At 33.6% G+C, this 72089-nt stretch overlaps 3 protein-coding genes and 2 pseudogenes across 4 annotated transcripts; 3 read left to right on the forward strand and 2 right to left on the reverse strand.

Annotated features, from left to right (window-relative positions):
- Nucleotides 1-2501: 2501 nt before the first annotated feature.
- Nucleotides 2502-24063, forward strand: LOC128177632 (uncharacterized). Its single transcript, XM_052844429.1, has 28 exons — nt 2502-2662; nt 4045-4517; nt 4685-4887; nt 5226-5341; nt 5481-5692; nt 5830-5958; nt 8636-8764; nt 9191-9405; nt 9597-9736; nt 9904-10006; nt 10100-10646; nt 10761-10913; nt 11015-11155; nt 11392-11608; nt 12345-12498; nt 12694-12862; nt 13009-13365; nt 15729-15968; nt 16440-16558; nt 16872-17038; nt 17212-17359; nt 17774-17963; nt 18111-18229; nt 20903-21134; nt 21295-21444; nt 21574-21740; nt 23309-23453; nt 23927-24063. The coding sequence occupies exons 1-28, from the start codon at nt 2628-2630 to the stop codon at nt 24025-24027; spliced, it is 5271 nt and encodes a 1756-aa protein (XP_052700389.1). The 5' UTR covers nt 2502-2627; the 3' UTR covers nt 24028-24063.
- Nucleotides 24064-25660: 1597 nt separating this feature from the next.
- Nucleotides 25661-27469, reverse strand: LOC128176849 (uncharacterized; annotated as a pseudogene).
- Nucleotides 27470-33737: 6268 nt separating this feature from the next.
- On the reverse strand, nt 33738-39107 carry LOC128176534 (kyphoscoliosis peptidase-like). The gene is made up of 5 exons (XM_052842942.1): nt 38904-39107; nt 36688-37120; nt 36351-36466; nt 35955-36074; nt 33738-35459 (listed from the first exon to the last, which is right to left on the reverse strand). The coding sequence occupies exons 2-5, from the start codon at nt 37105-37107 to the stop codon at nt 34154-34156; spliced, it is 1962 nt and encodes a 653-aa protein (XP_052698902.1). The 5' UTR covers nt 37108-37120; nt 38904-39107; the 3' UTR covers nt 33738-34153.
- Nucleotides 39108-49688: 10581 nt separating this feature from the next.
- On the forward strand, nt 49689-69547 carry LOC128177109 (uncharacterized). 2 transcript variants are annotated; one of them, XM_052843661.1, is made up of 2 exons: nt 49689-49807; nt 66598-69547. In XM_052843661.1, the coding sequence occupies exon 2, from the start codon at nt 66598-66600 to the stop codon at nt 67627-67629; it is 1032 nt and encodes a 343-aa protein (XP_052699621.1). In that variant the 5' UTR covers nt 49689-49807; the 3' UTR covers nt 67630-69547. The 2 variants fall into 2 exon arrangements, with proteins under 2 accessions (XP_052699621.1, XP_052699622.1); XM_052843662.1 differs by lacking the exon at nt 49689-49807 and adding an exon at nt 63317-63423.
- On the forward strand, nt 61655-62901 carry LOC128176851 (3'-5' ssDNA/RNA exonuclease TatD-like; annotated as a pseudogene).
- Nucleotides 69548-72089: the final 2542 nt, after the last annotated feature.

A 72089-nucleotide genomic window follows, 5' to 3' on the forward strand; every position in this document is an offset into this window, starting at 1 on the left:
TTTAATTTGTAATTGAAATACTAGTAATTATGAGCTTTCCTTTACTGTGTATGTGTTATGAAATACATGTAGATTGTTAAAACAACACCCCCTAAAATCTGAATGAAGCAAATGCATAATAAAAGACCATTTATAAGTGAAAAAGTAAGCTTTTTTTGTTTAACTATCAACCAAAAATGCATTTAATCTGGAATACAGTATAGTGAGGCAAGCTTTCTAAAGATTTTCATTTTCAGAAGGTCTGAAATTACAAACAACATGATGACTTATTACAGGTACATGTACATGCATAGGTAGGCGGTTACATTTTTGACTCGTTTTCATTGGTCTTCAATTACTAGCTAATAGATAGTGATTGGTTACCTATGTATACATGTATATGTACACATATTATATACACACACAGAGAGTTTACGAGGGGTGGAGTTTATTTCCGGCACATAGCATTAGGAGAGGGGGGGGGGGGGGGCTTTATTACACATACTTTTTCTATTTTTATCGAAAAAGAATGTTTTTCTCCTGTTAATAATATAGAAATTCAATTTTTTAAAGGTTTGGTATAACATTTGTAGCGACTTTCAATACATTTTCCCCATAATAAAAACATATAACATTTACCTAAATATTCATTATTAGTACATTAGGGTATTTATCGTTATCAACAATTTAGAAGATTGAAGATTTCAGATTTTTTAAAATTTCTTTGCTTGTCCTATTTTCGGGTAAGCCCCCCCCCCCCCCCCCCATAATTTACTGATTATTAACTTTTAATACTGTTCAACTTAATGAATGACGTGTGCATATATGGCGTATATGTGCGCCACTGAGGAAGGAGAAATGCCAAGGAAATATTTACGTTGTGTGTCAGTAGACAAACAAAGTATTGAAGGAGCAACATGTCACTTAAGAAGGAGACCAGTACCAGTGCACACACACAAACATTTTTAGAATATGTTCACACCAACAACCATTTGATTAAATAATTAGACCAAGATGACAGTGGCTTTGCTTTCGATCTATATAAGTTATTGTATGACCAAAGGAAATATCAGAGTGTGATCTACATGTATCTGAACGAGTAAAGTTTACATTTCCAGTTTTATTTGGATTAATTAAATTCCACAAGCCATTGTGAAGACCAATTTTTTCGAGATCATTTGTTAAAGTTAGAGCAAATGTCTTTGGTTAAAGAGTAATTCAACACCAGTTTATATAAGCCATGCGTGATCATTCTTAATTTTTATCGCTTCATTTTAAAAATTAGTCTTTTAAAAAATTCATGATGTTGAATAAATTGTATTTATGGGCGCCGGTTTATTTTCGAGTTAATTTACAACTTATTTCTTATTAAACCTGTACGTGTACTAGTATTCTATATATTGTAGACTAAAGGGAAATTGGTATTTGTACAGGTAACGCTAAATTCTGACAAGAGTATTAAATGTTTAATTTACACTCAAAGAATACACATGTTGTATAAATAAATAAGCCGAAAGCTGCCGTGATACATTAATTCTTAAGTTTATTGATTTATCCCTGCACAAGACATGAAGTCTCTCAAATTCTACCTGTACGAATAAATGTGAAAAAATAAGAATCATTTATTAGGCTAGGATATCTTAACTTAAAATGTTCCTGACATTGATCTTACGATGTTCCTAGCTTTTGTCCTTAGTCATATCTCAGGAAAGTTTCGTGAACATGCCTGCCGATAGCTAACGTCCTCAAAGTGATTTAAGTCAATTTAGTTAATATATTAATTTGAACCTATTTGAATAATTTAAAATTAAAATTCATTTTATCTCTTTTAATATTTTATTTTTCTTCTAAATTTATAATCAACGGATATGACGACTTCCGCGCCATATTTATCATTTATTGCGAAATTCTCGGTGTATAGTGTCACGCACCTAGGTAGACCCACCTGTTTAGATTAGGCCCCGCCTACTATTCCAGTAACCTTACGAAATGTAAGGGTTTTTTTTTTCTTTCTTAAGTTTTGTCTCCGAATGCGTCAATCTACTACCGATCACGCTTTTGCATCAACATCTTTAAATCTTCAAGGAAATAAGCTTATTTGTCTAGAACCATATTAATTTCAAATAGTATTTCTTTAAATGTTGCTATGAGAAAATATATAAATTTTTACTTTATGCACTTATTTTCTTGTTTGAAGTAAACAAACTAAAACATTCAAAAGATGTCCAGGGTTATTATTTATTGTTATAAGACATCAATCTTGACTTCTCCATTTTTCCTACCCTACATGTATATAAAGTTCTATCTGATTTCACGAAAGCATTTAAAATAATTAAATTCGAATATAAATTGTTTATGTTAGTATATTTCTACCTTATGTCATCATACAAACTGTACTAGACAGTGCTTTAACTTAATGGATTTGAAACAATTCCGCGGAATAAAAGATTTGTAGGTCAAATCAAAAAAGTAGATCAAAATGGAAGATTATTTTGCCTGGTACTGCGTTCCATACACGACAGACAGGTGCGATCATACCAAAATCAGCGAAGCTTGTAAAGTGTGTACACGATCCATTGTTATGATTGTTCCTTGTGAATCGTGATCTCCCCGAACAGATACGTGATGTGGACTTTCTAGCAAATACGATGAAGAAAACTAAACCTGTTGGTGGAGCTAGTAGGTTAGATAAAATGAACATTTATTTTGTATACATGATTTAAGTGGCGATTCTTCAATTACTCTGTCTGATCGATTTTTGTCAATAAGCAAATGATAATGACTGTCAAGGACCACATTTTGTACCCAGATAGATTTATATAACACCGTTTAAGTCCACTTATAGGCCTATACAAGTGCAGTATTTGCACATGGCTGCGAGTGTGCGTTTGTTTATTTGTAACTAGGTTTTTAAAAAAAAGTAAGGTGGCCTTTAAGTGCTAAAATTTAAGATATATTAAAAAAAAGTCCTAAGTTGTGTTTTGAAATACACAACGCAATTAGAATCCATCACCAGTCTTTTTTTATTGTATTTATTTAAATAGAATCTATCACCAGTCTTTGTTACTGTATTTATTTAAATACACGTATTCATGATTCCTCAACCCCACCACCCTTTGTATGAAACAATACTTTAAAGCTATACTAAAGTTTATACCAATTGTAAGCCGAATACATCGCGTCGGTTGACAATGGTTTTCTCCGGGGGGGGGGGGGGGGGGGGGGGGTCAATTTCAACTGTTACATGTACCCCCCCCCCCCCCAAAAAAAAAATGCACTATTTATATATTATTTATAAGTTGTGATTTTAGATAATTAGATTAAATTTTTATTCAATATCAAATACCTTTCTACAGTTCGATGATTAAAAGCCCTTGCAATATCATGGATGATTTCGATAATAAATAACCATCGTGACTACGTTCTTTGATCACTAAATGACTGAAAATATTTTATATCATTATTAATTGTTTAAAATATCTCGGGAACAAATGCGAAATTCTAAACAGAAATGTGGATTTTTTCTTATCACATCATTCTTAAAACACGGAGGTTAAAATCTTTGAGAAATGAACATCCGTTACTATTGTTATGAAATAAAGAAATGAACATTGGTTACTATTGTTATATTATACACTGTAATAAAGAAATGAACATCTGCCTACACAAATTCAAAACAGAAATTTGGATTTTAATAAAGGCTCTTTGTGACAATGAAATTAGAAATTTATAAAGATGATAAAAATTATAAAGTAATGAACATCAGTTACCATTGTAATATTATAAAGAAATGAACATCCATACTATTGCTATACTGTTACTGTACAATATTAATGTATAAATATATCTGCTGTCATAAGTCAAACAAGTTCTTAGTGCGTACATGTAGGAATTAACATACTTTTTCTGTATACATGTATCATTATACCTAGCATAGATTTGATGCTTAAGTTCTTTTTACTCATTCCTTAAAACATGAATAAGCTCTAAAATGTACAATGATTCTAAAGCCATGATTACTGAATATGCATGTCTCTTTACCTGCATCACTGTTGCATGTTTCAGCTCTCGACCGGCAGCTAAAACGACCACCAACCAGACGCAAGCAGTGAACCCCAATGGTCGAAAAGAACACGTATGTACCACATCAAAACCCCTACCTGGGGCAGGTGTCAAACAAAGGCCTCCATTAAAATCACGAATATCTTTCTCTCAAGCAAATAAATCGGCGAAACCTTTGGGTGCAGCGTCTTCTATCAAAAGCAGTGCAAGTTCCAAAGTTGCTACAACTCCAGCGAGTGGCAACCTCGTGAAAACTGAAAAGAAGAACTCAAACTTGGAGGCAGACAAGCTGTATGCTCAGATAAAGCAGAATCTCGAAGTTAAGAAAAATGCCGCTAGGTTGCAGAGCATGGGCTTTAAAGGAAATTTCAAACAATCGGAATCCTCTAATCATTTTGTTCTGCTTGGTGACGTCACCAAGCCCCTCCCAAAGACATCAAAAATAGTTCGACTGTTTACGAGCAGTACTTTTACTGGTAAATCCTGATGCTTATTTATTTATTTTTTTCTATATTAATTTTGTATTAATTTTGTTATCATTTTTTGTTCTATAATTTTGTTATAATAAGTATTATTCATTGAACTTACATATTCAAGTCTGTCATAAACTTTTAAAAATAATTTTTACTATTGTGAAAATTAGATACTATGTTGGAACGGAACATGCTTCTGGAAAAGACGTTTCCTCAGATAAAGCTGTTTTGTCAGGCCCGAGGGTACGAGTTCCAGGTGGTGGACATGAGATGGGGGGTCAGGGATGAGTCCACAGACGACCACATGGGAACAGAGCTGTGTCTGAAGGAACTGATTCAGTGCCGCGACATATCGACTGGACCAATCTTTGTGGTACAGCTTTTTATTAACCACTACCAGTGAGGTTTTTTTTAATTTTGATTTTGTTTTTTTTTTTAAATATTTTACCTATTTTAAATTGAAATATTTAGTTTGTTCATTCGTAAAGGTTACATTTGTTTATATTTTTTTGATTTATAAACTGGTATTTTGGTTTTAGTATGTTTTGGTTCGTAATGTTTTGGCCTTTCTAAATATAGTCATTTGGGGGTGGGGGTCGATGGTTGGGTAGTGGTTAGTAGGTAAAATTTAATGCTGTACTTTTACTTTCACGTCTAAACACCTGGAACCTGTCTTATATAATATATGCTGTTTCCTTTTTATAAAAACAGACATTGTTATCCCATAAGTATGGATACTGTGCATTACCAAGAGAAATTCAGGCCACAGAATTTGAAAAACTCCTCAAAAGTGTCAAAGATAAAGATAAACTGGCATTGCTGAAGAAGTAAGACTGAGTATTTTTTTTTTCGTTTTTGCTTATTTGAATATTTTAATGTAAGACTGCATATAACGACCATGTTCCTTCAAATATTGCTGTAGGAAATTTAACCCAATGCATATAAAGACATTCTATGTTTTCACAGGTGGTTTATTAAGGACGACAACTCAGTTCCAGCTATGTACATTTTGCAATCCATCAGTACCATTTTTCCTGAATTTCTGTCATCCGAGGCCGAGAAAAGACTAGAAGCCAAAAAGAAATGGTGGGAAGACAATGACGCTATGCAAGAAGCGCTTTATTCTGCTGCAAAGAAAGCACTTGGAGACACGGAAGCTGAAAAATATGTCATATCCGGTTTGTCAAATGAATGAGTTAAACTTATAGAAGTTAGATAAAAAAAAAAACTTTTGACAATAAATACATTGTACAAGAATTTGTAAACAGTAGATATCTGATTTCATTCACTTAAATATTATTGTTTGTTTCTTTAGTTACTGAAAAAGAGGTAAAACAAGGTTTACTTGACATAAAAGATGCAAACAAACACTGTTTGTGGTTTCAAAGAACCCTGCGAGGAATCGATAAAGCTGAACCCTCTAGGCTGGTTTCAAGATATACAGGTTTGTTATATTAAATTAATAAGCAGCTGCCATAAAATATTTCTATCTATAGAAAGAATTTGGTAGCTACTCAAATTAACTCAAATTTTATGGGATAAGCTTAAAAAGACCTTGGATAAAATAAATCTCTTAATTAGCCATTAAAGAGTGTAACAAACATAAAAGTTGAAATAGTAAGATATGGTTTTGTTTTTAGCTCACCGAGACGAAGTCAAGGGGAGCTTATGCTATACCCCCGGCGTCGGCGTCCGGACCTGGTTAAAGTTTTTGTTGCAGGTCCTGTATCTAAGCTATTACTTGTCCTATCTTCACCAAACTTGCATGGATGATGCATCTGGACCTACTTATGGACTTGAAAGACTTGGAAGCTGAATCTGAGTCCTAAATTTCAGATGCTGGAGGAGGTTAAGGTTGTTGGACCAGGTTAAAGTTTTTGTTGCAGGTGCCCTTTGATAGCAATATTTAAGTTACTGCAGGTCCGTACTTCACCAAACTTGCATGGATGGTGTGTCTTATGATACTGATGCACCAAACAGGCTTGAGTGCTGAATCTGAGCTATAGGTTTCAGATGCTGGAGGAGGTTAAGGTTTTTGGAGCAGGTTATAGTTTTTGTTGCAGGTGCCCTCTGATGATTATATCTTAGGTACTACCTTTTCAACTTCACCAGACTTCCATGGATGGTGCGTCTTATGATACTGATGCACCAGACAGGCTTGAATGCCGAGTCTGAGCCATAGGTTTTGGATGCTGGAGGAGGTTAAGGTTGTTAGAGCTGGTTAAAGTTTTTGAAACAGGTGCCCTCTGATGATTATATCTTAGTTATTACTTGTCATAACTTCACCAGACTTCCATGGATGGTGAATCTTATGATACTGATGCACCTGACAGGCTTGAATGCTGAGTCTGAGCCTTAGGTTTCAGATGCTGGATAAGGTTAAGTTTTTTGGAGCAGGTCACATGTTTAATAGATTATAGTACTAATTCAAACTTGCATAGTTGATTAAACTGTAATATGAATGAATCACAGAGGAAGCTTCAGATGCAGAGCTTGATCTCCATTATCAAGGATGCTAAAAAATATATCTTAGTTATTACAGGTCCTTACTTCACCAAACTTCAATGGATGGTGTGTCTTATGATACAGATGCACCTGACAGGCTTGAATGATGAATCTGAGCCATAGGTTTTGAATGCTGGATAAAGTTTAGGTTTTTTTGGAACAGGTCACATGTTTTATAGATAAAAGCTTGCATAGTTGATTTATCTATATTATAAATGAAGCGCAGAGGTTGCTTCAGATGCAGAGCCTGATCTCAATTATCAAGGATGCTAAAGAAATCTCCTACCTCACTCAAACCTGCTCGATAGATAGATGTGTTTGTTGATAAATGATACAACATGATTCCTATGATAAAGTATTGTATGGTATGAAACAATATTGTTTAATATGATACAATATGATATCATATGTAATATTATAAAAAGTTATATGATACGATATGATATTGTATCAATTTTTTTGATATTTTATGATATGATATTGTATCATGATGTTGTTATGTATAGTATTGTATATAATGATACAATATTGTATAATATTATATCGTATTATAAATTTATTATTTTATCACATGATACTATTACATAAGATATTGCAAAATATAATATTGTATCCTATGATATTGTATAATATGATATTGGTTTCTGTTATAAAGAATTATATCACATGAAATTGTATTATATGATATTGTAATATTATATAATTAATAATATCGTATCATACGATATTGTATAATATGATATTGGTTTATAATATGATATATTATCATATCACATGAAATTGTATTGTATGATATTGTTAAATATATTATTGTATGATATGATACAATATGTATAATATAATATTATATTATATAATATTTTAATTATCATATAATATTGTATCATTTGATATGATACAATGTTGTATCAAATGATATTGTATCATATGATACAATATCATATTATGTATAAAAATGATACAGTATCATACAATATCATACTATATTATAAAATGTAATATCATATATTTCAATGTTATGATGTATTATGTAATATGATATTGTAATATTATACTATATTGTTATATATATTATGATATTGTATTATGTGATCAAATACAATAACGTATAACACAATACAATGTCATATCATATGTTACAATATCATATCTCATCATTGTTTATTATGGTATTTTATTGTATTATATGATGTATGTTGTAAATATGATAGGATGCAATATTTAATTTTATATTATTGTATTGATTAACATATGAACAAATGATTATCATACACTTTTTTAACAGATGATATATGATATTGTGTCAAAACAGAATCCATGAATATCCAAGATCATAAAGTTTGATTTTCATTTAATACGTTAAAGGTGGTCTCATAAAGGTGAAGTCTCATAAGGGTGATGTCTCGTCTCGCTGAGCTTTGTAATCTGTGATTACCTATGTTTTATCCTAATTCTACGAATTCTTAAACTTTTAAAAACCCAACGAAAAACAGTAACGAGTTATTACATCGAGATGAATTTGAGGACATTATTGTTTTTGGTATCTACATATCCGAGTTATTATGATTTTGTAGTAAGAATTTAACCCTGATTGCTTTTCTTGATTTTGATTGCAGAATGTCTAGGTTCAGAAGAGAAACTAAAAAAGGTGAAGATTTTGATGTCTGATCTAAAGGAGAAGAAAATTCCAAAAGTACTTCCGGCTGAAAACATCTGTACCTACGCGATTGATTGGACAGGAAAGGGTGAGAGTTTGTGCACTCAAATAAAATATTCTTTTGTAATGATCGTTTTAGAAAATAACTACTCTGTTACTGCTTTAAATCGTAGACCAATTTTTTTTAAGAGTTAAATTTGGCGAAAAATCACTCTTTATCACGACATATAGCTACCATACTGTAAATAATTGCTAAGAACACTTTTTCAGATTTTCCTCAGATTGATAGTTAAATTTGGCCACAACAACTCATCACCATGATATATTTTAAAACTAGCATACAAAAAGTAAATAGATATGTCATTAAAACAGTTAAAATTTGCTTTGTTATACACATAATTATCGGAAGACACTGCTTGTTATTATTTCATTATAAAAGATTTGTCGAAACTTCAGGATTTTTATGTCAGAATTTTTCAGTAACTACATAATATTTATTTACAAACAACTTAAGGTATTGATCCTGAGAATAGTCAACACAAAGAATACTTGGAGAAAATGACTACTGATTTCAAGACGCAAGTGTGTCGGCTAATCGAGAAAGGAATCCAAGAAAGAGAAGAAGAGAGTGTTTCAACTAATAACGTTTTGTTTGAGGAATGCCTTCAACATCTCAGATTTGCTCATGAAAAATCCAAAAATTTCCATGGTCGTGAAGCAGTTCTGAAGGTACATGTATATCAAAGAAGCTTATTTATCTCTTTGCCTGCTCGGGAGTGAAAGCTATCTCTAAAATCATTCCAAATCAATCGCACAAAAATGCAATGCAGTGAATACTATATCGCGTACCATAACTTTTAATAATATAATTATATTCCTAATGAAAATATGTAAAATCTTTTTCTACATTGATAAAAAAGAAAACAGAGGCATACCTGAGCAAAGGCAACAATTTACCGCTAATCATCCATGGAGTGTCTGGCTCAGGGAAGACCTCCATTATGGCTAAAACAGCCATGATGACAGCATCTAAAACCTCCAACGCTGTGGTGATTATAAGGTATATATAATTTTTTTTTTAGAAACAGTCAATTAGTTTTTAGATTTATATTGATGTTGAAAGTATTTGCATTTTTTGTGTCGCAGTCATGCAAACAAATAAAGGTAGAAGAAGAAAAGAAACTTCTTGTTTAAGGTAATGAAATAACAACATTCCGCTGATTACAGGTTTCTTGGTACCACTCCTAGAAGTTCAGATATTATTTCTCTGTTGAGAAGTATTTGCAATCAAATCAAAACCGTCTATGGAGATACATCAGTGACATCGGAGGTAACTGAAACATATTAGTGAAAATATTTATCATAAGGACCCAAACTTCATTTGTAAATTACTGAAATTCAACAAAGTTGTGGTTCATTTTAGGATCCAAAAGAACTTGTGGAAGAGTTCCAACGATGTCTGCAAGAGTTGCCAAAACCTGACAAAGAACTAGTCCTGTTGCTGGACTCTATGGACCAGCTAGATCCTTCTCACCAAGGTCGACAGCTTGGCTGGATGCCAGCTAGTTTATCAGAGCATGTAAAATTCATTGTATCAACCCTTGAGGAGGAAAAATACGAATGTTTTCCTGCCCTTAAGTTTTTATACCCAGACCAAAGCAATTACATTGCTGTAGAAAAACTTCCGGAGGTAGATGTAAAGAATATTATTGGTTCTTGGTTCAAAGAAAAGCACAGAACTTTAACTAATTACCAGATGGATTTGTTGATGAGGTCATTTGACCAATGCCCTCTGCCTCTGAACTTAAAGTTATCGTTTGACGAGGCCTGCAGATGGACATCTTTTGCCGCCCAGGATTCCACTAGACTTCAAACAACAATACGTGCAAGCATCAACCGCCTCTTCTTTAGACTAGAGAGGCAACACGGAGAACTGTTCGTGTCTAGAACGCTTGGCTACATCACGGCGGGTGTGTTTATACGTTTATTGATGTTTTTTTTATTAAATCTTCTAATGCTACAATTTTACTTTCAGAATTGTTTCATGTCAGAATTTCTCACGTTGACGTTCTGTTCATTAATAGCTAAAAGTGGCCTGTCCGAGGGAGAATTAGAAGACATTTTGGCATGCGATGATGACGTCCTTAATGACGTGTACACTTATTGGACGCCACCATTGCGTCGCTTACCGCCATTGCTGCTTCTGAGATTGAAAGCGGATTTAAACGAATACATCGGTAAAACCCGTACATTTTAATGAAAGAAACTTTTAAACAGTAAAATTTTACTTTTAATCAATTAACAAAAATTCAATTTAACTTCAAAAAATAAATTTCAGTTGAGCGTGGTGCAGATGGGATGACTGTGATGTATTGGTATCACCGGCAGTTTATACAGGCAGCTATGGATAGATACTGTGAGAATGCGAAGATTCTCCATGAAGCACTGGCCGATTTCTTCAGTGGAAAATGGTCAAATGGTATACATGAAACTTGTTTGTTCACTTCACTAGTATTCATACACTTGGAAGACCCATAGCTCATTTGACCTCAAAATAAATAAAATGTCTCGTAAAACCAATTACAACAAAAATCTTAAAAGTTTGTTTATTTGGCTCAATATTAAATGCACAGTTTGTCTTAAATCTCTAAACACCTCTCAGTCCTTATGTTAATTATGATGATCGGAGACATTTACATTTTGTTTTTATTTTAGGAATTAAGAAGCCCTATAAGGACAAGTCTGGAAAAGCATTTGAAGAAGATAGATTAGTGGCGGCACAGCCTCTGATGTTTGGGAGTACGTTTAATGTTAGGAAACTGAACAATCTCCCCTACCACAGAATTAAGGCTGATCAGATAGAGGCGCTAAAAACAGAGTGTCTATACAACTTTAAGTTTATATTTTGCAAGCTTCTTGCCACTTCTTGCAGGTACATGTTTTTAATATTCCTATATTTCTATTCCCGCTTACAGTGCTCCTCTCTATAAACATTGTCCGACTCTGAAAATTTCTTAGTCGTTCTCTATTACGCAAAAGCAGAACTCAAAACTGCAAACCGAATATTGTGATTCTCAAATTTTTATTTACAAAGGGCTGGTTTAGAAATGATCTACAACATAAAATATCAACAAATAATCAGTTGTTTCTTTTTATTGTACATGAAACTATCTCCTGATTTGCGACGATGAATAGTTGCGAGTGGGGGAGTCCATGGATCTTGTACATGTATTTATGACACGCAAATACAGTCATGTAATATCTACATGTAAAAATCTAACGACATTGATATATCTATAGATGTGTTCACATTTATTCGAACAGGGAGATATTCCCCATAATTTAAAGGTCGTAATCAGAATCAATTTCTTATGAAATATCCACAAGGCCGAGTTTAATAAGTATACCGCCTAAGGAAATGCTGTAAAGCGTATGCAAAACTGGTTGTAGTTTTCCGACGATGTTCTAGAACTTAATAACAATAATGCATTGATTACAGATATCTATTGAAATTTTATAATTTATTGCTAGGTGATTTATTCTAATTATCTATCACAATCAAACACGTAAATTTTTTTTTGTGACGTCTACTGCACTTCCATTTTATCATCTTGAAATTCGACTGCCATGAAATCATTTTCTAATTATAATTTGATTTTTGATTTTAGCAACGTTTTGTCTGATTTTTCCCTCGCATCTGAGAAAACCAACGACAAACAAATCAGTATCATAAGGGACACCTTGCAGTTGTCTGAGCATGCGCTGATCTTTGATAAAATGCTTCTTGTGCCTCAACTTCTAGACAGGCTATCTGAAGAAAAGGTTTTGTAAACATATAGTTCAAACGTCTCATAAACGCTTTACAGCATACAGTAAACGTAATCTACCTTTGAACGGGCAACACTTCCGTTCATGTGTCTTTGATTCTATCCGATGTTTTATTTATAAATATCATCTTTTTTTAGATTTAAGGGTTTATTTAATTTTGATAGATGTTGTATTTTCTTTCGCAAACAGAGCGTAGCTTCGTTTTTATCCCAGATGGATGACTACCCGTTCAGTTTTTTATTTCCTCGTCATCATATGTTGGCAAAACCTGGAGGTTCTCTCGTGTTTTCTTTGTCGGGCCATACCGCAGACATAATTAGCGTGGACATGAAACAAGATGGCGTCACAGCAGTCACGTGTAAGCAATGCTTAACAGTCCAAACTGTATATAATTTTTTATATGAAATTTTGTAGTTATATGACTTTTTATCATCTTTTACTCTAAATTATTGCATGTGAATAGTACAATCATCTGCAATTTTATTGCATTATTAATATTTTCAGGTGCAAAATATCCAGACAATAGCATTAAATTTTGGGATGTCAAAAATGGAAAACTGCTGAAATCAATCGACAGTATTGCCCCAAGAGCCGTCAAACTGTACTTCATGTGTAACGATAGCATCATTTTAGCACATTTCCACTACAAGATTGTGGGACTGAAAGAATCGGGGGAAATACTGTACACTATCCCAATTCCAAGGGAAAGAACTCTCTTTTGTCCGGTAGACAAGGGAAGAGTGGCCTTCCTTGTGTTCCAAGATAATACCATCGAGTGGTATGATGCTAAAACTGGAAAAAAGACTGAGACCATAATTTGTCCAGATGGGGTTCGATTCGGCGACACTGGAGTTGCAGTCAGTAAGTTAAATTATTAATACATCAACACTTTAGTACAATAAAAAGTATGCAACAGTAGTAAAATGTAAAAGAGATATGGTTACAGTATGAACAAAGGACTTTTCAAATTCTTTTTTAATATCAACTTCATTGATAACTCTAAATTGCTTTTATATTACTATAAATTTTCAATAGTTAGCCAAAAGACGTTTTTATTTAAAACGGCATGGTCACAATTTTGGTCAAATTCTGGGTTTTTTCTGATTTTATTATTTACAGCGCTTTAAAAATGCATTTAAAAGGATCAAATGAAATTTGAGAGGCAGTCATTGATTTTCAAGCAAAATGAAGTGCTCATTATTCTTTGTCTTGTAAACAAGGTTTATGCCATGGTTTTGTTAACATAGCTTTAATTTACCAGTAAAAAAGTCTTTTTTAAAGCTGATTTGTGTATCTTCTTATTCAATTTAAGCAGAAATTGACAGTTTCTAACTTTTTACAGGTTCATTTAGGCCTAAAACTGGAATTTTTTCACTTTAACATTCAAAATGTTAACACAAGCTTTGTTTACATGGCAAAGAATTGTACGCTCTGTAATTGCTTATTACTCAACGAATGACACTCAAATTTAGGCTGCCTATTACAAAAATGCCTATTGTTGAAGCATTGTAAACACTTAAAACGTAAAAGTAATTTATGCCCAAAATCGTGACCATGCCCCTTGAAAACGTTGAGTCCATAATGTTACCAGTTTCGATTAAATACAAGGCATGCATTAGTTTTGTACACATAAAAGATATTTTTATTCTATTATTAAAATCAATAGTCATCACCAACAATTCACATAAACAGATATTCTTATTTTTATACTATATACTGTATTGTATACATATTTCTTTTGTGTAATATTTATATATTTTCACATACATAGACCAATTTTACCAATTCAACATTCCACTCAATATTTTACTTTTTTAATCATTATAAAAATACACATTATATATAATACAATTATATCATTATATTTAATATCGACCAATATTCTTCTACCATCTACTGATCTATGATAATAATTCAATGTTGCCATTTTTCATGAAAAAAATTGACGCCCCTCCACTTTCAACTGATTCTGAATAGCAATTAATCATATCATCAAACCATCTCGATTAAAAAACATATTTTTGTTCCTCAACAAAATGGGTTTCTTGTGAAAATATGACATCATAATTATTCACATCCCTTAGCCAATCAAAATGAATTGTTTGTTTCTATACGTGTTTTAACCTCGAACATTTAGTGAGAAAATTTTTAGTATCGTATTGATCATAAGTTCAAGAGTTAAATTTGTCGACTTACTAGTGATTGTTGCCCTTGTCACGCTTGTCGGTCTTTTTTCTTTGCTTCCGAAGATCTCTCGGGAACTTTTCAATATAAGGCTGGGTAAGGAAGAGCTCCTTAGCATCCCGGTGTGTTTGTTATCAAGCTTTTGGTATAGGAGACCTAGTCTGTCTTTGCCAGGCAATTTGTTGTTTTTAGTGGATAGGGTGGCCTCTTTGTCCAGTCCAGTCCCCCAGAACACGTCGAAGGTACCTTCAGCAAATGTAATGTTACCGTCGAGTGTTTTCGAGAATTGCCCTGAATTCTACCACATGTATTTGATCAGCCTTTCAAGTAACGATCTCCTCTATTACAGTCTCTTTGTCGTCACTCCATCCTTTAAGAAATCTTTTTAGGTTACTGTATTCCCAATCCTGTTAGCATCAAGGGCTGATTCCGCATCTCTCACCTTCTGTGCCGCATCAGTGTTCCCCGAGCATTGTGAACTGATACGCGTGCTCTACTGATATGTGGCGCTCTCCGAATATATTTGAGAAAAAAAAAAGATATTTAGTAAAAATACAGAGTGTGTAAAAACTATCATGTCCTCTCACCTGTATGTCACGTGACTTCGAATTTTATGAAAAATAATAGTGTAATCTAATAAACAGCTTTCAACTCGCACTTGACATAGGTTTGTAATATATGCCTGCATAATAAATATTTATTTTGTTTTTATATGGTATGGGACACTTCTCAATATTATTGTGGATATTAAACAACTTTCATCGGTTTAGAATTTCAAATTTTACAATACGTGACCAAAAATATGTTTTTAAAAAAATTGGAAAAGTATATTTTATAATAGCACCAGCGGGATTCGAACAGACGACCTACAGATTCGTTTTTAACTTTCCTAGATATTGCGCTACGTGTAAGGTAACACATTTGAGAAATAAAAAATGTAAAATTAAACACAATGTGGAGGTGTACCATATCCCCTTAATTGAATTGAATTTCTATGTAATTGCTTTAAAATAGGCCATGTTTTCCATGAATGTTGACAGGCTCCAAGACTTTGGTTGCCGCCACAGTGGAACCACGAGAAAAATTCATTGTCCTGGACTTAATAACCAAACAGGTCTCTCTGTATGATGTCCCATACCCGGAGGAGGTTATCAGACGTCACATTATCAAGTCCTTAGCCATCTTGCCTGACGAAAGACATGTCATATTCTCCATCCGGTTTGACAATGACATCCGGTTCCTGGATGTCTCTACGATGAAAGAGGATAGAATTATTAAAGGTATATTTTACTATTTGTACATAATACCGATTATCATATAAACAAATTCTGCAGCATGCATATTTACACACAATACTACGTTTTATGCATGGGTTTGGTTGTACATTTATAGATGTACTCAAAATAATTTTGGTACCATTTTCCATGAACTGCAGACTTCAATATTTTTAAGTTCTTTAGATTAAATTTTTATTGTGTAGAATTTTTACCTTATTGCTTATTTATGCTCAAATGAGAACATAAACGTACATGTAATGCTAAAAAATTTGATATATATAAAAGAACATTATACGAAGATAATAATATTATAAATATTCTTAATATTGAAAATGATACCTCCTTTAAAAAACAGAAAATCAATACAATGCACTTCAATCAAAGCAAGAAGAAAAAATAAATAAATATTGCATATATTTTAAAATACGTTATTTTAAAACCACGAACTTACATGCAGTTTCCTTTAATTTTAAGGTAGCAAAGGAGATTTTACACTTGGACAGTTTGTTCTTTCTCCTGATGGTACAGAACTATTCTATCAAGTAGGACAAAGCGTGTGCACATGGAACCTGAAAACAGAAAAGTTAAAAATGGTATGTAACGACGATTATTATTATTATTCAATTTTAGAACTTAAATTGTGAATTTTGATTGTATTTATAACATAACTTTATGTGTCAAATACATGATTGATTTGTTCTCTTTGATTAAAAAAGCATGTATATAGTGCATACATTGTTTTCTATTTATTTTCTTAAATTATTTATCACATATTAAATTGTATAGATCGGGAAAAATAATGCATTCTCAGGGACTGCAGAGCTATGGTCAAGACCAATCTGACAGATTATTGCGTTCTCTGCAATTCTCACTTATTATAATTATCTTAAACTCTATTTTTCACAGAAATATTTACATCCTTGCTATGTCTTCGGCATCGCGTCAACAGACTGGAAAACCATGGTAACCATTTCAAATACGCCAATTTTAAGAGTATGGGACATAACCAAGAAGGTGACCGACAAAAACAAAATAAAAGCTACTGGCGCAGTGAGAGGTCTTGTTCGCATGTAGTAAGTAATCTACATTATTATTGAGAAACAGTATCTTAATATCAAATAGGGGTAATATATATCTTACGTTTGATCATTACCTGTAAAAACCAACTCAGAAGTAGATATGGTTATTTTCATTTAACCGTGCAGTGTTATTAAGTATCCACGATGGTTTCAAACTCTGTCTTTAGTGATTATGGACCAACATCCAGTCCTAGATATCTGTTGGGTCTAGCTCAACTGTACATGTTGGATCGTAGGAAGAAAGGAGAGGAGGAGGACTTTGGTGTTGTTGCGGTTGACCTCCTCATTGGTGAGGTGTGCAAAAAAGGACAACTGGTGAGTCAAATTATTATTCACACACATATGCACACGTTTTTTTAATGTATATTAATTTATCTTCCTCAGTTTGGCTTGTTCTGTTACTGTTTTTGTTGCTATGGTTAAAAAAACATTTGTGGAAAGTTGTTTGGTAAACAATTGATAAAAGAATCTTTTTTTTATTTTTATTTTTATTAAATTCAACTAACAAATTGGTACCAATAACGGTAAAAATAAATAATAAATAACACATTGTTTTGAAAGGAAAATTTTTGTGGAATAATTTAAATATTACAAAATGACATCGACAACGATCCTTTGGAAACGTAACCAGAAATAAAGGATGAATTGAATAATTGACCAAAACCACACTCTGGTTATTTACAATAGGAGTGTTCGATTTGTTGTTTTACAAACCTTTTAATTTTACAGAATGAAAAGCCTCGGTTACTGGAGGTCTTAAACGACAAAGAAGTTATCATATGTTCGTCCGACCGAAAACTTCGAGTTTTTGACTTAGACAAAATGGAAATTACGAGAAGTTTCCAGGGAAAGATGTTTGAGCATATTCCATTTACTCCGTATGGATACGTGGAGTTAGTTGTATTGAAAGAAAGAGGAGGTAAGAATGAAGCAAATTAAGTATTATATTTGATTATGAAATTAAGTCTTGCAAATCTCGAGATTTTCAGCGTGCATTGAATAGATAATTCAAAAATATTTAAATTCATTGAGACTTGGCCTAAGGTGATGTTGAAATATTTTTTAGAACTTGTAACGGTGACAAAAGGAAGAAAACACTTCAAAATCTATGACGTTAAGAGTGGAAAAACCAAGGCGATCGTTAAATGTCCCTCAGAAGGGAACTGCAGACTAAAGGGTTTAAAGGTATTTAGGCTTAAGTGTTAAATTTTCATGTTCCCTCATTTAATTCAGAAAATAAAATTATTTTTGCTTATGCTGAAAAGATTCAAGAAAAATCTTTAGCTCACCTAAACCAAGGTCCTGAGTGAGCTTTTTTTTTAAATAACTTTCTGTCCAGCATCCGTCCGTTCATCGGTATGTCTGAAAACTTTATACTTGTTTGCCTCTTCTTAAACTCCTGCTCTAAGTAATGGTTTTTTTCTATAGATGCAATTTTGACGATATTCATATGTACCTCCCATCGGCTGCCATATTGTAGGATAATATGCCTAGATTATTTATTTTGATATAGTTTGGATTATTCGCTGTATAGTTCTGGGTATCATGTTCCAAGTTTGTTGCTAAGAAAAGGAAAATTCACAGTCATGGCTGCACCGACGGGGGATTATGCCTGCAAAATTAAGTCTGTAAAAACCATCTAAACTATCAAACTTGACGCCAAGCATCCTTTGGTTGGTTGATGGGGATTCTAATTTGTTTGAATTAGAAGCCCTATGTACCCTTTTTAAAGTGAAAAGAGTACCCTTTTCTCGAGAGCCATTGTAGTAAAATTGCCCACAAACATTATTTTAAAGTGAAAATTCAAAAATGTTAATTCCATGAACATTCAAATAGAATATCATATACATGTAAAACGGAATCGTATAAAAAAAATATTAGCTATAGTTTGCATTTAATGATAAAGCTGGATTTAGAGTTATGTATATTGTAACTGAAAATCGCAATATCCCATGGGTCTAGCTTGAAAAGAAATCAATTGAAAATATATAAAAATCAATTATAAAAATTAAACTTATAATGATATATTTAGAGATCCAGGGGCCCGTTTCACAAAGATTTCCTAAGATAGAACTTAAGATATGCTTAAGTTATAACTTAGGAAGTTCCTAAGATTTGTCATAGCTGTTTCACAAAACTTTCTTAGCGTATCGCAGTTGACTTATCTTAAGATACAATGTAAGCCACTTTCATATCATATTGGTAATTCTAAATTGATACCGTTTATTTAAATTTTTTAAATTTCAATATGACACGAATGTAAACTTTTTTAATGAATGTAAAAATTCATTCCCTTATTCACCTAGAAACATCTTAGAAAAAAAGTAAAACGTGTAAATAGAGTGTAAATAGTGTAGTGTCTATGTACATGTACTAAAATGTTGTATGATATTTTTACATTCACGTACATACAAGAGTAGATCAAAATTACGTAATAAATTCGTATAGATTATTTTTTTTTTAATTTGAGAGAATGGATAGATTGTACTTTATTTTTTTAGCTATATATATTCCGTTATTTATATTTTAATATTATTTTTTAGATCGCATAAATTAATGGAAAACATTGGTCATTGCTATAATTTCTGTTATTTTTATAAATGTTCGAGTGTGTTTTTTTTTGTCTAGTTGGTCCATTTTAAATAGCATGTGTTAACGTATACTGATATGCTTATTCCTAAATCTAAAAACGATCGTTGAAATAGCCAGATGGTTTTACTGTTTCATACCGTATGTTCCAAATGAAATACAATAATCATATGCAGTGACAAGTAGGAATGGACAGATATGGAACTTTTAATCTAAGTTTTTTATAACGCTAGTTTTCTTGTAATGATTGATATAAAAATGGGGTGTTTTGTTTTTACAAAAAGAAAAAAAATCGAAATTTGCAAATAAATGCATCTCGGCTGATAGAAGAAACGAGGATATAAGGCAAGATTTTTAGTTACTGTATAAAACAGCGTTCCTATGGAGGATTTAGCGTCGACATTCCTAAAACACTTCCCGGTCATTTCTACCCCCATCCCCCAACAAAAAAATCAATTAACACCCCCCCCCCCCCCCCCCAAAAAAACCCCAAAGACACCTAGCACCTAAATTTCTCCCTTAAAAAAAGCTTATTTTGTGGAGGGAGAGGGCAATTCATCCAGTCAATCTGTAATTGAGTATTTATTTAGTATTCATTCCTGATTTTATCAAACTATTTAAGAGATCATGGATTCCCGGGCGTGAATAATTTAATTTACATCAGTGCACTAGCTATAACTATACCCACTATCAATCTGCGTGTGCTATCAGATAATCTAAAAAATGTAAAAATTAGAAGTCTACACCAAAAAGTTAACTGATCATGAAGAAATATAAGTATATTTTGATAATTTTTAAGTTTTCAGTTTAGAGTAATGTACATGTATCTCTATCGCCGGAGCTTTGAAATGAATAATTTTGACCATAAAAATCTCGCATTTTAGGGCCAGTCATTAATTTTTACATTTTAAGGAATATATATTGCGTCTTTTTGAAAAGATTAAAAATCTTGATAATAGCCCTTTAATGATACGTGTATTCTAGTATTTTGTTCAACCTTAATATGCATATAATTCATTAAGATAGACAGTCGCCATGTTAAGTTTGTTTCTAAGACATCGATTTACCTATCTTAAAGTTAAGACATAACTTAGGAAATTCATAAGATAAGTTTGGAATATTGAAACGGATAAGTAATGAACTTATGAAAAAGTTCTCTCCTAAGATACAACTTAGTCCTTACAAAATAGTTGAGTTTACAAAATTCCGCATTACTAATTTATTTGTCTATGAGTATTTAAGATTAATTCAAAGCTTCAATGCTTATAGGCATGCTATGATGGTTCTGTGGTAATTGCCCACAGCACAGCAGATAAGTTTTTCCTTTTGGACACTGTGAACAGCAAATTTCTCGGTGTTGTTGGAGAAGATGACTTTAAATGCCAGAGGATATTTGAATACGTTCATTTGACCTCCTCTGGAAACACTGCTTTGTTCTCTGTAAACAGTACAGGAGAAAATGTTTGGTCAATGCAACTCTACAGAGTAAGGGAGGGTAAAGGTATGTTTGCAGAAAACAAATTTAAATAATCTTTAGATGATGTAATGATACCGGTATATCTTTTTATATAGAAAAATATGCTTAAATTAAATTTTTGATTATTTTATTGATTTCAAATCATCACGGCATAAAGATTTAGAACTGTTTATTCATTTTGAAGTGGGTGTCAAACTAACTGACAATGGTTATCCAGAATCCTTGCAATACGAAGCAAGATTCCTAGCTGTACCAAATGTCAGAAATCTTGAAGACTGGGGGTTCGTAACGTCGTATCTGGATAACGTTATTCGAGTTTGGGACGCCACAAAAGGTAAAAATGCAAAAGAAAATTTACATTTTAAAAACTAATTGTAACTTTCTTGATATCGCAGTTTGCATTGTCTTTCTTTTTATTCTAATACTGTGCTAACGCTTCTCCTTAAATTCGCTATTTACGTAGGAACCATCTTGCATCGATTGGGTGGCCATGCAATGCCCGTGACGTTACCGCTAATGAAAAAAGGTTCGAAATATTTTGTCACGCATTGCAGGCGTCAGGAGAATACACTTCGAGTCTGGGACATTAAAACCATGGATTGTGTAGCTGCCTACAAAATGGAAGGAAATGTAAGTGATAGCATGTACAGTTTGAATTTTTTCATATTTTTTTACGCAAAAAAACTAAATATTCCATGTTTAAGTGAAGTATAAACTACATGGGTTATTATACCCCCCGCAAACAAAGTTTGGGGGGGGGGGGGTATATAGGAATCACCTTGTCCGTCCGTCCGTCTGTCCGTCCGTCCGTCCGTCCGTCTGTCCGTCTGTCTGTTCGATTCGTGTCCGGTCCATATCTTTCTTATGGAGAAACACTAAAAGTTCTTACTTCACACAAAGATTGCTTATGACCTAAGGGTGTGTCATGACCTTGAACCAAGGTCATTCGGGCAAGGTCAAGGTCACCAACAGAAAAAGTGCAAAATTCGTGTCCGGTCCATATCTTTCTTATGGAGAAACATTAGAAATTCTTACTTCACACAAAGATTGCTTATGACCTAAGGGTGTGTCATGACTTTGAACCAAGGTCATTCGGGCAAGGTCAAGGTCACCAACAGAAAAAGTGCAAAATTCGTGTCCGGACCATATCTTTCTTATGGAGAAACATTGGAAGTTTTTACTTCACACAAAGATTGCTTATGACCTAAGGGTGTGTCATGACCTTGACCCAAGGTAATTTGTGCAAGGTCAAGGTCACTGACAAAAAAAAGTGCAAAATTCGTGTCCGGTCCATATCTTTTTGATGGAGAAACATTGGAAGTTCTTACTTCACACAAAGATTGCTTTTGACCTAAGGGTGTGTCATGACCTTGACCCAAGGTCATTTGGCCAAGGTCAAGGTCAGTGGCAGAAAAAAGTGCAAAATTCTTGTCCGGTCCATATCTTTCTTATGGAGAAACATTGGAAGTTCTCAGTTCACACAAAGATTGCTTATGAGCTAAGGGCTTGTCATGACCTTGACCCAAGGTCATTTGGGCAAGGCCAAAGTCATTTCCAGAAAGGTGTTAAACTGGTGTGCAGCCCATATCTTTCTAATGGACAAATATTGGAAGTTCTTAATTCACATCTAGAATGCTTATAACCTAAGAGTGTGTCATGACCTTGACCATTGACTTGGTCATTGTTTAAAGAAAAATCAGGCTCAGTATACCAATAATTCAAAATGTTTATATTAAGTGGCTGCTTGACATGTGGAATTTCGTTTGATTCGAGTCATGTTTGTTGACATAAGGATGCAAATGTTATCATGCATAAACAGTTAACTTGAACTAAAATGGAATTTAAAGAATAGAAATTGGTTTGTGTACTCATATAAGCATTAACAGTTTTAAAAAATAGAGCAGTTGTTATTTATAGAAAATGGACGATGAAATAAGATTCATCCAATATTTTCTATAATAGAAAAAATACATGAGTTATGATTTTTTCTTAGCGGGGGGTATCAATTGTGAGCTTGTTCACAGTACCTCTAGTTTTATAACATTTTAATACCAAGTAACAAGTAACACCAAATTTAAAGAATCATTTAACGGAATTTTCTACACAATCGCCAAGCAACATATAAGTAAACTGTCAATCAATCGTCTGATGATGGTGCAAGGACTCAAATTGTCAAAAATCTAAATTCTTGTTTGTAGGAAAACATGGTGTTCGAAGATTGTGAGGATCTGAAGTCGTTTTTCTCGATAAGGACAGACCCTGTACATTACAACCATTGGTCTTTGAAAGGGCTGTGTTGTGACACTGATTTGCAGTCTATGCCAGTTATATACACAGGAAAACGTAAGTACTTATTATCCTCTTACTGTCCTCTAGAAATGTTTATTATTACAGAGGGATACACATCTGTGTTTAGTGGCCCTCTTTTAAAATCTGATCAAAAAATATTATGATTATTGCATATTTTATATTTTTATTTATTTATCAGAATTTAGCATTTCGTGTAGGACCTACGTTTCGTTTGCGTTTCTGTTTTACAATATTTTATGGTAGAAAAAAAATTCAATTGACTTTTTCAGGTTCGGGATAAATGTAACATTTTTTCAGCATGTTTTATAAATTTTTCATGTATAACTTTTCCTGTCCAAGGTGATTTTAAAGGGGAAAAAAGATTAATGTTAAAATCAGCTTTATCGTTAAGATGTGATTAAAATTTTCTCAGAGTTTTGGATGTGCTTGGGTAAGTCAAATGATTGCTTCTTGAAATCAAAGGATTGATATGTTACATTTTGTGATTTACATGTGTGTGATTTCAGAACACAGTGAAATAGACCTTTCCGTGCCTACACCGCATCCCGATGATGCAATGGATCCTGATGACGACCCTGACGAAGAAGACGAATTTGACGAAGATTAAAATGGCTGGTATTATTATTGCTGAACTGCCTTATGTATTGTATTTACAAAAAGTTGTAGTCTTCTGAAAAGATACTGTGTGCATTTATTTTGTAATGCTCTATAAACATGTACATGTAGTTATATGAAATGTCCATCCAATCATTAATGCATGCAAGACTATTTCAGACAGTTGTCTGTATTCCATCTTACTGTAGGGATATTTACGGGGTCGCTCAGTTTTGCAACAAATTCTAAACCACAAAATATAGCAAATTTTGCATTATTTGTCATAACGATCTTTTTACAATATCTTATAGGAAATTGTAATTTTGTATGTTTTACCTGCTTCTGTGTACTTTTTTTCCGCCATTCTTCAATTGCAAACGGTCCCGCCCCGTCTTGTTGTCCAGGTGTGTTTAAAGTGAAATAATTTAACACATTGGAATTCACCCAATCTTAAATTCCCCCACTGACAACGATGGCGAACGAGGCGAAAATAATACTGTTGAGGAGGCGAATATTTCCTTGTATACAATATTTGCTTCGTAAAATATTGAACTTACAAAAAACAAGTCAAATAGTATTTTTTAATCCATAATAGATTGAATTATTTCATATTCATAAACATCATTCTTGAATAGGATGAGTATTCTTCACCACGAATGTAACATGTACATTTCAAATCAATCAACATGTACAATTCAAAATGTTGGTCGATATTTTGGCCGCTATGTAGTTTGTTAATTGCTTCCACTAGTGTTCCTCTTTTTACGATCTTGTGCGGTGAAAGTTTAGAATGTCACATAGTTCATATTTAGTAAAGCAGGAACCAGACAGGGCTTTCATCAAAGAAGATCGGGTACACGAAAACTTTGTTATATTTTTTTTTATTATTCTTGCAATTTAATATTGCTTCAATATATTCAATTTATTATTTTTTCTTGAAAATGAATTGAAAGTAATACTATTTTTTTTTTCGGGGGGGGGGGGGGTGTCTTTTACAGTTTAATCTCCATTATGTTCTGTTTATCATATTTGCCATTAAAATGAAAATCAAGTTATACATTGACTTAGTTTATTGTACATTAGAATAAAAAAATGCATAATGGCAGGCATGACAACTGTCTTGACCCTTTTTTGTGAGATCTTGTTAGATCAATACTGTTATAGAACTATTTTAACAAGATCTTGGACTTTCCGTTGGACGTAGCTATCTATTTCTTGGGTCAAAACAAGTTGAAAATGACGCAGTTTCAAGCGAAATATGCACCAATTGCGTAGTCTTAGCTCAAAAGGCAGACAAATCTTGTTGATTTCAAAGAGCAATGGCTGAGTAGCCAGCAATGAAATAGACAGGCCTACATCACATTGCTGTTTGACACATCTACCCAAAGTCCAAGCTCTTGTTAAAATGGTTCTAAATTAATTAATTTACAAGCCAATAAAGTTTGTAAATTTCGAAGTGTTAATAAAAGATATGTGATAAACAGTTGATAAATGTTATCAACTTAAAAGTTACATTTATTTACGTTATCAATATCAATCCCACATATCTTATTACGGAATATAAACGAATATTTTAGTATCTGAAAATTACAAACCCACGGAAAAGTTAGTAGTGGATTAAGGTAAAAGAGTAAGAAGCGCTGTGTTTATAAGTTATTTGGTAATAAAGCAGTTCTACTTCCGCTTTCTTCCTCACTTCCGTTTAATTTTACATCGTTTCCGAGGTGTATTAACAGTGAATTCACAATCGTCACTGTCGTGTGATTTTTTAAAGACTGTTTCTCAAAGTGTACAGATTTTTTAAATGCTGAGGAAAACCAAAAAACCACGGAGCTTTTGGCGGGAATTTCTTTCACTCTTTGTTCCTGAAGGATAACCTGATACTTGGCGACTTTGCTTTTATTTTATACAAGGTATGACATGAATTCGCCCGCACAAGTTTGCAGTGAATCGTGTAGGTAATTGCTTCAACATACTTCTTTTCCTTTTCTTTTTTCTTTGAAAAAATATTTTGCAAATATGATTAAGTTAAACCCTTTTTGTTGAAGCTTGACTGATGAAAAAATTGAGCAGTTAGTGCGTTGTTGAAGCACTGCGTTCTGTATTTTGGTGGAATTTGCATCATCTAGCGTACATACATGTAGCACCGGCATTTGGCTATGGGTTAGAAGTACGATATCATGTTCCCCAGAATCAGTGGTGTAAAAAGATTCGTCTTTAAAACCTTCTCCAAATCCTAGCCCCATGTATTCCGGTTTAGGACCATATATATGTCGATAGTCTGGAAACGAAACCAAATTGTCCATAACACTGTCGCACTTTATTTAATATTTAAACATCTGAGACATTTTCTTCTTTTCATGCACCAGAAGCAGCGATAAACATACTGAGCTTGTAACTACCGGGTCGAAGTGGCCGCACGTAAAATTTGACAATGTCCTGTCTGAATTTTTCTGTTGCTACGCAAATTTTGTACTCTTTGCTTTTTTCTTCTTTTTTAAAAGTTATCGATGCATTTACAATCTCATCAGAATTTAAGTTTTGTATTTCTATACAATTTTTCTTTCCATGTGTATTATTGCGTCCTTATGAGAACGAGGGAAAACTCCGAAGTAGACGGAAGCTTCATCTAGTTAGACCGATTTAATAAATTTTTCGAGATCCACAGGTTTATTTAGAAGCTGACATGATTCGCTAGAGGCCAAATCGGTGTTCGTGTATTGCAGGTGCGTGCTTATAAAATACTCTGGGTCCATAAGGAAGTAGAAGTCTTCGCGCCAGTGAAAAGACTTGCCATTGATATAACCAGCATCCCACGTACAATCCAGTAACCGTCATTCCCCTTTATCAAATACTAGTACGGCGTTTCATGCATGATTAGTTTCCGTAATGGAAAGGTCCAATTTTTACTATGTTTTTTTTTTTTACTGAATCCCTTTGCATATCCGTTGATTATAACATTAACAGGGACGTTGGCACATCTTTTACACGATAAAATATTTAGATTTTTCAATAATTAAAAACACCCACAAACAAAAGCAATTGTGATTTAACGTATTTGTGATTTTTATTTTTGGGGGGGGGGGGGGGTGGTTGTTCTGTTAATATTTATGTTATTTTGTAAATTCGGTTCGATTTAATTTTGACTCTGATCCTTTTACTTAGTTTTTTTATCAGAAACAATTCTTTAAAGGACAGGTTCATTATCCGTACCATTTTGTTTGTACTTGGATCAAACAAGGCTCTCATGTACAATGTACATGTACATTTAATATTATTGATCTAAAATTCGACTTCGTTAACTCATACCAAATTCGTTATTATACCGACACAGACTTTCAAAGAGATTGCTATATCTAGAACAAACTCTGGAACCGTTCAGGGACATAATCAGAGTCATACGATTTCTTGTTGCCTCTCCCCATGTATCAGTCAACATCATCACATATATACATGTACTAACTGTATGCCAAAAAAAAAATATCATTTTAATGCAGGTAGTTTTCAAGCACCACTGTTTACTCAATAAAATTTACCGATCAAATGCATTTACACAGTTGTTGCTTGGCTCAATTTAGTTTAATTTAATCAAACCTCCATGAAACACTATCGAAGAGGAGAAAAATTAGTAAGGATGTTGTTTACTCATGGCTTGAGTTGTCAAATTTGGATCTTAAAGTTCAATGTCATGAGTAAAATTTGTTCTAAACACAAAAGTTGTTTATAAAATTAATTATTATTGATATAACATTCAGTACTTTTATCTTATTATGGAATAAGTCTCAAACAAAAATTGGACGTATAGCAAACAGAGGAAATTCAGAATAAATATTGCAGATTTGTTATCCGCTGAAATAGTTTTGGTAGTACTGATCATTAAAACTAAATATTTTAAATCTGAATCAATGTAATTTTGCATGTTTTCTGTTGGTTTTATCTCTTTTAATCATTAACATAATCGTATGGCACGCAATTAATTTTTTTTTTAAAAATGCTACAAATGATAAAGACACCATATTCCAACATTTGATCATTGCATTGGCCTCATAAACCTTTTATGCCAGCAGAATATGGTCAATATAAGTAATTAAAAACTATAAAAATTTTGTAAATCATTGAATCTTTTGTTAAATTGAATCAAAATGGTCTAGTATTTGACAACTTATAGAGGAAATTCGGACTGAAATATTTTTAAAAATTATATCTGAAAACCTTATGTTTTTTATCTATTTAGTGTCACTGCCATTCACAGACTGTATTTCATTTTTCGAATAGTGTAATTATTTGTACCAATTTCATGATTAAAAAAATCTCAGTCGTGGTATACAATTTTTAGAGATTATATATTCTTAATTGTTCAAAAAAATTTCAATGACCATTAGCTCAAAAAGTAGGTCATTGACCTACTTTTTGAAAGTGAAAAAAAAACCATTGCAGTTAAATGTCTATATCTTTATTATCATCAGTGGATTTTTTTCTGAGTAAACGTCATCCTTAAAGTATGATATAAATGTATGGCTATGAATTCTTTAAGCTCCCTTAGAACGTTGTATACATGTATGTTATACTCTAGTAAAGGAGGCTTGATGGTTGTTTTTTAGACTGTGTTAATCTTTAAGAAGAAGAGCTCTGTATGATGGTTAAGGGAAATACTCTATCGATTTGTTCTGCACTTACGTAAATTAATAATCTATGATATTTTTGATGTTACTATGAATGATTACTTTGTACACGATTGTCTCAAAGTTTATAGCGTTTCTATTTTAGATGATCTGATTTATCTATGAATATTAAAGGAGTGTTTTGGGTTTTATTTGAAAAATCAGAAATCTTAATTTCTCAGAAAAACTTTTTCTGCTAAATTTCATGCAAACTGAGCTATACAGAAAAAAGATGATATTGCTTATCTTCTTATAAATTCACCCATGTCGTGTATAATTTAATCTTACTTCCCGAGTACGAGAAAAATCAGTGATGCAATCAGATTGTTAAGTGGGTTAATGATTCATGACTTTTATTAGCCCCACAATATCGAGAAATGTGTCTTTAGAATTCCAAAACAGATAATATACCTCTTGTAGTGATTCAACTGTTAAAATGATATATAGATTATATACATGTTTTTAAATTCAACCCCATTGTAGTATTTTCAAAACAAGAAATTTAAAGCCATCTTACTGTTTATATCACGTATCTTTAAATGTATTTTGAACAGTTTGTTAAAACGGTTGACTTTAGGGCCCTGTTTGAGAAAGGAACTTACGACTTTCGTCTAAATCTACTGATATCAATTATTCATCTGCTATCCAACTGTTTTACTTGAATAGCATTTAATTGTACCAACTGAGATTAAGATCATTACTGGTATTAGTAAATATTTTGTGTGAACTTTGCTCATGAAGAAGTGAAACATCATTAATTGTACTAACATAGATTAAGATCATTGGTATTACTACAAATCATTTTTGTATGAAATAAGCTCATTGCGAAAATTATATTGACACTAAAACATTACTTTGTCGCAATTTTTTTTAATGCATTTTATATTTTTTTAAATTTTTTATTTTATATAAAGAATTTCTTTATTTATTTAATGTGTATGTGAAAAAAAATTAACACCGAGTATCATTAAAATCTTATCTGCCCACAGTTTCATCTTGAATATGACCGTCTTAATTCAAAAGAGATAACTTGGTTCGGATGAATATGAAGCTTTTGATCGTCATTTAATCGCACTTTAAAGGATAAAATTACAGGAAGTATGCAGCATCATATAACATTTCTCAAAAGTCTACAGTACCGTCAACGCGGATCCCGTGTTTTCCGCGCTCCCCGCGGTCCAAATTGCAACGCGGTTTAAACACCTGTCTCAGGTAAAAACCGCGTGCCCCCGCGGTTCAATCACCCATAATGACAACACCCCCGCGGTTTGAACGATCGATTACAGGTGTTAAAAAGTATCGAAAAGGAACACGAGTTATCTCCCTCGATTAAAAAAAATATAACATGCATTAAACATAAATGTAAGTTAACAAATGCATAAAGATAATCATGATCCTTTTATAGAAAAACACATATTTTGAAGGTGAATATTTTTTTTTAATATTCGCTGTTTATTTGGTAATACTGGGGTAATATTTGAATTCTAATTATTTAAAGCTGTTATCTGTACAATCCAAGGTGAAATGAGCCATGCCCGCAGGTGGTTGAAAAATCATGCTTTACTAACTTATTGATATACATGTATCGTTATACGATTAAATTAAATTTTAAAATCTAACCAAAAAAATGTAAAATTAATAAGACATTTACTTAAATTAAATAATTTATTTTATAAATATTCAGGTATGTATATTTTTATTCTCAATATCATTTTATCTTTTTATCCTATCAAACCTTTCAAAATTCATTAAAATTTTAAAAGTGGTTTAATCGCTCATATTTCGGAAAATCACGTCCTTATAATTGCTGTAACAAGCGTCATTGGTTTGATAAAAAATTTATAATTTGTTCGGAAAATTGATTTCAACCAGCTCTGTAGACCGACTAGTTGTAGCCTTATAAAAACACATGTTCACACTTAAATTTTCAAAGGAAAATCAGTTCTCCTCATTAAAACACAAAGGAAAAAGGTACTCATAATTAAAATTGTATGATTTTTCACATCGCACATGGGAAGTTGTACATGTTATTAAATGCATACGTCTCGAGTTACTTTTAAAAAATTCAAATACCAACTATATTTGTACACATTTACTTTACTGTGTATATTAATTATAAGTCGCGATCAATTCCTGTGTATAGTGATTAACAAACCTAAGTTAGAAAACGACATGCTCTAGGGGTTTTCACACCTATTCAACACAAAAGAAAATCTCCAAATTGCGTACGGCTTCGTCTCACCGTACAACTATCTTACAGAGGAGGCTTCTTGATTGAGTGTCGCCGATCTTGATTTTATCTACGATCTTTATGTGAGAGAGAGAGAGAGAGAGAGAGAGAGAGGGTTATGCTCTTTAGCCCCCCCCCTTCCCCCACGACGCAACTGCATTCATTTGAAATAAACTAATTTTAAAATTTCCTAAGTTTAGTATTCATAAAAGAATAGGGACCGTATACATTGTGATTGAATCCATCATGCAGTTTCAGTCTGAGTCCACGTGCTTCACCTGTCAATCAAATCAGCCCGCGAGCTGCACCATGTGCTCCTTCACAGTTTTTTTGTATTAGTTTTCAGGTAAAGGAAAAAAGAAGTTTGTCTAACAATAAAAATTTAACACTGTTTTAATGATGTTTAATTTAATGCTTGACATTGTGTTTGTGAAGTTTAGTTCGTATACAACGTTATTTAAAAAGAAAATTAATTCTCTCTCTTTCTTTTCGTGGGAAGAGACATGTTAAACACCTTTTACAGTTTAAGAAGGCAGTAAGATGAAACAATAATATATTGTTACTGTTAGATAACTGTTAGATAAATTGTTTGATATACGGGTAGAATTCCTGGTTGTCACTTGTTGCAATGAATATCCACCTGCCTCATACCCGTGAATTCTGTGCGTTCAAGCGAAGAGTGATTTCCCGTCAGTGCGATGGTTTCACACCTTTGTATAAAACAATTGGGACAAATACAGTTAACTTTGACAGTCATTAACACGTTGGAAAGGGGTGGAGGGGGGGGGGGTAAAAAAAAACGTTATAATTCGCTACTGATACGACATATGAGTAGTAGCTACATATACATGTACTTAAATTTAGGGGGGAAACTTCCTTGAGAAATTTGATTTTCAGAGTTTAGCTATAAAACCCACGACACAGTTTTTAAAATTCATTTATAAATTGACTGTACATTACAAAACCTTATAAGAAATTGTACCCGGAAATATTTTAATGATATAAGGTAAAGTATTATTTTAATCACGTTTGATTTGCATAAATTATCGTATTTGAATCTTCATTCAAGATACATGCATAGAATAACTAAATAGTGAAGTCCCACTTATGTTTTTGTCTTGATATTAAATAATTTCACTATGCAATGAACCAAAATGCTACCCATATGAATATGCAGGTTTCTTTTTTATATACAATAGGGGTTCATCAGGGTTTTGTTTTGTTTTGTTTTGTTGTGTTTTTTTTTTTGGGGGGGGGGGGGGGTCATAGTCTCGGGGTTTTTTTCTTACAGTAGTCTGAACGACATTTGTGAAAAGCATTGTGTAAAAAGTGTAAAGTCTAAGACACACTGTGTGTACAATAGTATGCTTTATGACCGACTTTGTTTGCCACGAGGTGTATAATTCAATTTCGTTTTCAACAAAAAACCTATACCCGATACTACTGTATAAATTAAATTAAAAACAAATGCTCTTGAGGTAAAAGTTTTCCAGATCATACATGTACTACTTCTCTCCGTTTGACTGAACTGAATGTTGCTTACATGTAAAGTAATATTTCACTTCCTGATAGTCGGCTGTGTTTAAATACTTTTTTGTAATTCTCTCATGATTTTAGACATCATCTGACAGCCAAAATCTGTTGACGATGAGTTAAAATGCAGCATTTATCTGCTGTACATACATCTTTTTTGTGTTTTCTATCAACATGGCTCTTTATTCATTAAATCTTAATTTATGTACTTTTTTTGAAAGATTATATCAATGAATCAGATTTCTTTTAGTAATAAAGATGGTGAAGTTAGTTGACGATTCCCTTTTATATTAAGTTATCCGTCTTTAGAAGATCAGTACAGTCCAAAAATGGCCACGACCATTCATTCCTTTTAAACATCATTTCTAAAAATTCACGGTAGATATGATGAATAATTTGTTGACCATCTAGTCTTCTTAAGGGCTCGAAAAATAAAACAATTTTACACATGGATAGAATTACAATTATTCTGTAATTAACACTGTGCCGGATAATTATGCCCGTGCCAAGGTGGCATTTTTGCACCCGCTTAAGATGCAGTTTCTGAAAAATCCATGTATACCAAATGATAGACCATTGTCTAGAGAGTATAAAACCACTTTTGTTTTTAGTGTGTTTCACCTGACAGGTGAGATATTTACCTTTAAAAAATAATATCCCATCGGAAAATGATAATTCCCATAGGAGAATTGATTCTCCTACAGGAAATATTGACAATCCTATAGGACTTTTTAAAAGTCCTATAGTGAATTATATTTCCTATAGGAGAATGGTATTTCCTGTAGGAATTTGATTCAGACATGTAGTTTTCCTATAGGATATTAAGTTTTCCTATCGAATTTTATCAAATCCTACCGGAATTGAAATTCCTATAGAGAAGTTCTTGTATTCCGATAGGATATTTCAAATTACCTCTAGGAATATTGTTTTTCCTATGGGAAAAATTATTTTCCTATAGGAATTTATTTTTGAAAGGTAAATATCTCACCTGACAGGTGAGATACAATGATAACAAAGTTGGTTGTAAACTCTTTAAGCAATGGTCTATCATATGGCATATTTGAATTTTTCGATATATGCAAAAATGCCACCTTGGCACTGGCATAATTATCCGGCACAGTGTTAATTTTACTTCATCTATTTATCTTTAGATGTGCTGTACTCTGATTTTTTTAAAAAAGCAAAACACTAACTACCCAAATCATAACATATATATTTGTGTTCAAAAGAATTTCTTTATATACCACGATTCAGTGTTTTAAAATTTTTCAGAATGCTTTTTCACAGTCACTTGATTTTTATGAGCGTGTAATTAACAACTTTTTGTAAAATCTCATTGCAAGATTTTTATTGTTCTAGACATTTTAAGTGCATGACTTTTTACATTATATATGTAACACTGCAGTAAATATATTCTGAGAAAAATTGTTACTTTATTAGTACACGAAATAAAATTACTCTTTTACATACATTGTACAACATTAAAAAGTTCTATAAGTTTTTAAAATCGTTATTTGTGTTATTAACATGAAGTATATTTTGTTATTTAAGACTGGGCTCTTTTACAAAACTTTTTGTTTGATGCGCATGAAAATTTCAACCCTATTAAGAGAAAAGCATTAGATTTGACAAAACAAAAATTATCTATAGGTATAAATGCTAGTGCACAAGTTAAAGGCTGTTGGATGTGTAATTGCCGTATATGTATTTCTAGATTATTTTGTAATGTACCCAAATAGCCCACTTCTAGTTCCGCTTTCTTCATCACTTCCAAACAAATTGAACTGTGATCCTGCTTCAGGGGTATCAACACTGATTTCCCAGTCGTCTTTGTCGTTTGTTTTCTTAAAGACTTTTGATCCTGCTTGAACAGATTTTAAAACCGGTGAAGAAAACCGAAAAACTACAGTACTATTGGCGGGAATTTCTTTCACTTTTGGTTCATGAAGTATTACTCGATATTCAGTGGCTTTGCCTCCATATTGGACCGGAAAAGCCATGAATTTACCGACAATGTTGGAGCAGTATATCATGTATGTTATTCCTACAACATGTTTATTCTCTTTTTCAGCAAATATGATAAGTTTATAATATCCTTTTTGAGGAAGCCTTGCTGACAAGAAGATTGAGTTCTCGGTGGATTGTTGAAACACGGCATTTTGAATTTTGTTGGAATTTGCGTCCTCTAGTGTACAAAGAACAGACATTTGTCGAAGAGTAGGAAGTACAATTTCCACTTCCCCCGAATTAGTGGTGTAAAAAGATTGGTCTTTAACACCCTCTCCAAACCCTAGCTCTTTGTATTCCGGTTTGGGGCCATATATCTGTCGATAGTCTGGAAACGGAACCAAATTGTCCATAACTTTGTCGCATTTAATTTCATAATTGAACAGTTGTGGCCATTCTTTCTTTTCTCCGGTAGCATAGATAAACAGGTTAAGCTTGTAATTTCCAGGTTTAGGTGGCCGCACGTGAAATTTGATGATGTCATTTCCGGACCTCTCCGTAGCTACGCAATCTTTGTATTCCTTTGTACCTTCTTCGTTCTTGAATGTTAATAATGTATCTTCAATCTCTCCGGAGGTAAACTTTTGTATTTCTATACAAACTTCTCCTTTCATGTGTATTATAGTGTCTTTATGAGAACGAGGGAATACTCCAAAGTTTACGGAACCTTCCTCTAATTTTACAGATTTGAAATAGGTTTTCGGATCCACAGGTTTATCCAATAGCTGCCATGTTTCGCTAGTGGTCAGATCGTTGTTCATGTATGGCAGGTGCGTGCTTATAAAGTACTCGGGGTCCATAAGAAAGTAGTAGTCTTTCTTGCGCCAGTGGAAAGACTTGCCATCGATATAACCAGCATCCCACGTACAATCCACCAATCGCCATTCTCCTTCAACAAAGATGGCGTTCCAGGCATGGTTAGTTTGCAGAGTAGAAAGATCAATTTCGTCCTTGTTTTTGTGACTGAATCCCTTCGCATATCCGTTTATGACCTTTACAGGTACATGGGCGCATCTTTAAAAAAGGGAAATATTTGGGATGTATTTTATTTAATTGTTGTAATTGTAAATCGCAACATACATTGAGGTTTGGATTGCCAATATTGAAAATGAGTATTTATGAATTACAGAAATTTGCATATAAATCTATCGTAGATTTTCCTGATTTTAAGGTGGTATAGGACATCCGTCGATATTAACGTAGATATACAGCTGTAGGTACGGTTTAGAATTTTCAAATTTTACGATATTTGACCAAAAATACGTTTTAAGGTTTTGGAAAGATTAAAATTATAAAAGCCTCAGCAGGATTTGAACACATGACATACAGATTCTTAGTGAACTCCCTAATTCCGCTACGCTATTAGGAAACAATATTTGGAAAGAAAATATCTAAAAAATTATACTTGATTTTATTGTTTTTCTTAAGGAAGTATGTCACAGTATGGAGATGTCCCATACCACCTTTAAAAGTAAGTCTGTTTGTAGCAGGTTTGCGATCGCATCTTACCGACAAAGACTTTCGAAGAGATTGCTGTATCCAGAGCAAACGCTGGTTCGGCTCTGTAGGACATTTCCAGAATCGCACGATTTCTTCTCGCTTCTTCCCATGTACCCATCAACATCATACCTGTAGAACGAAACAATAATTTATGCACATGTCTACGCTTATAATTATTTAACTATTTAATTTTTTAATTTTAAAATTTTATCTATGAGGGCAATGTGACAATTTGATGCCATGCACGCTTTTTTCAAGAATTTCTTTCTACGGCTCTGTTGGTTATTATATTTCTAGCAAAAGAAAATGATGCGTTTGGTTCTTCTTCACCTATTCTAATAATCAAGTAATTGTGGTCAAGTTTCAAAACTGAAAAAAAACCGGTGTATTTAAATGAAGACTTACGCTATATTTGTCGTGACCCATTTGTATATGGCCCGGGCTCTCTCCAGTGGTGTCCGGGCGGGCTTTATCAGGTATTCGGTCAGAGTTGGTATTGAGCTACACACAGAAGCTGGTGTCTATAAATCAAAGTTTTGAATAAAAGCTTAAATTTCTGAAACCTAAAGCTATTTTTTTTTTCAAAAATACATATAATTTTTTTATTTTATTTCAGAAATGCTTCCGATAAATTTGTGATTTTGTTTTAAAAATTTCATTTTAAAAAATTGAACATATAAATATTTTTACATCTAAAATAATTAGTTCAACTTTTAACAAACATAAAGGAAATTTTAATTACTCTTGCAACGTGACTGTCTATGTTCTTAAACATATCAGGATTAGACATGATTTGCGATTTCTTTTTCCTGGATGGCTTTGGTTTGACATTATCCCCTGCAATTTCCTCGACGTTTTCAACAATAATGTCGTCTTTTCGAGACCTGCTCGATGATGAAGATTTAGCTGATAATACAACGTTAACCCCACTCGAAGACTTTGCTGAACCATTTTGTTGCTGTACTTGATGCTGCGTTGTACCATTGGATTTGGGCTTGATAGTTTGCGCAGTTCCATTGGTTTGTGATGATGCTTTCTTTGACTTTGTTGTCGATGAGGCAAAGTCTTGCTCGGTAACGTCTGACGTAACTATGACGTCATTTTGATTACTACTTTTGGTTTTTGGAGTGGTAGAAGTCGGTGTTGATGAGCCACATCCCATAATTACTGTTTATCTGCAAAATTATCTGTATATAATTAGTAGACATATGACCATAATAAGATGGCAATCAAAAGAATCATAATTTGGGACATCGTGGTTGTGAAACTTAAGCTCTCTTATATTTTGTTACTTTTTAATTGTTGTAAAATAAAATAAGATAAAGGCTGTTCTTGAAAATTTACTAGCATTGTTTAATGTTTTGTCTTTTAAATGAAAACAGAAATAAAATGACAATTACATGTAATATTGATTTCAGAGCAATTTGAACAAGGAAGTTCTGTTTTCCCCTTATTTTCTCTTTTAAAACTAGTAATCTTTTCTTAAAACCTAACGCTCTGCTTCAAGTTGTTATATTTTAAGTTTCCAAAATCTCTCTACGGGGGTCTTACTTTTCTCAACCTTTTAAATCTTAATTTAAATAGATTGTGAGAATAAACATGATTGACACAGTGGGATTAAAAACTTCGCCGTGGAATTGTAATAATAATCTTGAAATGATTCTTAATGAAAGGAATTGTACACACGTTAATTTTATTTAAATCTTTAAAATATTTCATTTACAATCAGCTTGGATAGAGAACGACTAATAATTACATTGAGTATTTTCACAGTCAGGAGAGGTACGTAATAATCCGACTATCTGTAATTTAAAGTAGACTATGATGCAACAATCAATAAGGTCGATACATATTAATCCGCAGGCTACTTAATATTTCACAATATATACGCGATGAACGTCAATGAATTTAAAATCCCTGTGACATTGACCTTCAACGATGTACTAATTACGCACTGTAATGAAACCAAATGAAAATTGATACTTATGACACGGTAAAGTCACATCGATTTCGTTAAAAAAGAACTGGGTCACCATATTTACAAATTGTCTGAAATATCTACATAACCATGGTTCATTAAACATATTGTCAGTATAGCTGATCACACACACGCAAGGTAGTGTGTAAGCGGACACGGTAACAAACATTACATATTTAAACATTTTAATGTTGACATTGAAAGCACAAATGAACGTCGGTAATGTAGTGTAAAATTGAATTCAAAAATGCAGGTAACTTAAATTGGACAGATGTATGTTATACTTTTATCAATAACTGATCATGTATTCCTCGGATTAGCCGTTTGATTTTTTTGATTTTTTTTTTTTTGGGGGGGGGGGGGCGAGAATTGGTAAAAAAAAAGTTGTATGTTCTAGGAGCGGTCAGCACGGCGTTCTTAAACTGATGTAACATTGTTTAATGTTGGAACAAAATAGGATTACGAGCGCGTGGTTTGTTTGCAATCAACACCGTCAATAACTTATTTTGAGATTTTTTTTTTTATTTTTTTTTGTGGCGGGGGGGGGGGGAGGGTAAAATTCTAAAGCAAAGAAATATTACAATAGTGCAATGTAGCATTGCCTCTTAATTATTAATACTAAATAATTATTAAATTTAATGTAGGCAATATTCCACTTGTTTTTTTATTTTATTTATCTATCAATCTCATCTAGTACTGTACTTTATAGTTTATAGCTAGAAGTCATACCAAATTCAAGCAGATAAGGCTACAAAAATATGACTATCTTAGTGCTCTGACTTTGTATAACCATTTTTTTCTTCTGTTTTTGTTGATATGAACAAGAAATCGTTACCGATAATTCGAATTCTACTGTATTTCCAAATTCATTGAACAGGGGTTTTTCATGAAATATCGTAGTTAAATATCAAAATGAATTACACACATGCCAAAGTGGAATCGTAATTGAAATCACACCTGAAAGATCAAGCAATTCTTACCTTGTTGTGCTGGGAAGATGAAATATTGTCACTTAACCCATCAATTGTTCAGCTAAGCCTTTAGATCGATTCCTGTCCAAAAGTGTCCTTGGCAGATCCTCATGGCGACCTTTAAATATTTACAGCGTTTGATCTACGCTGGACAAGATTGCCACAGACATTTAAACGACCAATTTTCCTAAATAGTTTGCATTAGATACCAAACGGGGGAATGGCCTTGAATCAAACATGAAGCTAGGTATTATGGTTCTTTCAAAATAAGTACTTACATGTATTTAACGCATGCTTGATTTCAATGTTTTCTTTTTGTTTGTTTGGTTTTTTTTTAATTTGGAACTTTAAAGATTGGAAATAGAATTAGGGAGGCCCAAAAAATAAAATTAGGTTCAAAATTAGATTTAATTCTTCAAGGTCTAGAAGATTAAAGGTACCTTGGTTTTTTGTACTTTGTAAAATAGATACTTCAATAATACTTTTAAAATGACTGTACTGAGCTGGGCATTATCACGGAAGCTACTATTTAAAAACATTAAAAACACAAGTCCATATCACAGAAATGAAAAATGATGGAAGTTTTTTCAATGTCATATAATTGACTGTATCCATGTTGCATGCAGTCTTTCGGAAATCATTAGCAATAATTTTGATTAATTTGATACAAATTTGTTACCGTGTTTAATTTATTAATAAAAGTGTGCAAACGTATTTTCATTATTTCTCAGTTCCTAGTAATATTTTTTGAAAAAAAAATATAATTAAATAAGTATTAGTTTGAAATTAAGAAAAAACATTCACGCTATTAAAAACTAATAAAGTATATACACCAGAAAAAGGAGAAACCGTTAATGTTAAAATATGATTATTAACAACACAAACATCTTAAATTTGGTTTTCAAATCAGGGTTTACCGCTCTATCTAAACGAAAGGGGTGGGGGGGAGGGGGAGGTTAGTCCCCATTTCTTTTTCAAAGATAGACATAATCGTTATGAATTAATTGAATCACTAATTTAGTCGTTTCAATTTTAATTTTAAACATTTTTGTTATTTATCATAACCATGAATCGCATGAATTGACATTGACATTCAATCCCTTAGCATTTTCAGTAGGTTCAACTAAAATATGATGACGGCTGAAAGCTGTTTTATATTATTGACCCGAAAAATCAATACACCTACATTATTAAAACATTATCTTGCAGCTCTCATCAGAATGTAATGGAAAACTAAAAAGTCGTGAAGCTTTGCTATTTCCCGATATGGCAGAAAATCACCCTTTGTGACGATTTTTTCCTAAACCTCTCATCTGTCGCTTATTGACGTGTCAACAGAAACGTGCGTAGATTTGTATAAATTTTATATTCAAACATGTTGCTAAGAAGATGGGTGGATAAGGCGTGTAAAATGCCCATACACGGTCGGACAAGCTACTGAAAAATTAAGATATCAATAAATCTTATTTTTTAAATCATTTAAAACAATATATATTTAACATATCATTGATTTAAAACCTATAAATATGTTCAATACTTGGAATATGTTGACTCAAACAGGCGTATACGTATCAAAACCTGCAAATAATGTCATTTTTAGAACTTAGAACTACGAAGTCCGTAAATTCGTAGCCAAAGTGACACATAACATTGAAAGATCTTACTTTGTTGTGTCTGATATGGCTCGGTGGTTAGAGTTTCTGACATAAGCTAACCTTTTATTTCTAGGGGTTTTATGGTATGGGTTCGATACCACCAAAATTTCAGGTAATATTTTTCTTCTTTTTTTTTTTTTTTTTTTTTTTGTTAAATATATTAAAAACTGAATATAGTTAGAACTTGTGCTTTGGCAAACTCGTATTATAATCTATTTGAATAGATTTAATTGGGAAAAAATAAATTGAAAATTGTATTTCACGACTTGACCGAATGGGCATTTGCGCATCTTATTCCCTTATCTTCTTTCTGTGCATAGTTCAGGAAATAATAATCAATTTTGACTGGAATGAAACACTTTTCATGAACTTTCATTATTATATATTTTTTTATCAAATGACCATGATTTTTTTTAAACATTTTATTAAAATAATCCTTTGACTGTGCTTTAAGATGAATCATGCACTTATTCATTTCACCCAGATATCTGGTTTCTAATGTTAGATATCGAATTGATCTTGAATAATTAGACATGTCGTTAATTAATATATATTTCAAATAGTGTGTGGTTTCATGATTTTGACTTTTTTGTGCTGTAAATTGGTGAAAATGTACATGTCAATTTCAAGTAGCAATGATATTGAATTCGTTTGTCTCAATTTTGACTTTTGGGAACAATTTGTCATATATTCTGAAATAAGTGCATTTTTATGTTACAAAAAGTGAAATTATAGTACCACAATTTATTTTTCGTAAAAAAAAACCATATAGCTAAATAGTCTAGTGGTTTCGCACTTAAAATAATACAAAATTTAAAAAAAAAACTTATCAAACTGCTAAAAAAAAGGGGCAATCGGTTTTTAGAACGCAGTTCGCAGTTCGCAATTGAATAGTGAACTGCGTTCTATAGAACGCAGTTCGCAATTCAAAATTTAGTGCGATTGAATTGTGAACTGCGTTCTATCTAGAACGCAGTTCGCAATTCAAAATTTAGAATTCATATTTGGGGCCCGCTTGCCTTATATGCAATTGAATAGTGAACTGCTTTCTATAGAACGCAGTTCGCAATTCAAAATTTAGTGCGATTGAATAGTGAACTGCGTTCTATCTAGAACGCAGTTCGCAATTCAAAATTTAGAATTCATATTTGGGGCCCGCTTGCCTTATATGCAATTGAATAGTGAACTGCTTTCTATAGAACGCAGTTCGCAATTCAAAATTTAGTGCGATTGAATAGTGAACTGCGTTCTATCTAGAACGCAGTTCGCAATTCAAAATTTAGAATTCATATTTGGGGCCCGCTTGCCTTATATGCAATTGAATAGTGAACTGCTTTCTATAGAACGCAGTTCGCAATTCAAAATTTAGTGCGATTGAATAGTGAACTGCGTTCTATCTAGAACGCAGTTCGCAATTCAAAATTTAGAATTCATATTTGGGGCCCGCTTGCCTTATATGCAAATGAATAGTGAACTGCTTTCTATAGAACGCAGTTAGCAATTCAAAGTCTAGTGTGATTTAATAGTGAACTGCGTTCTATCTAGAACGCAGTTCGCAATTCAAAATTTAGAATTCATATTTGGGGCCCGCTTGCCTTATATGCAATTGAATAGTGAACTGCGTTCTATAGAACGCAGTTCGCAATTCAAAATTTAGTGCGATTGAATAGTGAACTGCGTTCTATCTAGAACGCAGTTCGCAATTCAAAATTTAGAATTCATATTTGGGGCCCGCTTGCCTTATATGCAATTGAATAGTGAACTGCTTTCTATAGAACGCAGTTCGCAATTCAAAATTTAGTGCGATTGAATAGTGAACTGCATTCTATCTAGAACGCAGTTCGCAATTCAAAATTTAGAATTCATATTTGGGGCCCGCTTGCCTTATATGCAATTGAATAGTGAACTGCGTTCTATAGAACGCAGTTCGCAATTCAAAATTTAGTGCGATTGAATAGTGAACTGCGTTCTATCTAGAACGCAGTTCGCAATTCAAAATTTAGAATTCATATTTGGGGCCCGCTTGCCTTATATGCAATTGAATAGTGAACTGCTTTCTATAGAACGCAGTTCGCAATTCAAAGTCTAGTGCGATTGAATAGTGAACTGCGTTCTATCTAGAACGCAGTTCGCAATTCAAAATTTAGAATTCATATTTGGGGCCCGCTTGCCTTATATGCAATTGAATAGTGAACTGCGTTCAATAGAACGCAGTTCGCAATTCAAAATTTAGTGCGATTGAATAGTGAACTGCGTTCTATCTAGAACGCAGTTCGCAATTCAAAATTTAGAATTCATATTTGGGGCCCGCTTGCCTTATATGCAATTGAATAGTGAACTGCTTTCTATAGAACGCAGTTCGCAATTCAAAGTCTAGTGCGATTTTATAATGAACTGCGTTCTATCTAGAACGCAGTTCGCAATTCAAAATTTAGAATTCATATTTGGGGCCCGCTTGCCTTATATGCAATTGAATAGTGAACTGCGTTCTATAGAACGCAGTTCGCAATTCAAAATTTAGTGCGATTGAATAGTGAACTGCGTTCTATCTAGAACGCAGTTCGCAATTCAAAATTTAGAATTCATATTTGGGGCCCCCTTGCCTTATATGCAATTGAATAGTGAATTGCGTTCTATAGAACGCAGTTCGCAATTCAAAATTTAGTGCGATTGAATAGTGAACTGCGTTCTATCTAGAACGCAGTTCGCAATTCAAAATTTAGAATTCATATTTGGGGCCCGCTTGCCTTATATGCAATTGAATAGTGAACTGCGTTCTATAGAACGCAGTTCGCAATTCAAAATTTAGTGCGATTGAATAGTGAACTGCGTTCTAACTAGAACGCAGTTCGCAATTCAAATTTAGAATTCATATTTGGGTAGTTTTTAGCTCACCGAAACGAAGTCAGGGGGAGCTTATGCTATACCGTCGGCGTCGGCGTCCGAACCTCGTTAAAGTTTTTGTTGCAGGTCCTGTATCTAAGTTATTACTTGTCCTATCTTCCCCAAACTTGCATGGATGATGCATCTTGACCTACTCATGGACTTGAAAGACCTGAATGCTGAATCAGGGCCATGAGTTTCAGATGCTGGCGGAGGTTAAGGTTTTTGGAGCAAGTTAAAGTTTTTGGTGCAGGTGCCCTTTGATAGCAATTTATAGGTTACTACTGGTCCTAACTTTACCAAACTTGCATGAATGGTGCATCTTATGATACTGATGCATCAGACATGCTTTAATGCTGAATCTGAGCCTTAGGTTTCAGATGTTGGATGAGGTTAAGGTTTTTAGAGCTGGTTAAAGTTTTTGGAGCAGGTGCCCTTTGATGATTATATCTTAGTTATTACTGGTCCTAACTTCACCAAACTTGCATAGATGGTGTGTCGTATGATACTGATGCCTCTGACAGGAAGGAATGCCGAATCTGAGCCATAGGTTTCGGATGCTGGATGAGGTTAAGGTTTTTAGAGCTGGTTAAAGTTTTTGGAGCAGGTGCCCTTTGATGATTATAACTTAGTTATCACTGGTCTTAACTTCACCAAACTTATATGGATGGTGCGTCTTATAATACTGATGCACCTGACAGGCATGAATGCTGAATCTGAGCCATAGGTTTCGGATGCTGAAGGAGGTTAAGGTTTTAAGAGTTTGTTAAAGTTTTTGGAGCAGGTGCCCTCTGATGATTATATCTTAGTTAATACTGGTCCTAACTTCATAAAACTTGAATGGATGATACGTCTTATGATACTGATGCACCTGGCAGGCTTGAATGCTGAAACTGAGGCGTATGTTTCGGATGCTGGATGAGATTTTTTTTTTTGGAACAGGTCACATATTTTATAGATAATAGCTTGCATAGTTGATTTAACTATAATATTAATGAACTGCAGAGGTAGCTTCAGATGCAGATCTCCATTATCAAGGATGCTAAAAAAAATTATCCTATCTAAAACCTGCTTGATAGATGTGTTCGTTGTTAAATGATATAATATGATTCCTATGATATAGTATTGTATGATATGATACACTATTGTTTTATATGATACAATATCATATCATATATTATATTGTAAAAATTTATATCATACGATATGATATTGTATCAATTTTTTTTGTACATTATGATATGATATTGTATTGTGATATTGTTATGTAAAGTATTTTTTATTATGATACAATATTGTATAATATGATATTGTATAATATCACATATATTATATTTTATCACATGCTATTTCATATGATATTGCAACATAATATAGTATCATATGATATGATATTGTATAATCTATATCATATCATATCATATCATATCATATCATATGATACGATATGATATTGTATCAATTTTTTTTGTACATTATGATATGATATTGTATTGTGATATTGTTATGTATAGTATTGTTTATTATGATACAATATTGTATAATATGATATTGTATAGTATCACATATATTATATTTTATCACATTTCATATGATATTGCAACATAATATAGTATCATATGATATGATATTGTATAATATATATCATATCATATCAAATGATACGATGTTGTATAAAATGAGATTGGTTTATATCATATAATATTTTATCAATATATGAAAATGTATTATATGATATTGTATAATGTGATATTGTATCATATAATACAATAAAGTATACTATGATATTGTATGATATAATATAGAACTATATCACATGATATTGTATCAATTGATATGATACAATGTTGTAGCTAATTTTATTGTATCATATGATACAATATCCTACATTGTATCAAATATGATACAATATCATACAATGCAATATCATGCTATAATATTATACAGTATAATATTGTGATGCATTATGTGATATGATATTGTATCATATATTATTATAATGTATCATATCCTATCAATATCATAATATATTATGATATTGTATTATGTGATCAAATACAATAATGTATAACAAGATACAATGTCATATCATATGTTACAATATCATATTTAATCATTATTTATTACAGTATTTTATTGTAATATATGATATATATTGTACTGGTATCATAGGATGCAATATAGTATTTTATATTATCGTATTGATAAACATTGTATCATATTATACCCTATGAAATGAACATATGATTATTATACAATTTTTATTATATGATATTGTTATACGATATTTTGTCAAAACAGTATCCATGTATATCCAAGATCATTAACTATGATTTTCAAATAATATGATAAAGGTGGTCTCATAAAGGTGTTTCCTCAAAAAGGTGATCCCTCGTCTCGGTGAGCTTTGTAATCTGTTAGAATCGGGCTTATATGCAAACGAATAGTGAACTGCGTTCTATCTAGAAAGCAATTCGCAATTCAAAATTTAGAATTCATATTTGGGACCTGAATTTTTCAGGGGCATCTACTAGTGGTATTTCACTACCACTGTGAAAATATGGTGATGCAGTTATCTATAGTTTCTGAGAATCGGGCTTATATGCAATTGAATACTGTGGTTTCATTAATATTCAAGGGCATCAATTTTCGTGGATAAAGTGAAAATCACAATATCAAGTATACGTAAATTAGTGGCCAATGAACCTATCAATACAAAATGTTAATTAAAATTGCAATTCAATGAATATTTAAGTTCGTGGATCAACTAAACAATGATCTACGAAATTCATATCCTTATCTAGTGACACACTAGTAACTATATTTTTATTCATATGCACTGATAATAAATGAAAATAATATATATATTTCAAAGTACATTTTATTTATTTTTTATCCATGCTTGCGTGCATGCATATTTCAACATGCGCAGTCTAATATTTCCGGACACGACTTCCTACTAGACTGTGAAACTTGCAAAGTTGCGTTAGCGCGACGGCGTGTTAAGCAAAGTTGTGTTAGCGCGACGGCGTGTTGTGCAAAGATCCACGAAATTCATATCCTTATCTAGTGACACACTAGTAACTATATTTTTATTCATATGCACTGATAATAAATGAAAATAATATATATATTTCAAAGTACATTTTATTTATTTTTTATCCATGCTTGCGTGCATGCATATTTCAGCATGCGCAGTCTAATATTTCCGGACACGACTTCCTACTAGACTGTGAAACTTGCAAAGTTGCGTTAGCGCGACGGCGTATTTAGCAAAGTTGTGTTAGCGCGACGGCGTGTTGTGCAAAGTTGCGTTAGCGCGACGGTGTGTTGTGTACATGTGTTAGCGCAATGTCTCTTTTATCTGAACGCGATGTCGCGCTAATGCAAATGGCCCTATCCGGACACCATACAGATCTCAAAAACTATAGATTACTGCATCACCAAATTTCACAGTGGTAGTGAAATACCACTGGTAGATGCCCCTGAAAATTTCGGGCCCCAAAAATGAATTGCGAACTGCGTTCTAGAACGCAGTTCACTATTCAATTGCATATAAGGCAATCGGGCCCCAAATATAAATTATAAATTTTGAATCGCGAACTGCATTCTAGATAGAACGCAGTTCACTATTCAATTGCATATAAGGCAAGCGGGCCCCAAATATGAATTCTAAATTTTGAATTGCGAACTGCGTTCTAGATAGAACGCAGTTCACTATTCAATCGCACTAAATTTTGAATTGCGAACTGCGTTCTATAGAACGCAGTTCACTATTTAATTGCATATAAGGCAAGGGGGCCCCAAATAACAATTCTAAATTTTGAATTGCGAACTGCCTTCTAGATAGAACGCAGTTCACTTTTCAATCGCACTAAATTTTGAATTGCGAACTGCGTTCTATAGAACGCAGTTCACTATTCAATTGCATATGAGGCAAGCGGGCCCCAAGTATGAATTCTAAATTTTGAATTGCGAACTGCGTTCTAGAAAGAACGCAGTTCACTATTCAATTGCATATAAGGCAAACGGGCCCCAAATATGAATTCTAAATTTTGAATTGCGAACTGCGTTCTAGATAGAACGCAGTTCACTATTCAATCGCACTAAATTTTGAATTGCGAACTGCGTTCTATAGAACGCAGTTCACTATTCAATTGCGAACTGCGAACTGCGTTCTAAAAACCTGTGTTGTCCTTGATTTAAAACCCGATAGCTCGAACTTGTTTCTCCTGCATCACTGTCAAAAAATAATACTGAAACGCCCATTTTTTCGACTGCCCCTCGGGAATGAGTTGCTGTTTCTGGAGACAAGAAACTAATGTCCTTATAGCCAATAAATCTACATGTATATTATTAGTGCATATGTATATTTAAACTACACTGATTTTAATTCTTCTTTTATGGTTATTACAAAAATCACGGAAATTTCATCAATCTATACATGTAAATTATAGATTACGCTTAATTGCGTATCGTATAGGAGCAATATCACCATTGTCGCAACATACATGTATATAACTGCATGAGAAGTATAATAAGTAAGGACTGTTATAGTGTTTGACTACGGTGCACTTTGCGCAGCGGTCGTGTAATAACCATTTTGTCGCATAGTCTTTGTTTCTTGATTGCGTGGACCTCGCAGAAAATATATAAGCGAGGTTAAACCGGATGCTATGGGGAAAATTCAGCCTGCGCATGAGCTGGTCTGGTTCCTGTACATAATGGGTAGCTCAGGGAACCAGGCTAGCACAGGTTTATCTGAATCGGGATCGGGATTCCATGCCATATGCACATAATTATAAGTTCAAAGGCGCTGTAATTGTAAAGTTGTCGGTAAACATTACAGAAACAAAGTATTCCTTTCAAAGAAATGAATGGCATGTGATATAAACTGTCAGTATTATGAAATAAGGTAATGTTATGCCGAAACTACAACATGCATCAAATAACATAATTTCATTGTTTTGTTGTTTTCCGAATACACATGTAGCTTTACTTTTATAAAAGTACTTCCCGATTAAAATTATTTAGGCATTTAAGTATGATTGAATAATTATGTGACTGTATATATTAGATGATTGAATAATTATGTCACTGTTTAAAAGTTTAAATCTCAAGAAATGCATCAAAATATGAAAATGATTTGCACAAAGCTGTCACTGCATAGTTAACAAAGTAGTGCGAAGCGTAATGTGTGCGCAAATAGTAGAATTCGCCGAATGCCTGATACTATACATGCAATCTTCATTAATATAGATCATGATTATTTTAGAAGTATGAACCCTTTAAATTCTGAGATTAAAACTCAACTATAACTATACATATACATATACATAATACAACGTACAAATTTAGTGGTGAAAAGCAGGGGGCTAGAGTCGGTGGAATCTGTGATAATTTTAAGGCTTTCACGTTTTCGTTGGAAACACATGCAAATGCTCCACGTATTGCAGTCCTTTTTTAAAGGACAACAACTTGTTAAATAAAATGAAATAAACTTCAAAAGAAGGTGTGTTGCGTGGGTTGGCTAATCTATTTATTCGCTAAATATTTATCAATGTGTGTCATCCATGCGCACGCGCTGTCCCACTTTTGCGGAAGAAAGGTCGTCGTATGCAAAAAATGTTTACGTTTGACATTAATAAATTATTATCTACTCTCTTTTTAATCATTTTTGTATCAAAAACAGTACGTACGTTAAGAAACTAGTTATTTGGAATCTACATATTATCATAATTGAAGGAAACAGTATGTTATATGCTAGTAATTAGTTATGCTGAATATGCAGCAATGTAGTAATCTATTATCGTTGAAGGTTATGCATCGAATATGCTATCATGATATAAACACGTGCATACACATATTTAAATGAATGACTGATACATTTTAATCCATCATTGGCGGCAATTTTCTGTATAAATTAAGGAGGCTGGATGGTCAACAAAACGATCAGATCTGCCTAAAATTTTAAGATTATTATGATTTGTTAAGCTATAAAGTATTATTTAGTTAAGAAAAATCCGTACATTTCATATTTTAAATGTAGGTTTATTCTTATATTTCATACACATACATTGTAGGGCTCTTCTTCTATCGGAGATAAAAACAGTCTAAAAAAGACCACAACCATCAAGCCTTCTTAAATTTCACTTGTGTTAAAGACCACTAGCCTTGTTTTCCATCACTAGTAAACATCAACATAAATGTGGGACCCAGTGAACGAGAACTTTTTTTTTTATAATCGATGTATATATGGCAACATCCTGTCGGTTCGTTAACTTTCACGATTCAGTAAATATTCATTGCCGCTCGATTCATTCACTGTGAAGTTGGAGAGGAGTTGTTTGCTTTTAAGGCATTTTGATTCTCCAGGTAAGGACAGAAGCTTCAGTTTTACTTATTTACATTTATTGGGTAAATCTCCCTTGAACGTAAGAGCTACTGATAAACAATGGCGTTCATTAGAATGATTGCGTGAGAAAACGTACCCAAGACTCAGAAAACGTACCTGGTTACGTCTGGATACGTTTCCTCTTGGAGAAATGTACCTTTAAAAAACCATAAACAGAATTTGAAAAAGTGTTTAAAAACTATTCTAGGATGCAATAAAATAAATGATGCAATAATCATTTGTATCATATTTTGCTATTGCTCTGTATACACAATCACTAACTAATTAATTAATTAGACAATACATGTACTTGTGTTCCTCGCGCATAAGCATCGACTGATGTTTGTATGTACAAACATGTATGTTCATATCTTCCTGTCATTGTCTACATTGACTTGTTAAGTCAGACGACACGTTTCTTAATTTTCTATAACTTTTTCCAGGAATTTGTTAATGGTTTACTACTGCTTTGACAAGCTTTCTTGCAAAAAATTAGGGTACCTTGCCAGGCATTTCTGCAAAATACTAGAGTATGCATTTTCCTATATAAACTTCTTGAAAATACACTTGAATTGCTGATAAAAATAAATAAATAAATATACAGCACAGCGAAATTCACTATATTTAAACTCTATATCGACCGGGGCATGGGTTTGAACTCACAACCTCTAGAACCTATACGCTTCTGATAGTTAGCGGCCACGGTTCTAACCATTCGGCCATCTATACATATATCCATATCCAAGTAAATTTTAATCATTTAAAAAAAATCATAAAATTAATATTGTTTATTGGAACTCTTTATAACGAGGAGATACAAAAAAGATTCTCGAGGAACGTGTCGTCTGACCTTAACTGCACAATTTCTTTAAACTTTTGACTTGTATATTACTCTATGTAGTTCCTCTTAGGTGGTAAATAAAGATTGAATGAATTATTTAGCTCCAATGAATTTCGGATAAAATTGATGAAGAATAGAGACATTTATCATTAGGATTAATAAATACAGTTTAGCATTTAGATAATTGCTGTATTCATGAAATTATTCAATTACACTACATGTAAGTTTTATTTTATAATCATGCATCTATGCGGTGTGTATATAGGAATACGATGCTGTCATCGAAGGAATGCAACTTTAGTGATTTTCCTTTTCCTTATCAACAAGTTACATGTAATTACCCCCCCCCCCCCCTTCTGCAACGAATAACTTCCCTTTCTTGTATATAAATCATGCACACGCATTTCAGTCGCCCTTTTCCATTAATTCACTGCAAGAAGTAGGCTTGTGCATTATGTGATCAGAAAATTTTATGCAAAACATCAGTTTTTCAAAAAAAAAATTGTATTTGATTTCTAAATTGAAAATATATATATATATATATATATATATATATATATATATATATATATATATATATATATATATATATATATATATATATATATATATATATATATATATATATATATATATATATGTATATCTCAGCCGTGCCCATTATCGCAATAAATAATTGACAAAACCTTTTTTGTTTTCCTTGCAATCTCTGAGATAACAGCTGGTTAATTATTCTAATAAAGAATTTTAAAAAAATGAATCTTTTACATATACTCTGTCTTAAAAAAGATATTTTTTATTATTGCTGCTCGCATTTTACATTAATTTTTTTCTAAATATTCACATTTTCCAGTGTCTTTGCCTGTGGTAACACTACGTATCGATTTTGTACCAAATACATGTAGCTCATAACTTCAAGTGACGTATTGGGGCGCAAGCGGGGTTTGCTTATTTATATTTAAATATTTAATCGTACGATGGCTTAAAATTATATAAATAAAGTAATAAGGAATCATTCTTTGATTATAAGGTGATAATTTCGGTCGGGGCGTGATCAAATCTAGTATAAAGCCCTTTATTGGATTTGACCACGCCCCGACCGAAATTATCACCTCATAATACTCAAAGAATGGTTCCTAATTCCTTAATTATTATCAAACATCTAACCAATTTACAAGTTCTGTTTTTACGCTAGTTTTGTCAAGAAATTCTTGAGTTGAGTTGAGTTGAACATATTTTATTGACTAATGCCAAAAGGATTGGACACAAGTTCCAGAAACTCAAAAAAGTGGTATATCATTTCTTTTTTTAGCTCACCTGAACCGAAGTTCAAGTGAGCTTTTCTGATCACCCGTTGTCCGTTTGTCCGTCCGTCCGTCTGTAAAATTTTCACATTTTTGATATCTTCTCTAAAACTGTTTAGCCAAATTTAATCAAAGCATTCTTATGGAAAGGGGATTTTGTAAAAGCCGTGACCCCAGACCAATATTGGGACCCCAAAGGGGATTTAAAGTCTAACATAGAAATGAATGGGGAAAATGTTTAAAATTTTTCTTCTCAAGAACTACAATGCCACTGTTTGTGAGACTACTTTGCAACCATCCTCAAATTTATAAAAGCCGTGACCCTCGATCTAATACTGGAGGCCCCAGAAGGAGGTCTAAGTTTAACATAGAAATATAGAAGGAAAATGTTTTAAAATCTTCTTCTGGAGAACTACAATGCCTTAATTTGTCAGATTACTATGCAAGCATCCTTAAGTAATGTAGATTTTAAATGAAGCAGTGACCACTGGACTAATACTGGGGCCTCAAGAGGGGTTCAAAGTTTAACATAGAATTATATGGAATGTTTTTAAAAATCTTCCTCTCGAGAGGTACAATGCTACAGTTTGTGAGAATTCTATGCAAGGATCCTCAAATAGTGTAGATTCTAAATTGTTTAAGCCAACTATAAACACCAAACAAATACTAGGGGACAAGAAAGGGGTTCAAAATTTAAAACAGAAATAGCGTATGCTACGAAATAGAATATTACAAGGAACTGTTGTTCAGGTGAGCAATGTGGCCCATGGTCCTCTTGTTTCATAATAACAATAATATACAGAAAATGTAAGAATTGTTTACCGATTTCAAAACTACATGTTTGTAAGCAAAATTAAATATAAAATATAAAACTCAAAATTGTTGTTCCTTGTTTGTATATCATTCTAAACATCAAATTAGGAATTATAAAGCTTCAAATTTTTGAGCTTAAATTATGTCCAAGTCCCTTTTTTATATTCATATAGGAATTACTTTACGGTATCTATACAAAATATTATTTATACAATTCATATATAACTCTATCTTTATACATTAATGTAATAGTTCCGGATATTTGAGGTTCGGCCCGGACCGGGTTTTTCTTTTAGTTCCTTTGTTTATGTCACGTGATACAAGGGTATAAATACGACAGTGAATCAGCTGTCGGCTGCTTAGAAGATGATCAGCAGAAGAGAGAAGTTAGTGAAGTTTAATAAAAGGTATTGTGTCAATACAGAGCTTGCCCGTTCGTAAGCGTTTTTGATAGGCCATAGAGAGGTTGTCCTCTTGGTACTGTAGGTTGCAGTCATTTTGGCTTGCCAGTGTGTCACAGTAGGCTTTCCTCAGAGAGGCTAGCCATTGTTCTCTATAGTGGCTGATCAGACTGTCGTCCAGGCCGTTGTGCTCACTGTCCGTCCTGAATAAGGCAGCCTACAGTGTGCACAGTGGTTGAAGGGCTACCACATATACTGTCCGTCCTGAATAAGGCAGCCTACAGTATATGCGGTAATCTGAGGACGGTCAGTCATTTTAGCTGAGTGGTTGACCTCAGTGGATTGTCACTGTGGGTGTGTACTGTCCGACCTGAACAAGGCAGCACCAGTACATCACACACAGTGTCAATTATATATATTTATTATACCCTTGTTTTGTTTGTAAATATTCTAGATTCCCTGAAATTACTTGTTGATTATTAACCTAAGTAAGGTAAGGCTATACCAATCATTTTTGACAATCAATAGAAAATCATTATATTATAAGACTTTGTTAGTGTACACCCAAAACCCTGGAAAAGACCAGGCACGAACCCTTCCCCTGGCAGTACAAGTAGCTCGGTACGTTACAATTAAGATAGTTTTTAAAACTATTTCACATTCTGGTTATGATCTCTCTAGGGTACGTTTTCTCTTGGAAAAAAAAATCCAGAACAGCAATAATGTATCATATCTATCGAGATTCAATTTTGAAATTAACCAATCAAAACAACGGATCTGAAAGTATCCTAGTGACAAAAAAAACAACAATACCTAAACCATCACATAATGTAATACGTAAATACATGAAAATAAAAGGGCATTTACATAAATTAAATTCATTTACATACATAAAAAACATAAAATAGATAGCATTAAATATCATTTCTTGAGGCAAACAGGTTTTGGTTCCGGGTTTTTTTTTTGTTTTTTGTTTTTCATTTTTGGGGAAGGGGGGGGGGGTTGTAGAAGGGGGTTTTATAATTATTATTTTATTATTAATCATTTTGTAATTTAATTTTTTTTCGGCTTTCAATGCGTGTTTTGTCTTGTGAAAAATAGGGGACATATTCTTTTCATAAATTCCAATGTCTTTGGCGAAAGCTCTGTAAATTATGTCCCTATAAAACTTATCAAAACTGATCAAGGCATGTCAATTTCCTGGCTTCCACGTTTGTCAAATGTCATAACGACGTAATTTTGTCGCCGGCTACATTTCAATTATTTCATAGTATGTTTGCACAGTCGATTTAGTTTGGGTTTGTTTTGCTTCCTTTTTCTTGAAATTTACATCAACTACCTCAACCAATGACACTAGAGCTAATTAATTCATTTTGGTCTTGATTAACTCGTTGTGCAGTATAAGGGAGTTTTTTTAGTAATCGCATTGATAATTCGGAAAGGTAAGAGGTGAAACTTTATATTTACATTTTATGTTTAATATTTTTGTCAATTTCTTTAGAGCAACAACCACAACTTAACATGAAGCTTCCGAATATATATATATATATATATATATATATATATATATATATATATATATATATATATATATATATATATATATATATATATATATATATATATATATATATATTTATATATATATATATATGTATTCGTACTCGTAGATAACAACATAATTTTTCAAGAAAACGTATTGCTGATTGATTCCGCGTTATATAGTGTTATAGGAAAAAATGTTTATGGATGCACTAAATGATTACCATAGCCGATCAATTAGCGTGTTATAGAATGAAATCAAATCAGTGATCACCAGCTATAAAAGCCCATGACGTTCTAGGAGCTGTCACTTCGCGTGCACGTCGTGCACAATACGCTGACTGCGTGTACAGTACGTAAATCGCGTGTTATAGATAGAACTCAAATCAGTAATCACCAGCTATAAAAGCCCATGCCGTTCTATGGGCTGTCACGTCGCGTGCATGGCGTGAACAATACGCTGACTGCGTGTACAGTACTCTCTATATACGTTAGAATGTCCCAAAGGACTTGCACAATTCTTTGCAAACACAGTCGACTTCCACAAGGTCTATACTGCCATCATGTGTGTCGCTGTTGGAAACCCAATTTCGCTGCCAACGACACCCGATTTATTTTTTTACTGCGTTGTTATCCCAGCGGGGAGCACGGCGACAAACATTGCCCATGCTTAAAGTTCGTGCTGTTTCGCGTAATTTTAAACGACCCATCCGCTTCAGATAAATGACATTGCGTTTGAAATGCACGGCGCTGTAGGAGATTTTGTTGTCCATATTTCATCGTTCTGCAGATCCCGTTGACACCACCAGATTGCTCGTGGTGTCACAGCTTGATTCGACAAGTATTTTACATGCACCAGCAAGTTTTCCTAGAAAATTGAGCAGGAATAATTTGAACACAGCCTTTGTAACTGTGTCACTGCCTGTACTACGTAAACAAATCCAAGTGAAATCAAATGAAACGTGTTTATAAAAACATTATCTGTTTTTGTTTGAAAAGCATGTTCAGCATATTGCATAGGTATAACAAACTCGTTTCGAAAACACTTGGTCTTGTAAGACAAAACTTTATTTCTTCATTTGTCACAATAAAAACTATTGAAGTTTATAAGTCGACATATGGTAACAAATCGGCACTGAAAACCATTCAGTCGTAAGCTGTTGTTATTATTAGCATACAGCTGATGTCTATTGTATAGATAGATCAATTGTAAAAACTCGTCGAATTTTAAATACATGTGTACGCATTCCTTGAACTTTTTAAATACTCCCTTCAAATTTTGTGTCGAGTTGTGATCAATAAATTACGTAAACGTATACTTTTCTCATAAACGTTTTTTTTAATACCACACGCAACACGTTGAATAGAGAGTAAAATTCTTTTGACCTGTCTGTAAGTTAATCTGTCCGGTTTTGTTTTGGGGGTTTTTCAACACAGTTTCTTTTTGGTCACTGAACTGATTTTCAAGAATATTGCAGATAATGAGTACATATTATATATGTAGAGATCATTAAGCATATTCTTTGAAAGAACCGATTTAATGATCATAGTAATTAGACTCGTGCCTCTATTGAACTTTTTTGGGCATACATGCATATATAAATAGTGCCTGTTTGGGAGGGTAACAGTTGAAATTGACACCCCGAGAAAACCATTGTCAACCGACGCGAAGCGGAGGTTGACAATGGTTTTCGAGGGGTGTCAATTTCAACTGTTATCCTCCCAAACAGGCACTATTTATTTTGTTATACTGAATGTCTTTTTTAAAAATTTTAAGAAAATTTTACTGCTTTTATATAGGAATAACGTGAATTCTACAGCGAACCGTACGCGCATAATTTTCGCGCATGTAACATTTTTTAATGTTACCCGTTGCCAAGTGCGTTGCTAACGCTGAGGGTAATAGTAAATATTATTAACTGCGTCTTAACCAATCAGATTTCAGTATTTAACATGAAAGTATAACAAAATTGATTATTCCACTGAAACAGACCGCTGACCTCGCTTTCACAAACATTGCATGCACCATTCCGAGAGGCTTATTCACACTTTCGTCCTGTAAATGCTCACTCATGCCTCTATTAAAACCGTTACAACATGCTTTCATAGCATGTTCGTTGATTTCAGACCCCCATTATCGAAATGGTGTCGATCGCGCATTAATTGGTTAATTGAGATTAATAAATATTGAAAACGAGAAAAGATCAATGAGATGGTTCATGGTTGGTAGGCCTATGCAAGCGCACCGTAAGTTTCCTGCTTCCTTAATAAAGTCCGGTGAGTCTTAATGAAGACATTATGCGACTACAGTAACATATTGTAGTGAAATGTACATTATTATGTAACTACTTGTTATGTAAATGACCTCTGACCCTGGTCCACTGCCCACCCCAATACCTGGAGCTCCAGAGTAGTCAGTTCAGTTCCGCCCGCCTATCCGTAAACACCTATCTTGTTGTATTGTCTGATATCCATGTCCATGTCCATTGTTTGTTCGCCATAAGGTAAGGCTTATTGCCTATGCACATGTAATGAGTAATATGTTTACATGATATCGGTTTCACGACAATTGGCGTCGCCGGTAGGATACCCTACCCGGCATTTCGCGTTACCGGTACATGTGTAAATTTATATTTTTGGAATATTTGCAAGCAATGAATGGTACATTACTTGTTCATATGTTGGAAGTTTCGTATTGAGCGTGTGTATTATACAAACGTGTATAACGATAGTCCTATTATTGAGCGAGTGCTGCATCATTTTGTTGGAAATGTCGTGTTGAGTATTTGTTCTTTACGAACGTGTATGTGCGATAACTCCGATATTACTGTTGAGCGTAGTGTTGAGCGTTTAATTTATATTAAAGCGTGCATACACGAGTGTCGATAGTTTTTTCTTTTCATATTTTTTGTCAAGTGTCGCGAGACAACTGGTATTTCGTATGCATTGACCAAACTTGTGTGTTGAATACTTTCACGTCGTCGTGTCCAGCACGAGATTCATGCGTGCATGTATTGTCTATCAAGTTATTTTTTCACATTTGCTATTTTTTGAGTTTATTTTGTATGTCACGTACATTATCGTCTCAATAGACGTGCTGTGCGATATTTTGTAGTATTTTTGCTATACTGTACTGTTGACTGTCACTCGTGTTTCTGTAAACACGTGGGTGATAACGTCTGCACAAGTGTACAATATTTCGTATTTATCCTTGTATTTTTCATATTTTGCCAGTTTATTGTCACTCTCTAGCGTTTACCATAGCGTTGGGATGATTTTGTGTTAGTATATTGCATAAGATAATTTTTTTGTATTTTGACATTTGTTTACGTGTACTTGTCGTCTGGTCGGTCGCAATTACTTCCACGTGATTTTTTGGCGCCAATGCGACAGTGACATTTTTGCGCCTAGATAGGTTTATTTCCTGTGACGTAACAACTACTTTCGTTTTCAATTAAGCATTTCCTGAAAATCGTTTTGTTTGTTTACAATTTTTAAAATATTAGATAAGCATAACAGTTAATCATTCCAAGCTTTCCTAAACATTTTGGTTTAAGTTATTTTTAGTTACAGCAGTATTTAGATACTTTGTGTAAGGTATACAATAATTAAATTTGTCTTGCTATTTGAAATTTTTTTTCGGTGTTTACAATATCCAGTTGATATTGTGTTCTATATATAAGTTGTAGGAACTTGTAGTATTTTTGAATAACTTATTAAGTTTTTTCTGTAGTGTTAATTTAGTCACTGCTTATCAGTTAGCAATTAAATTAATAACTTCATTCAATTAACTACTGGTAAACATATATTTTTTTATTTTATTTTTTGTGGTGTTAGTTTGCATTTTTTTTAGGAAGTCATAAAAAATATTTACAAATTACACTCAGTGTTCTGTTGATATTTTTCAACATTTATTATTATTTTTCTGAATTTTTGAACTTCTGAGAAATTTTTCAGAACATTAAGGTTGATTTTTTTTTCTCTCAAACAATTTAGTTTACTATCTGAAACAATTAAGTTTTTTTTTAGGAGTTTGAATAATTTAAGCTTTTTGAATTAAAGTTTGGGTTATTCTTTTGTCGTCATCAGTTCAAGCATTTGAATTAGAGTATAATTTTAGCCGGTGTCACAAGCAGTTTAACAATCATGAAGCAATTTAACATCAATAATTGCTCAGTTAAAATAAATTTGTAAATGTACAGTGTAACCACAATCAATATGGAACCAACTCCAGTAATCAGTGAAACTATTAGTGAGGGGGTGAGTGTGCACATAGTGTATATCCATTAGTAGGTCCCATCATGTCAAATGGTCATGTAATCCAGCAGACAGGCATGTTGCCATGTGGGGTCCCGCCAGGTTTCTACCCACCATACAATAGTGTTCCTGTTCCATACGCTCTACCATATGCAGATCCATACAAAACTTATATGCCATGGGGAATGATGCCTCAGTATCCCTGTTACCCATACCCAATGATGAGTTATGGTATGAATTGTACACCATGCGGTCCACCATTGCAGTATCCTCCACACATGATGCCCCAGTATGGTGTTGCCCCAGCACAACCAATGGCACAACAACCAACACAAGATGGTGCATCTAGCCAGATACAGTATGGGTTACAGCACCAGGTCAATGTTGCTCAACTACAGGATGGTAGTTTACCACCTACAGCTGTAGTCAACTTTGAACCTGATACAGAGGATACACAATATGGAGGCAGTACGGCTCAGCTACAAAGTAGTGATACACTGCTAATAGCTAAAGCTGAAACTGAATCCATACAGTGTAATGTTGAAGGGATGTCAGCAGTTACAGAGTCCATTACAAAAACATTCCCTAACTCTGAAACAGTCCAGGCAATAGACGGTTCAATGTCGAATGTCCAGGGTTCTGTTCAGAATTATGGATCTTCAGCACTTGGCACAAGTAATGTCACAGCTCAGGCATCAAGAGGTTTTGAACCATCCAATGTCAAGAGTTCTGTGCATGACTTTGCTATTGCCAGTAACAGAACTCATGCACATTCAGAACATAACATGTCACAACTATGTAATGATGTGTATGAGTCAAACCACGAGACCCTGCAACAGACACAGTCACATCTGAATGCACCATTCTGCAACAGGTACAAGACCCACCCAATGTAACCCATGAGTCATCACTGCATCAATGGAATCCAGGTGACTTTGACACAGATCTGCATGATGGAGAGAGAAAAGAGATGTCTGGTGGCTCTGATGGAGAAAAAGCCACCACAATAGAACAGAGCGGAGCCAGCCACAGACAATCTACACCATTACGATGATGAAGTTCTTCAGCGCCCGTCCACAATGGAGAACCACATTGGATCTCTGAGGACAGACATGCAAACCGTCATCAGGAGAATGTAGGCTCTTGAGCCTGATCTGTTCTTATCCTGTTATCCAGATGTTTAATGAAAATACTTCCCCTGTCCAATACAACACAATTTATAGAAATGAAGATCATTTTCGAAAGTTAAGATATGGTGGTGTTCTTGTTGTAGCGATAATTGATATACTCGTATGTATCGCAACTCAAGTGACCATTATATCTATAGCGCATTCGTTATGATCATTTATACGGAGCAGATATTCTTCATACAGTGTGCTCCGACTTCTATTTTACATGGACAGGGAGGTAATACAAAGGATACAACCGCTAGCGACTTGTTTGTGAACAATACAGTTAGGGATTTACAATCATTCAGTGCTTGTTGATTTTATGATATGTCATGATAATTTATTATGTATCTTTAGTTAAAATCATAATAGCATATAGAACCTAGACCTTTAGAGTTAAATTTAGAGTTAAATAGTATGTACACTGATAAGAGTTTCAATATATTTCATATGTACTACTCATTCATTTAGGGGGGTCCTGTTCTCATTGTCCATTCATTATTATTTTTCTACATTTGTCTCTAGTTCATTATTTAGTATATATCTACTATGCCACACTACAGGAGATATCAACCAGCTCCGAACTATTCATCTCTACGCCAGGAGAGAGGAGAGCACTACCTTTACTATGTTAGAAGAAGCTCCTCCTCAAGAAGACTTATCGAGCCTACTCGTCTCGTTTACGACTTGGTCTTGTTGAGTGATGGAACTTCTCACAGTGATATTTGTGATGCTATCCTGGATCAATACAGCTTAGCACGAGATGAATATGACATTTGCTGGATTGAGAAGATTAGGAATGAAGCGCGTACCATTCTGTGCACTGAAAGATGGGTTGAGGACAATCTTCCATCACTTATCCGAAGCTGCTCCAATCCAAGAAAAAGAACGCGTTCTACTGCAACAGCTGCTTCATCGTCACTATCCGGTATGTGGGTAGATATTCGTCTCCGAAACAATCCCAACCTGGATGTTGTGCGTGAAAATGCAGTAGAAGGTCCGCTTTCTTACACCGAGGAGTCTGTGATGAAGATTGCTAACACTGACTGTTCCGTCTCCATTGATCATGTAGTAGCAAGGTCACCCGCAACTCGTGTACCGATGGAGCCAACGCCTTTAGTGAAGGAAGTTCTTACAGGGGAGGACGAGTGTGTTGGGAAAAGGGAGTCTTCACATGCAGGTGTATCAAAGAAGCGAAGATTACCCCTGCGACATGTCCAGCAGAATGACTATTCCGAGACTGCTGACAAGCGTGCTCGTTTTTCCCCTGAAATTTAGCTGACAGTCGTGAGGCCTCGTGTGAACTTTCAGTGGTGCCCATTTTGCTGGCTGCAATGTTATAAACAGAAAGATCAAGCGTCATGTTCAACAGTCCCACCTTCCTAGGATATTCAGTGATGTGATGTGAAACCGATTCTCAGTTATGCAAACTACAGTTCACAGCCCTGGAGTCTTTGGTTAGGATCGTTGTTGGACATGATGCTAGTGTGTTCACAGCAGTAGATTACGTCAACATGACACATCAGATTCCTCAGGAAACTACTCTTCATCCGGATACAGTCGCGTGTATAAGGAGATTATATGACTATCAGAACTGGGAAAAACCTTCAGAAGGTTTTACTGTTGCTCCAGTTAACTCACCGGCTGTATTAATTCACTGGAGATGTTTAGTAGTATTGATGTCAGCTTTGCAACCTGAGCAGCGTGAACAATCCCGCGTGCATGGGCGTGTTACAGGTGACAGTCATTCGGTGTCTGATGTGAAAGGTGCACGGATACAGGTGTCAACCGTGGATTCATCTACGGAGGAAGAGCTCATTTGTATAGATGCGAGTTATGACTCTGATGTAAAATCTTCAACAGAAACAGTCTGGGATTATGTGCCATATGACAGAGATGCCAGTGAATCTATACAACATGAAGCATTCGATACCATTTTCACCTTGACCGTACGTGTAATCGTATATGGAGAAGGTCGTCTGGAAAGTCGGTAGAGAATGTACTTAGACATACTGAATCAGGAATTGGCCGTCCTCGACTGGATGTGAAGGTCACCGGCGGTGTGATTGTTTATAGTGAACCCGCTTCCCATCCAGAGACAGTTTTGGTTAGTCCCTGGGGAGTTGCTGTGGGTGTGCATCCTAAACATTTCCAGGATTTGACTTCTAGAACTTTGCTCCATATGAAAGATCTGCTGTGTTCCCCGTACGTCGTTGCACTTTGAGAAGTTGGTCTTGACCGTACTGTTCCCGTCAAACTCTGGAGACGCCAAGAAGAAGCTTTCCGGCAGGTGTTTACCATTATTCGCAAGGACAAATTTTTGGTGCTCTGCCTGCGTGGGATATCTTCAGATAGGATTGGAATGGATGTTCACTCCCGATGTATACATATACTTCAGAGGATGTGTGATCCGGACCAGCCTATTCACCTTCATTGTTTCACGGGAGATCAGGAACTTGTTACGCTGTGGATGGACTATTTCTCTAACGTGTACTTTGGCTTTACAGGTGCTATGGAAAGTTTTAGTGTGGACCAGATTTCCGGCCTAAGAACAGTCCCTATGAATCGTATTCTCCTCGAGACTGTTCACCCTACATGAAACCCGGTGGAGGAGATAAAAACACCCCTGCGTTCATAGGAGACGTCGCCTCTCAAGTTGCGTCCAGACTGCAAGTAACTATACAGTACCTGTTGCGTGAAACAGTAAGGAATGGTCGCCGCCTTTACAAGATGAAGCCATCAACTTAATAGTCCCTGCAGAATGAACGGTCTGGAATTAAGTTACCTGCCACATTCATGTTGTAGGATACTCTGTGACATAAGTTATCTTGTATAGTATCTTCCTGCAGAATTTAATGTCTGGTGTTCAGTAACCGACTAAATTCGTGTTGTAGATTATTAATCTTATTAGTAGATTATTCTCTGTATGTAAAGTGTGTGGTCTTATTGGTAGATGCTTTTAGATAATGTATATATATATACATCCCTGGTGCATTTTTAGGGATGCATTGTATTTTTTATAGGTTTATCTTAGTAGTCTGATCTAATTGTACATTTCTCTATTGTTAAAGGCCCTTTTAATATAAAATGGGGAGGTATGTAGTGAAATGTTCATTATTATGTAACTACTTGTTATGCAAATGACCTCTGACCCTGGTCCACTCTGGAGCTCCATAGAAGTCAGTTCAGTTCCGCCCACCTATCCGTAAACACCTATCTTGTTGTATTGTCTGATGTCCATGTCCATTTCCATTGTTTGTTCGTCATAAGGTAAGGCTTATTGCCTTATGCACATGTACTGAGTAATATGTTTACATAATATCGATTTCACGACAATATCATCTCCATCTGTATTTGGCGATGGTTTTTAATTTCCCAAGGTTATGCAATTTTCTTCAGGTCGAATGGCAGAATTTTGCGCCAGGTACGGTATTATTTGGTCCTCCACACTTTGGCTGTTGTTGTGGTTCCACTCTAAGGCATGGTTTTTGATGTTTGTATTAACTTTGCTTCCCTTAGAGTGTGTCCCATTCAGTTCCATTTGAGTGTTGTATTCTGTCACCTAATCTAAGGGCGTTTCTAAGGCACTTATTTTATTGTTTCATGGATGTTGATGTTGATGTTTCTCTCTAAGTTTCAGACTCACACATGAGTACTGACTCCGTGTTTTAGTTATATTATCTGAGTTTAGTTCTTGTACTTACTGTCAGCTCTACACACTGGTCCTACCATGGCAAAAGCTTTCTGAGTCTTTCTTTTCCTTGTCCTGATGTCTTCATTAGTGCCCGTCGATATCCTTACAAAACTTTCGAAGAAGGTAAAATCTTCAAAGTTCTCTTCTTTGGTGTTGCTGATCTTGATGCTGTCAGTTTGATTTGGGTTGGTTCGCATCGGTGTAGGGACCAGTTTTCTTGGCTGTTGTTTCTAGAAACAAAGTTCCACCAATAATCTTGCCCTTAACTGCACAAAAGTACCAAAAGCTCTCAATTTTTTTTTATAATAGCTCTAATTCCATGGGGTCCCATTTTATTCTCTCTTTCCAAACTCTCTCACCAAACTTTGGCATTCATGTCTCCCCATTATCAAAAGGATGTCAAAGTTTGGCACAGTGTTGACAAATGCCTGTAATAAGAAATAAGAAGTAGAAATCATGCTTCGTTGTTTTGTCGGGACGTATACATACGTGAATGAGGGTTGTTTTCTTGAACTCTAGGTTCTTAAACCTCACCGAAATGATCCTTTGTGACACAGAGCTCCATTCCAATAGGACTCTAGCAGATTTCTTAGAAAGCATATACAGTGAGGCCTCAGATATCCGGACGCCAGATAACCGGACGCTTCAGTTTACGGACGATTTTATTTGGGAACAGATTTTTTATACGTTATTTTGTCTCATTTATCCGGAATTTCGCGTTCCGGATCCGGACGGTCTGTTTTTACCACAAAACACTAATTTACTACTAATCTTGCTTCATATAACCAGCTTAGAAATGTACCAGCTTCTGAGAGAACATAAGGAGTTAGATAAACGTGCTTGATAGCTTGTGATAAAATAAAATCATGACGCTTTCGTGAGGCGAAATGTTAATCCTCCCGACCCTAGTCTAAAATTTTGATATTTTCTTAAAGCTGCTTGGTCCGATTTTTTTTTATTACAGTATCAAAATTTTCCCCATACAAATCATTTATCTTAGAAAGTTATGGACTTTCTCCTATTTACACCAGCAGAACCAGTCTCCTTTCAATGTTAGAAATATTGAAAGTAAATAAAAATAATTTCTTTTTGGGCAAACGAAAAAACAAACCAAAATGCATCACGGGAATGTTTATAAAAAGAAACCGGTTTGTTTCGTCCCCCGAATGATTGGGGTTATTCAACCCGCATGCTATTCATCGATTGTAAAGAAAGCAAACTTCAGAAATATTAGCGAACAAAACGTACAAATGTTTATTTGTAATTTGTCTGATCATTTCGACCTTTATCTAAAGCGATGTCAAAGTCGTAATACAACCATACCCGTCTCGTCGTCAGGGGTGAAATTTAACATGAGGCGAAATAACGCGGTACCCTTTTATGTCGTTTGTTTTGTAAGCAAATTTTGTACGTATTTTCCTTCATTGAAATATGGCTTAATTGACTGGGAAAACTACTGCAATGTCTATCATTATACATATACTTAGCATAACCATCGTTTAAAAGCGTGCATTAAATTTGATATAAAATCGGACCAAGCAGCTTTAACTTAATCCCCCGGCAAATTAAAATATTGCTGGACAATAAATGTTTAAACTTATCCTAAAATTATCTTAGCTTTATGTGCATGTGAATATTTATTTTTATGAAATGCCATTACGTGTTATCTTCTTTTTACCGCGAAAATGCGGTGCCTGTTGTTGTTTTTCATTCGTTTCGGATTCTTTATTACAATTAACATTTACATTACAATTAACAAAAATATATCAAATGCAAGATATGTTCGAGAATGTTGGGTAGTTTTTTAATTTAAAGGTGAAATCTATACTGCAACTCATAGTGCCCCAAAATGAAATCATGTATTCATAACAATATAAGATGAAGCTTGCTAACCGCTTTCCAGTACTTTTCAGTACTTTGATTCCTGAATAGAAATACAATCGATTTTCTTTTATTTAATTGGCCCATCCATACATGTTTTTTTTAAAAAGATTTGAAAGAACATATTTTTTATATCTAGAAAACTTTAACATATCTACCAACTGCTATATATTCCTTAGAAGAGAAATCTTTCCTCTGACAAAAATTCATGATTTTTTCAAATCTTATTTATCATAAAAGTCTAAGTCACATGCAGACTTAGCATATTAGCAAGTTTTTGCAGCAAAATAATTTTTTTTAAAATACAGCCCATATTGCTTTAAAAAGATATATGATCCATGAATCAGTGTATTAAATGTTCAAAAGTACACTTGGAAAAGTACAATGTATCTGCCATAAAATCAAAACCTAGTTGAAAAAAATTGATATGGACTAAGATTTTAAAAGTAGAAACAAGTTTCGCTCCATCCGCAAATGAGGTTCCTACAAAAAAGGTTAAAATCCTATTGGTACACGCAAGCACTAATATACACTGTTTTCATATTGACGTTTTTTGTCATCTCTTTTTATGTATCCCATTAAACTAATGTGAATCTAGTTCACGCTTCGTGATTGATAAAGTCTGACTGAAGTTATTTTCTTCCTGTTGGGAGCACTTAAGGACGTCATTTTTTTTATACTCAGTTTTCTTTTTATAGCACTGTAAAATGTAAAGATGAAATGATAATCGCGTTAAATAACTCCCTAAAACGTTGCTGGACCCACTAGAATTGTGGGATTGCGTCTTTTATATGATTTTTTTCGAAAATAATTTTTTCCATAACAGCTGTTTTCGGGGCGACAATATTTTTTCATTATTATGTTTTCAGATGACGGTCAACCAGGTACTTGCTCTACTGGCGGCTCTGACCCTAGTTTTCACTTTTGCGGATTTCTTGATAAATCGGAATTGTTTCACAGATCTAAAAATGAATGTAAAATTGGAAAGACACTTATACTTAGAAAACTTGGAGATTCCAGGGAGTTTATTTCGTCAAAACCAAATGGCTGGAAATCCGTCAATGCCTGTATATCAGTGGAATGGAACATTTTCAGAAAGTGATGTTTGTAATCATCCTGAGGCAATAAATCACAACCGTTTGTATTTTCATGGATATTATCCGATGTTTCTTTATTCTAAATTTCAGGATCGTTTAGTGTCAGGGTTAATCATAAATACAGGTGAATGGAAACCCATCTTAAGTAAAGCCATTTTAGATGTTTTGGCACGAAACCATGATATGCTATTTATCGATATCGGTGGAGGACTTGGAATGCTTTCATTGGATGTGAGAAAAAAAGGTTTCGATGTGCTCCTTGTGGATCCTAGCGTTTCTAATGTCCAGCGATTCTGTGCTTCCGTCAAATTAAATGGCGTTTTAGATTCCGTTTCCATCGTGTTAAACCCTCTTTCATCCCGTCATGAACACGTTCAGATGGTGGCTGAGGATGACAGGATAAGTGAATGGTTTGTTGCTGATAACAATCCGCTAAAAGTAGCCCAGACAAATAGTTCACGCTACATAACGAAAGACAATGTTAAAGCTGCTACACTGGATGATCTCTTGTACTTACCAGAGCTGAAATCCGACAGGGACTTGGTGCTACATCTAGATACTGCTGGATATGATATACGCATTCTCAGAGGAGGAGAATCTTTCTTTGAAATAAAAAGAATTAAAGCAATCTTCATGGACTGGACATACAACAGTGATTCTGAATACAGTGGAGATATTATCAAATTTATGATGGTTAGAGAATTTAGACCATTTGATTTAAACTTTCAAATATCTCTCGTTGAGAAACCACAATCCCAGTGGCCAGATACATTAGTTTGGATGCATGGAAGTTACAAAATGTAAATTACACAATAAATGTACAAAATGTTGAGAGTGCTATAATTATGATCTCTAAAATACTGCTTACGGTTATATCATATACAATATTATATACAATTAATATGTATTTCAAATCAGAAATATCACCAAAGTTGAAACTTTCACAGTCCAAATTAAAATCAAATTTATAAATAAATATCAGAGCTTGAGACGTAGATTTTATAATATCATATACTGTATAACAGTTCATATATATCGCAGTATCTCATAACAAAAATATAAGGCAATTAATGCATTGTTAATTTAAACATTACACAACGTTACACAATTACGATTGTAATTTATGGAAAATTGAGAATTCATTAAAATGACGTAATGTCACATTCTCGTTGCACTTGTGACATATGAAGCAGTAGATTTCAGCTAGATCATCCAGGCTAAAAATGGGGGGAGGGGATCAACAAATCATATCCACATAATTTTTACTGTGAATTGGAGATTGGTATAATGAGAATTTGTTACAAATGTTATACACGACAGAAAGACATTCAAATGCAAAAATATTGAATGTATTGAAAGCTATACCTTATATAGAAATTTATGACGTTCAATTATAAAACGATATAGAATATAAAACCCAACTTGTTCTACTATCTTTATGCAATCACATTTCTTTTGCTTAAATGACCGGCTGTGCATTTGTACATATGTTAGACATTGCAAATCAATAAAAGCTAACTTTTATGGTATATAAAGTATTTTGATATTTTGAAAGCCTTTTTGATATAATATTCTCTCTTAATTAAATAGCTTACAGCAGCTTGCATTTTGTCAGATGGAATGGCACAGGATTAGATCAGATGATCATATCTTTGGCTATATTTGTCGCTATATTTTGCCTTTGGTAAACAATATTAGAAATTTGACAAAGTTTGACATGTTTGATCTAGTCAATAATAGAAACTGGATTTGACTCATAATGTATAGGAAACATTATTTCAGAAGCATATACATACAACTAACAGTATGCTTTTATCCTGTTAAATATCCTCAGGCTAGTCAATGTTCTGTTTTAATAAGATTTTTTTTTTTTACTTTTTAGGTTAACGTTTGTATTGAACACAAAAACAGTATCTAGCGTTTGTCATATTTAAATTTGCTTGAAACAGTGTATTTTTGTTTACCAGCACATAATATCGATACAAAAACATCTGGTCTGATTTTTGTTTAAATTAAATAAGAGCTGTAAGTTCTGTCTTCCGCTTCTTACTCGCCGACTGACACTTATTGTTTTGTTGATTGTTTGAAATGTCTTAAGATAAAGCATTACCAACATCAAAAATGGGAAGGAAAAAATCACATTTTTAGCTAATTCATGCCCATGCCCATTTTACAAGTTCTCTCTCCAGCACCAATTAATTTAATTGTAGATTTTGTCTGAAAGTAGAAAAATGAATTATCGATATGCATCATGTGCAAAGTCGGCGATGATATTGTAAAATAAGTCTGAAAAAGAGATAATCTTTTAGCGAACATAATGAACTTTCCAAAACTTTCTGCAAAACATTATATATTCAAATGACACAAAAGAAGTAAACCCGAATCGATGCATTCGACTATGTAATTACATGAATCAACCAAGCATCAAAGGAAAACCTACAATTACAATGAATAATTTGTCATTTCATCAAAACAGTTGATGAACTGGTGATAGGATAGAGGACTTCATGGTAAAGTTGACGTCGTAACAACCTAGATACGGTTTATTCGGTTGAAGAAACCGTATCCTGGTTGTTACATGTTGGTTGTCAACTTTACCATGGCCGCCTATAGACTAACACCAGCTCATCGAGGTAAAAAATTTCTATCATGGTATATATAGCGAACCAATTGCAATTAGTGTAATTGATGGCCATTGTTTTATTTACCGTAACAATAAATAAATAAAATGATACCAATATCAAGAAATGTTTCTTCATAATCTTTAAAGTTCTACTGGTTTTTTAGTGGCGGTAATTTGTGTGCAAATCATATTTATTGCATCGATATAACACACACAAAAATCGCCCGTCAGAACTTCATTTACTCGGTACACATCATTTTTCAGAAGAAGAAGAAGAAGAATCTGAATTCAAACGTACTTTTAAAAATGCAAGATATCAAATAATAGATCGCTAGTAGATTTTTAATTTTTTCGGGCTGTCATTATACAAGTTTGAATTACCTGGTTAAGGTTTGTTTGTATCTTTATAATGATTACAACTACATGTAGTAAGGGAATAAAAACAGTTAATGCCTTATTAAGTCTTACAAGTAGCTTAGATCCTGTCACAGTTGAATGGGATAGATGGTTGCACTACGACTGTATTTCAACAGGATATTTGATACCTGACCAAAAGGATTCTGTGGAATTTGTCTAGCATTCTCTTCGGATCAAACTTTCTATACGCGATAGGTATTGTTCAAATTACTAGATGACATGCATTAATCAAAGTACCGAAGAACTGACGGGAGTTGATTTTATCGATGTTTATTTATTTAAAATTCAATGATATGTTCTTTTGCATGACAAGTGCAGGTAGTTTCTAATCTGTATTTGAATTACGCACATTTTTATGATATGAATTTTCGGACTTTTTCTACACAAGAATGTTGATAAAACCCCATATGAATCATGTTAAGTAATATTTAAAGATAGAATTAATTTAATTCAATCAAACTGTGTATCAGTGATAGATATATTTCTGGATCCAAGCAATATTGAACTTTCGTCTCGTTCAACCAAACGCTCGGCTATCGCCGTTAATCTCCGACAAGCAAGAGAGACTCTCTGCTTAATTGTCGGAGATCTACGGAGACAGCCGAGCGTCGAGTTGAACGAGACTATATTGAACTCTGGCGTAAGAATACATACGACTAAAAAAAATATCTAAATTGTTCGTACCATTTAAAATCTGGCTATTTTCAAGGTATTTATAAATAAGTTTCCTTGAAAAAAGGCTTTAGCGTACATTATTTCAAATTTATCAATTATTTTCAAGAACTAAGTCTTGTCAGCGGCGATGATTTGTGCTTTGGTCCAAACACTGTTTCACTTTCGGTTTGTCAGAGTAACTGCATATGAGAGTTGATTAAAATCAACTCCCAAAAACTATTACCATGATAAACAAGAATCGATGTTATAGACACTGCTGGGCAATTTGTGAAACAGCGGCGATTTTGCAACTGATAACAAAAATCAAAGCACTGAAGTACTGACGGGAGTTGATGTTATTTTTTTTTTAAATCAACGATATTTTTCTAATCTGTATTTGAATTACGCACATTTTTATGATATGAATTTTCGAAGTTTTCCGACAAGAATTCCGAAAACATATGAATCATGTTGAGTAATATTTTAAGATAGAATTAATCCCATCAGACCATGTATCAGTAATCGAATCAATATTGAACTCCAGTTTCGTTTAACCAGATGCTCGGTTGTCGCCGGTAATCTCCGACAAGCAAGAGAGACCCCTTGCTTGTCGGAGATTTACGGAGACAGCCGCGCGTCGGGTTGTACGAGACTATCTTGAACTCTGGGGTAGGAATACATACGGCTACAAAAAATATCTAAATTGTCCGTACCATTCAAAATCTGACTATTTTCAAGGTATTTATAAATAATTTCCTGAAAAACAGTGCTTCAGTGCATTACATCGATTTTATCAACTATTTTCAAGAACTAAGTCTTGTCAGGGGTGATGATTTGTGCTTAGGTCCAAACAATGTTTAATTTCCCGTTTTCCAGAGTAACTGCATAAGAGAGTTGATTAAAATCATCTCCGTAAAATTAATGCCCTTGTAAAACTGTTAGACAAGTTTTAATTTGAAATAAATAAAATATGAAAATATTACATTTTTTCTGCCTTTATTTGGTATACTTTGACAAATAAGTTAGAATTTAACGCTAGCAAATACTTCATATAGTACTTATGTTGTATTTTATTGGGAACAAATTTAACAAGTTTAACTTTATGACAATCAATTATGTTAAGGTAAGGATGTGCCGAGCAAAGAATTTCTTAACTTTCTGTTAGTTTTAAGTTTGTAAATATATATATATATATTTTTTCTTATAAGTCCTAATTTCTTTTTTTCTTGACTTTTTGTCTAAAATTAAATACAGCACTGAAACAGGTTGCTAGCACAAATCTCCTGAAACTGCTGAACATACCGATAATTTATAAAACATTGTAACTAATTACTGAAATCATGCTTTCTGCGAGAAATTTGATTCAAATCAAATAATTGGAGTTAAGCACCATTTGAAAAAATATAGCCAGTCCTGCATTTGTTAAGGCATTTTCTCTTAAACCCTTAATATTTCACAGAACCGTGTAAGTAATGCCGAGTACACCTCAGTTTATTTTCTCCAATCATTGCGTCTGTTTCAATATTGGGAATATTCAATGGATAAATTGGCATTTATTCTGTTCACCATT

Source organism: Crassostrea angulata, chromosome 3 (genome assembly GCF_025612915.1).
Source record: "Crassostrea angulata isolate pt1a10 chromosome 3, ASM2561291v2, whole genome shotgun sequence".
NCBI classification, from domain to species: Eukaryota; Metazoa; Mollusca; class Bivalvia; order Ostreida; family Ostreidae; genus Magallana; species Magallana angulata.

Bases quoted from the DNA above. Each gene is read 5' to 3' on its own strand.
- LOC128177632 (XM_052844429.1), top strand. From the start codon at position 2,628: ATGAAGAAAACTAAACCTGTTGGTGGAGCTAGTAG. The intron at 16,559-16,871 runs GTATGTAACGAC...TATTTTTCACAG, and splicing joins AAACAGAAAAGTTAAAAATG to AAATATTTACATCCTTGCTA. The intron at 17,964-18,110 runs GTAAGAATGAAG...AATATTTTTTAG, and splicing joins TGTATTGAAAGAAAGAGGAG to AACTTGTAACGGTGACAAAA.
- LOC128176534 (XM_052842942.1), bottom strand. From the start codon at position 37,107: ATGGGATGTGGCTCATCAACACCGACTTCTACCACTCCAAAAACCAAA. The intron at 36,467-36,687 runs GTAATTAAAATT...TTTGATTTATAG, and splicing joins TAGACAGTCACGTTGCAAGA to ACACCAGCTTCTGTGTGTAG. The intron at 35,460-35,954 runs GTAAGATGCGAT...CCTTTTTTAAAG, and splicing joins CTCTTCGAAAGTCTTTGTCG to ATGCGCCCATGTACCTGTAA.
- LOC128177109 (XM_052843661.1), top strand. From the start codon at position 66,598: ATGACGGTCAACCAGGTACTTGCTCTACTGGCGGCTCTGACCCTAGTT.